This window comes from Dermacentor variabilis, chromosome 6 (assembly GCF_050947875.1).
Source record: "Dermacentor variabilis isolate Ectoservices chromosome 6, ASM5094787v1, whole genome shotgun sequence".
Classification (NCBI taxonomy): Eukaryota; Metazoa; Arthropoda; class Arachnida; order Ixodida; family Ixodidae; genus Dermacentor; species Dermacentor variabilis.
This window is the reverse complement of record NC_134573.1, coordinates 111,481,788-111,552,890: the sequence shown is the minus strand read 5'-3', so window position 1 is coordinate 111,552,890 and position 71,103 is coordinate 111,481,788. Positions and strand designations below refer to the sequence as shown.

General features: G+C 46.4%; 5 protein-coding genes across 7 annotated transcripts; all 5 read left to right on the top strand.

Annotated features, from left to right (window-relative positions):
• Positions 1-7,935: 7,935 nt before the first annotated feature.
• LOC142586259 (sulfotransferase 1C2-like) lies at positions 7,936-12,904 on the top strand. Its single transcript, XM_075697507.1, has 2 exons — positions 7,936-7,945; positions 11,781-12,904. The coding sequence occupies exons 1-2, from the start codon at positions 7,936-7,938 to the stop codon at positions 12,746-12,748; spliced, it is 978 nt and encodes a 325-aa protein (XP_075553622.1). The 3' UTR covers positions 12,749-12,904.
• Positions 12,905-17,470: 4,566 nt separating this feature from the next.
• On the top strand, positions 17,471-29,192 carry LOC142585034 (sulfotransferase 1E1-like). 3 transcript variants are annotated; one of them, XM_075695475.1, is made up of 2 exons: positions 17,471-17,592; positions 19,237-20,248. In XM_075695475.1, exons 1-2 carry the CDS (start codon positions 17,568-17,570, stop codon positions 20,217-20,219), a joined length of 1,008 nt encoding a protein of 335 aa, XP_075551590.1. In that variant the 5' UTR covers positions 17,471-17,567; the 3' UTR covers positions 20,220-20,248. The 3 variants fall into 3 exon arrangements, with proteins under 3 accessions (XP_075551590.1, XP_075551592.1, XP_075551591.1); XM_075695477.1 differs by lacking the exon at positions 19,237-20,248 and adding an exon at positions 27,934-29,192 and having other exon boundaries at positions 17,477-17,592; XM_075695476.1 differs by lacking the exons at positions 17,471-17,592; positions 19,237-20,248 and adding exons at positions 26,753-26,907; positions 27,934-29,192.
• Positions 29,193-35,644: 6,452 nt separating this feature from the next.
• LOC142586258 (sulfotransferase 2A2-like) lies at positions 35,645-36,589 on the top strand. Its single transcript, XM_075697506.1, has one exon. It carries the CDS (start codon positions 35,645-35,647, stop codon positions 36,587-36,589), a length of 945 nt encoding a protein of 314 aa, XP_075553621.1.
• A 6,970-nt stretch (positions 36,590-43,559) lies between these two features.
• Positions 43,560-47,898, top strand: LOC142585033 (sulfotransferase 2A2-like). The gene is made up of 2 exons (XM_075695474.1): positions 43,560-43,908; positions 46,674-47,898. The coding sequence occupies exons 1-2, from the start codon at positions 43,866-43,868 to the stop codon at positions 47,696-47,698; spliced, it is 1,068 nt and encodes a 355-aa protein (XP_075551589.1). The 5' UTR covers positions 43,560-43,865; the 3' UTR covers positions 47,699-47,898.
• An 8,217-nt stretch (positions 47,899-56,115) lies between these two features.
• LOC142584322 (NADH-cytochrome b5 reductase 3-like) lies at positions 56,116-68,856 on the top strand. Its single transcript, XM_075694473.1, has 4 exons — positions 56,116-56,404; positions 60,535-60,750; positions 62,652-62,917; positions 68,474-68,856. Exons 1-4 carry the CDS (start codon positions 56,171-56,173, stop codon positions 68,697-68,699), a joined length of 942 nt encoding a protein of 313 aa, XP_075550588.1. The 5' UTR covers positions 56,116-56,170; the 3' UTR covers positions 68,700-68,856.
• The last annotated feature ends 2,247 nt before the right edge of the window (positions 68,857-71,103 follow it).

The following is a 71,103-nucleotide window of genomic DNA, read 5'->3' as shown; positions in this document are numbered from 1 at the left end:
TTCGAATATTCGCACACCCCTAAAAAATAGTCCTATCTAATCCAGGTAAAATAAAAATTGCCGCCCAAGCACTCCGTACAGATGGCTAAACAGCGAAACGCCTCGGCGTTTATCAGTGGCTTAATCCCGATGATTCATTAAAAAACGGCCTGGTAGACTGCCGGATCTTTGGTGCGCACTTGCTGCTTGCGTTCAATGGCACGAGTCTGTTTTTGTGCCCGGGCACGGCACAAGAACAGACTCTGTTTTTGCTGCATCGGCACGGCCTATACGAGCTCGTTCCCAGTTCTGTTCGCGGCGTGGCTGATCGAAAGCTGCCGGTTCCTCATGAGTACGTATGACGCCTGGCCTACATATTCCTTAGCCGGAGAGAAACTGCTGCGCGCGCGATCGGCTGTAACGGAGAACGACGACATCACTACTGGCGCAGCCTATCGAGTGTCCTTCTTTCCCTTATCTTTCTTTTTTCGCGCATGCGCATGGGGTTGCGCCGGAGGACTTTTCGACGTACAGGTGACAGATGGAAGGGCGGACGGACGAATCGGTTAGCCATGTACAACTTCGCTTTAAAATCCTAAGTATTATATGCGCGAAATGAGGTATACCGAACAAGAAGTTTGATTACATCACCTCATACGACAACATTCTTTATGTCGTCTTCTACAACCATGTACTTTGTTTGCATCCGCCCTGTATAATACCGGCAGTGCAAAACGTGTCAGCTACTTTCGCAGTATCACGAGTGTTGGTGCAGTGGAGTGCTACGTCAGACGGCGGCGCCATACGGGCCATCCGCTGTCTCAGCGAGCGGGTGCGTATAAACGCAGGATTATCGGTGTATCGCGTCATTATTAAAAGCAGCAGCGCGCAGACAAGACTTGCACGAATATAACGGTGACTTCAAATTGATTCATTTCTTTCCGAATAAAAGCGTTCTAGAAATGTCGAAGTCTGGTGTACGCCAGTTCGTTATAGTACCCCACACCCCATACGTACACGCTGCTTGACTTCATCTCCCGTAATCGTTTGTCAGAGACTGGTCATAGTGGCTCAGTGGCTATGTGTGGTGCACGAGGTAGTGGGTTCTGCCAGATAGTGGGTTCGCGACCACTGAGGCCGCATCGCGAATCACGATCTTAGCGCGGGATGCAAAAACTCGTCTACCATACTTCGCATGCACTTTAAAGAACCATGTAGTGAAATAAAATTGGCAGCTATCAACCGCAGCATCTCTTCTGGCCTATGTGGGTCGCTTTGCGGAGTTAAACCCTCTTATTTCAACTGTTTTTCAGACTCCTGTAAAGCGCAATACGATTCAGCGGCCAGAACGCGTCTTTTTACAATTCAGGTTGCGTTTTCCCTTAGGTAACTGTACGTATACATTGTTACGGGGAGATGACAGTTTAAAATATACTTACAGGCATTTACAACGCATTGTATGGCATACAAGATGGGAGACAGTCCGCGCGACAACAGCGAGCGTCGTCGTCGTCTGCATACTGTCCTCAGCTTCGTCTCTGGCTGTGCTTGGTAAGATAAGGCCCGGATGCTAAGGCGCCGTCCCTGTGCTCGCCAGATCGTCTGAGTGGCATCGCGTAAGGCGGGTGACTTGAGCAACATCGGTAGAAGGTCAAGACCTAGTGGAATGGAGAGGCGTGATTTCATATGTGACGTCGGTCACTTGGCGCAAGAGACAGTACAGGCCAGAGTACGGCGAAATAAACTTTCCGCAAAGGCCTACTCGCCGTGACGGTGTCCAAAGAACCAGATCACCAGGGTTGAAGTGGGCATCGCGGTGGCGGGCATCATAGAAGCGTCGTTGCTTTTCCTGCTAGGCGTTAAGGTGCATTCACGCAATCTGGCGTGCCTCTATACCTCTGAAGATGGCGTCACGGGCGTATTCTGACGACATGTCAAGAGCGGCAGGGTGGAGTGTGTCAAATGGCAGCGTGGGGTTTCTTCCGTACAAGAAAAAAAAACGGAGAAAAATCTGCAGAGTCATGTCGGAAGAAATTGTCAGTAAATGCTACGAAGGACAGAACGACGTCCAAGTCACAATGGTCGGCCGAAACATGCACAGCAACCATGTCTGATGGTTCTATTAAGACGCTCTGTGATGCCGTTGGTCTGAGGGTTGCACGCCGTGGTTAACTTGGGCTTTGTAGCGCAGGAGCGCAAGAAGTCCCGGTCAACCTTCGATATGAGATAGCGGCCCCCGGTCTCTGAGGAACTGTCATGGAGCGCCGTGGTGAAGTATAAGGTCTTTTAGGAAGAAGTCGGTGACGTCGGCTTCACAGCTGGTTGGGAGAACCCGCGTGATTGCATACCGCGTGGTGTAGTCGGTAGCAACCGCTATACGCTTATTTCCGCAGGCAGATACCGAGAAAGGGCCAAGAAAGTCAAGACCAACCCTAAAGAATGGCTCCGACAGTACGTCAAGGGTTGAAGGCGGTCAGTCGGAGTACTGCTAGTTTCTTGTGGTGCTGGAATTATTCACAGGAAGCGACGTAACGGCAGATAGAACGATAAATACCGGGCCAAAAGCAGTAATGCCGAACACGGTCATACGTCCGAGAGGCTCCGAGGTGACCTGAGGTAGGAACATCGTGTAGCTGAGCGCGGACAGCTTGACGCACATGTGTAGGGAAGACCAAGATCATTACAGGACCTTCACGGTGCATGTTGTAACGGTACGAGACGCCATCCTGCAGCAGAAACATTCGCAGAGAAGGGGACGGTTTCTCAGAGTTTAGCCGGAGAATGACATCTTGTAAGTATATAGGTCACGGCGTTGCTCATCTCCGATGTTCTGAAACGCAATAAGCGACAACGCTCTGGTATACTCGCAGCTTTCGGGAAGCTTCGGTGGGTCTACTGGTAGGCGCGACAAGCAATCAACGTCTTCATGAAATCGGCCGCTTTTATGCGCATCTGTGTATGAGTACGGCTGGAGTCGCAGAGCCCGCCAACCGAGACGTCCGATATGATTATTTGGGGATGAAAGCCAGCGTAAGGCATAATGGTCAGTGATACTTGTGAATGGTCGGCCGTTCAAGTAGGGGCGAAATTTACCCACGGCCGAAACGAGGGCAAGGCACCACGTTCAGTAATGGAGCAATTGCGCTCTGTTTGGGAGAGAAGACGGCCAGCGCACGCCACAACACGGTCGGGACCTTGCTGTCGCTGAGCCAAAACAGCGCTGATTCCATGACCGCGGGAAACGGTTCGAACTTCCGTTGGGGCGGTCACGTGAAAGTGGACGAGAACGGGCTGTGAAGTGAGCCGCACGGTAAGCTCAGCGAGCGCGGAAGCCATGTTTCGGACCCTCATTTTGTTCTTGAGAAATTATGTGGGAGGACGTGCAACGTTGGCGAAATTGCCCACGACCCGGTGGAAGTACGAGCAGAGGCCCACAAAGCTTCGAACGTAGTTGGCACAAGTCGGCACGAGGAAATTCTCGAAGGCGCGAACCTTCTCTGGATCGGGACGGACGCTAGAAGAATCGACGAAGTGCCCGAGCACAGTAATGTCCGGCGGCTGAAGTTACATTTTGATGAATGGAACTGAAACCAAGCCTTGCGGAAAACAGAAAGAATTGCAGAAAAATGCTGGAGGTTCGCGGCAAAAGTTGGGGAAAAGACAATAACGTCATCGAGAAAACACAGGCAGATTGACCACTTAAAGCCGAGAAAAAGAGCATGCATGATACGTTCAAATGTAGCCGGGGCATTACATAACCTGAATGGCATCACTTTAAACTGATAGAGGCCATCAGGTGAGATAAAAGAGGTCTTTTCACGGTCCATGTCGTCAGGAGCGAAGTTCTATGTAAGAAAAATATTTTGCACTATATAAACAGCAGAGGGTGTCATCTATCCGAGGATACGTATTTTTTGTTCGTTACTTAGTTCAGATCGCGATAGTCGACACAGAAGCGCCAGCTGTCATCCTTCTTTCCGACGAGCACGACCGGGGAAGCCCTACGGCTACAACAAAGTTCAATGATACCTCGGGCAAGCATCTTGTCGACTTCCTTCTGTATCACTTGGCGCTCAGTAGGGGAGGCGCGGCAGGGCCGTTGGTGAATCGGCCTGTCATCAAAATAGGCCTGTCATCAGAAGTGCGCAATTCCTCCGGGTTTTGATAACGAGGACGAGCGTACAAAATTCGTGGTAAATCCGGCGTGGTTGCTTAGTGGCTGTGGTGTTGAGCTACTAAGGAGGAGGTCGCGGGTTCGAATCCCGGCCACGGCAGCCACATTTCGATGGGGCGGAAATGCGACAACACCCGTGCACTTAGATTTAGGTGCACGTTAAAGAACCCCCAGATGGTCCAAATTTCCGGAGTCCACCACTACGGCGTGCCTCACAATCAGACCGTGATTCCGGTATGTAAAGCCCCATAATTTAATATTTTTTTAAAATTCGTGGTAGGTCGGGCACGCCGGGTAAGTGGCCGTCGGGACTTTTGATTGGACAAAGTCAATGGAATCTGATGCTGGCCAATTCTTGCCGTACAACGGTCTGAATGAGGCATATGGTTGCATGGGATTCATCTGGGGCTCGAACTTGGGGAAGAACTGGAGAGGCAGCTTCAATCTTACGGCAGACGATGCGCACAATACTGTCGTATGCAGTGCCCATGGGTGGCAGAGAGATGTCTTCGCAGGTAGATGTTGCAGCCGTGTTAGGAAGGTGAGAAAAGCGGCGGGGAACGCGACGGCTTCTGACTCCTTCGAAGCGGCGGCATTCAGCGATGATGTTGTGCACTGTCGAATATTTCTTGAAGACTAGGAGAGCGAACGCGCCGTCCACGATTTCTTTGAGGATATGGGCGACCCTTGCCGCTTCCGTCATCTTCTCTTCAACCTTGGGACAACGCGCAAGCACGTCCTGGACATATGCCACATAGGTCTTTCTGCGCGGCACGGCGGCGGCCAACATGCTTGCCAAATAATTCAGTGAGCTTTCGTTTGCACAAATCGCAGCTGGTGAGTTCCTCTTCGTGGGTTTCAATTCACGAGGTAAAACATCAGGTTAGCGAGCGTGACGGTCTGCTCCCAGTGATTGCTCGCGCTCACCTGTTTGTATAGTTCAAGCCAATTTTCAACGTCGGTATTATCCATGCCAGAAAATGTTCTCGGATCGCGCGGTTGTGCAACAATGACGGTAGGTGCGGATGGCGGCGTGCCAGAAGCAGTCTAGCCTTAAGCTGGCATTGTCGATGCAGCCAAGGTGAGCCCGCTGCGTGCCTGTTGGAGTTTCCGATAGAGGAAGCTCCAAGAGAAGGAATATCTGCGAGCGTTGTCGTCTTCTGTACTGTCCTCACTCTGGCTGGGCTTGGCATGCATGCATATATATATATATATATATATATATATATATATATATATATATATATATATATATATATATATATATATATATATATATATATAGAACGAGAAGAAAGGGGGTTAACCGAGGGGCCCGATTTCCGATTTTTATTAGTCATATCATAAGAAGCCAACACACACTGAAACCAAGGACAACACAGGGGAAATTACTTGTGCTTAATAAATGAAATAAAGAAACGATAGATTAATGGAAATTAAAGTGGACGAAAAAACAACTTGCCGCAGGTGGGAACCGAACCCACAACCTTCGCATTTCGCGTGCGATTCTCTACCAATTGAGCTACCGTGGCGCCATATATATATATATATATATATATATATATATATATATATATATATATATATGTGTGTGTGTGTGTGTGTGTTTGTCTGTGTGTGTGTGTGTGTGTGTGTGTGTGTGTGTGTGTGTGTGTGTGTGTGTGTGTGTGTGTGTGTGTGTGTGTGTGTGTGTGTGTGTGTGTGTGTGTGTGTGTGTGTGTGTGTGTGTGTGTGTGTGTACGCGGAAACATACAATATACGCACAAATAAGGAACGAATGGCTTTTACTTTCTTTTATGGTTTGCTACTTCGCCGATCATACAAAGGTGCTAAGTTAGACTGCAAACTAAAAGCCCTTTATTCTTGCCTGAATGCGGAGGCTTTAGTCCTTTCAGAGGTGTTAATTGACTTTGTTGTTTTCCAGAAACAAAATTATGTATTGGAGTCGTTCGTATACGCATGGCTTCAATGCTACCCCGATGTAAGCAAGACATTTGAAGCATCTGCTTCTTTATATACTTGCCAGTGTATAATTTGAAGGCCACAGCGAAATATTTGGCCTTTATATGACTACTCCGAGTATTTCACAACTAGTTTTGTTCGTAAATACTTATGCGTACACCTTCGGTGCCTCGCGTGAGCCTGCTTGAATTGCACGAGAAATCAAGGCTTGCAAATTCTAGGTATAGAATTTGGCAGTATATTTTGCTGTTGCTTCTGATCAATTTTCTATTGATTTTTTTCAAAAAAATCATTCCTTTAGAGACCAACAGGCACATTGCTCCAACAGAAGCTATTACACACCACTGCTTGCTGCTGGGCTATTGCGCTCATGTTCATTGTGGTGGTAAATACGCGAAACCATGTGAAGACACTCTTTCCGGCCCGCTCGTTTCTTCACATGGTTGCGCACATTCTCGACCATAACATGAGATTACTTCATAGCTAAGGCGAGACGCCGCAAAGGCATACATCATACAACCTAAACAAGCGTTCTCTTACAGGATACTGATGATGTTATTGAATATTTAACATATTAACCTCAGCATCACTCTGCAATTTTTGTGGAACGTTGAATAAAACCACTTCATGCACCCGCCACCCCCAGTTTTCAGTAAGACGACCATATCCATCGTTATCATTCAGGCTGCCTTGACTCACGGTTAAAATCGTCTCACGTGCACGTGGTATCTGTGTCTTTGCTATGCAGGGTGATCTTTTTAAAGTTTTATGGAATATTTAAAAATCATCTGTTGCAGGTAACATAATTCGAGTACTTGAACTAGATTATTCAGAGAGGTGGACAATACTAGCACGAGAAATTGAAACACATATATAAGTAATTTAAAAAAAACTAACTGATTAACTTGTTAATGAATAGCTCTACGGCTATTGTTGCAATCTACGAATTGTAGCCGGCGAGCTTGCAAGACGTATCCACTTAAAATTAATTTCCAGAATGACACCATTTTCCCGATGTTATTTCTCAAAGTGCGGAACGAAGTACGTGGGCGTCCCAGTTACTTTCGTGCCTCAGTGCATAAAAGAGCGTTTTGGTAAAAAATTAAGTTGAACAAGAATTCGTTTTTACGGCAAGTTTGATGAAGTGTATCTCCTAACTGACGTCATTCTAGAAATTAATTCAAAACGGATACACCTTGCAAACTCACCGGCTAAAATCCATAAATTGCAATATGAGCCGTAAAGTAAATAATTGAAAAGATAATTAGTGGAATTTCAATAAATAGTTGAATGTGTATTTCGATTTCTCCTGGAAGTAATGCACGCCTCCCTGAATAATCCAGCTCAACGACTATCATTATGTTATCTGCAACAGGTTATTTTTTAACACTCAATAACACCTAAAAATGATCATACTGTATAGCATTCGCCCTTTCGTGCATTGCTACCACCTCCTTTGCAACGTATGACAAGCAGATAACACTGAATGCAAAGGAATATGTTCGCTATCTTGCTGTTTCTTTAATGCCATTGACAAAGGTAGAAAACAGTGAACAGTGACTGGAGTATCAAAGAGAGAGAGAGCTAAACTATATTGGGGGTTATCGGAGAACAAAGTACAGGACTCGTGGCGTATCAGAAGGGCGACAACCTATGGGCCACTCAAGAGGTGAGGAAAAAAAGGGAGGGCACTATCGGGTGAGTGAGACTTGGAGCTTCACTCAATAGTTTGAGACATTTTGATGGTGTCAGGTTCGGAGGTGTAAGGCAAGAAATCGAAAGAACAATTGCTGAGCACTGGCTCGAGATCTACGGGTGCCATGAATGCCGGTAAGCCGATTTCCTGTAAGTATACTCTTACATCCTTCAAACTTGCGAACGTTTGCGACGTCATACTTTTACTTAGTGTGTTCCTTTGTCAGTAGGCGAGGGAGAAAAACTATATGAGCACATGACCGACAGCGAACAGCGGCAAATATCGCTGAATAATATCAGTAATTGGGCGTGTTGGCTTTATCAGGAGGTTTGAATCGACAGCCTAAACGGACGGAAACATTAAAAATGAAAGACGAAATAGAGCCTATCAGTTTACGCTTTCCATTGTTATTGCTCCATCAGGCACGTACCCGAGAGGGGGAAAGGCTTCGTGGTGGAAGCAGCGCTGAATGGCTAAAAAGACTCACGCAACACAAGCTGACGGAAGGAAAGACTGAACCTCTGCGAATATACTGCGTTTCATTGACATCAGTTTGGCAGGCGAGGGCCTGATGGAATGCCATAGTCGTGCTGCGAAGAGCAAGAGCCTTTGAGGTACGGCAGAAAGCCGACAACACAGACATCCGTGCGCTAAAAACAAAGCTGTTCTGTGTAGAACAACATAAGCAGATGTCCTACGAAACTATATAGCACGGAAAGATGGCTAGACGCGCCAAACAACTGTGGTTGCCAATATAGAGATTAAAAGCACAGATGAAAATAACTCTATTTAAAGCATGCCTAATCTATCATGAAACACGTCTTATTGGACATGCGATGCAAGTTTGAATAATATGTGCAAAGATTTTTAGTAAAGCGAGTTGAAAGGTAACCTGCTGGCTGTTGTTTCTCGGTAGCAGTATGTCGCAACGTAGTGTGCTGACTTGTTTTATTGCATTTCACGCCATTTTTCATAAAACATACTTTCTGTCTGGTTGAATGGATTCTTACCAATTCTGCTAGGTACAAAATAGGTAATGTTTTCATATCTGAAGTTTCTGTTAGCAAGAAAGTTGGTTGCGTATACATGAAGGACGACATCTGAATCTCTATTAAAAATACCTATGTTATTTTGGCAGGGCCGCAAGAATGCTTCACGAGATCGTTAAGACAAGTAATAATGAATCAGAGACTTTGACCCATTAGGTCGGTTTCCTCAGTGCTCCTCAAAACAAGCAAGACAGATTTTAATGAACAAAGAATCTTGATGATATCAGCGTAGACAAAACACGCAAAATGTTAGCGCGCAACGAACTTTTAGACGGCACAGACACTTGTCCTCGTCAGGGTAGCAGATGTGACCTAGCCTGGCATCTCCTGACGATGACCAAGTCCATGCTTTCAACCAACATCACATGCAATGGTTTCGCCCCCGTATATTCTTCTAATCTGAGACGCTTGAAAATTTACAACCTCTCAGCGAGTCCGATCAAAATAAATATTTTTTGTTTCTTTCTCAACGAGGTTACACACTCCGTAGCACGAGGAGTAGTCAACCGTGCCGGAGACGGTGCAGGTGCACCCGCAGGACGCGACCGCCTTAAAGATACTACGACCTTGTGAAGTCATGTTACCTCGCAAGAAGAACCTTCCCCACTCCCCACCGCAAGTTAAGCAGAGCACAGGCAACCACCCTTCGCCTGTTACAGACCAATACATACCCCTCCCTCACACGCTATCACATCATATACCCCTACATCTACCAGAGCGAGACGTGCAAGATCTGTAAAACTCAATCAGCAATACTCCCCCACATGCTATGGGAGTGCAAACAACACTACCGAGACTTTAATCCCGTGACCCTCTCGTCGAGATGGCACGCCGCCCTGCGCAGCTCCCATCTCGACGACCAACTCTGGGAGACACAGCCGGCCTACGAAGCGGCGAAAAGGCAAGACCTCGACGTCCCATCGTGGGAGGCCTAGGCCCAGCCGACTAAACTGCTCGTTCTCATTAAAGTTTTCTCTCTCTCTCTCTTGCAAACTTATTCCCACTCAAATGATTTTCCTGGCAATCTTAGAGGATTCCCTGTGACCTTAGCAACAATTGCCTGCCATGCATCGTCACCACCGCACCACCCTCCTTCATTTGTGATACGAACGAACGCGGTGGAGACTCCAGTTTTCACAGATCAGAGCGAGCACGATTTACATGTTACAGAACAAGAAAAGAGGAGATATTGCAGCTCCAATAAGTGATATTATATTCTTAGACCATGACGAAATTTGACGCTTATGAGAGCGGAAGCAGAAATCGTCGTCTTGTCAACCTGACACCAATTTCATGAGTAGGAGAAGACGACGTGCTAGTCATACCACATCGGCCGCGCCAGGCAGCCTTTATCATCTATTGTGTAGCGAGAAGAACAATACGAGCAAGACAATAGAAGACGCAGCGACTTCTACAACGCCTCCGCTACATAAGATTACATTCATCTTAAGTGACGCTTAATAACCCCAGTGTGAGGCGTTCGACGTGGTTAGAGCGGGAGGTTCACAAAGGTTACGCTGCCACGAAGCTTTCCAGACAATCTTGTTTTGAGGCTGTTGCAAATAATGGATCCAGAAAAGCAGTCTTCTTGTTAATAGCGTTGCAAGTTTTGCTTTTTTATTAGGCTCTAAAAATGTTTTTTTTGGTGTGTTCGTCTGCTCCAATCTCGGTGAATCGGAAGTGCCACTGCAATCTGAGCGATCACAGATGACAATCTGCGCACGATTAAATAGACTAATTCAATTATTGATAAGCTGAGAATGCGCCGCGCGGTAATGAATTCATCTGTGAGCAATACACATGCCTTCTGCAGTTTCTCTTAGAAAATAAGTTACAGTGTCTGTTCATTAATGCTAAAATCCAACTTTCCTACCTGCCCAGAGAATGGTTAAATGATAATGTAATCAACGTCGTCAAAGAAAGAAACTTCATTTTCTTCAAACTGAAGCAAAACAATGCATTGACGTAACAGTTCTGCGGAAACCCGCAAGGTGGAGACAAGTAATTAATGACGGGGAAAATCAGACATCCACCCGTTCGTAGCCATTGCTACAAAGGAAACCCATACGGGTTCCTCGAAAGAAAAGTCTCAGAGTTGAAGAAAAATTTGTCCTGGTCCGGGACTCGAACCCGGGGCCACCGCCATTCCGAGGGAGCCGCACTACCATCTGAGCTAGCCAGGTGGCTAGCAGATGGCAGGGCGAAGTCGAATTTGTCGACCACACTCCCGGGACCACCGCCCGGTCCCGGGTTCCCAGGTCCCGGGTTCGAGGCTTTTCTTTCGAGGAACCCGTATGGGTTTCGTTTGTAGCAATCTCTACGAACGGCTGGATGTCTGATTTTTTCCTTCATTAAAAACAATGCATTTCATGAAATAACAGGCAGAGGACATTTGCCCACAAGCGGTTGCTTTTCGGCATTAAAAGAAATTATAAAGATATCAGTAGTTTGTGTATTACGAATAAAACGCAGTCTTACTACAATTAGCGCCTTGGAAAAGTAAGCACATGTTTCTTTTTTCATTCAATTTATTTTTCGTTTCAGCAAACACTCTGACAGGCATCAGCCTGAAGCAAGGAATAGCTTGAGTTTGGCTATAGCGAGATAAATGTTCAGTTTATTTTTAAAATGCCATATTCTACAGACTGCAGGAATATCAGAACATTTAAAGAATTAAGGTTTTGTTTTTCACGCTAGGTGTCAAGACAAGTGTTATAAACTTCTACACCAGAACTATTGCTCTTGCTTGTATAAAAAGGTCCACATCGTATCACCAATGCAGTTACCTTAGGAGGGAGGGAGGGGGGGGGGCTCGCGATTTACTCATTATTTCTTCAAATTTTCGTTCTCATGACAACACTCGAAAAAGTCCCTCGAAATTGCCTCAAGCATTAATACCTCTTGTGTTCCCTAATCGCAGCTGAATGCAATGTGGCGAAGTCGAACAAGCCCAATCTGCTGTACTACAAGGGCGTGCCACTGGCTGGCTTCTTTCCGCGAGAGCGCATCGAATCGGCCTGCAAGTACAAACCCACCAAGGACGATCTGTACATCGTCACGTACGTCAAGTGCGGCACCACGTGGACCCAGCACGTGGTCTACCTGATTCAGACGGGAGGCGTGCCGCCATCGAACGCGGAGCAGTTCTACCGGGCCAGTCCGTACATCGAGGCCTTCGGAGCCGAGTGCGTGCAGTGGATGAAGAAACCCGGCGCGCTTAAGACCCACTTGCCCGTCCAGCTGCTGCAGTACAGCCCTGAGGCCAAATACCTCGTGGTCGCCCGGAACCCGCGTGACGTCATCGTCTCTCTGCAATACCACTGGCACGCGTTTGTCGGGTACTGTTATGACGGGACCTTTGACGACGCCTTTGAGCTCTTCATGAAAGACGAGGTCGACTGCGGCAACTTCTTCACTTTCTACAAGGACTGGTACGCGCGAAGCCGGGATCCCAACGTGCTTTTCGTCGTTTACGAGGATCTGAAGCGCGACCCCGAAGAAACGATTCTCAGAATTGCTCGCTTTATGGGCGCAGAGTACGAAGCTAATCTCCTCAAGGACGACCGCAAAAGGCTCCGCGACGTCGTGAAATACAGCAGCGTGGACGAAATGAAAAAGTACACCAACGGTATCATCCAAGATTTCTTTCGCGGCAGCTTCAAATTCCAAGGTCCGGAGTACGAGGGATTCCGGCAATTTCATCGAGGCATTCATTCTGCTGGCGTGGAGGCGGCAAACAAAGTCAAATATGTCCGGAAGGGAATTGTGGGAGACTGGAAGAACCATTTCTCTCAAGAACAGCTCAAACGTCTGAACGAGAAGTTCAAGAGAGAAACCGAAGGCAGCGACATCGCCAACCTGTGGCCGGACATGAACTTCCTTGAGTGAGACAAATTGTAGCAGTCTATTTCACGAGGCGCTGACTTCATAGTTTAGTGAGAACGTTCGGTGGGGCCGTAACTCATGGTAACCTAACCCACATTACTGCACTATAGGGTCTAGAATCAAGCACGTATTCATTCTGTGGTAGTTTTTCTAGATTGTATTCGGGTGTGTCAAAAGTGGTGAAATTGTCGAAATTTTATTCTTGACTTGCTTTATTCTGGGTCAATTGACACATACAGGAACTTGTGTTTGTAATTCGACAATAGACGTTAATAAAGAGTGACTTCTCATCCAACTCCTAGTGAAAAACTTGGCAGTACCTTCTTACACGTGATTTGTAATTTGCCCTGCTACTTTCACGAAGACCATTGCGCACCATGTCATTGTCCAAAACCCCTGTTGAAAAAAAAATCAAGTAGAGTCAAGTCCAGTAGACATCTACGTAATGCGGAGCAGCCTTAGTTTTGTAGAGAACAATTCTGGTGAATCATGTAACTGTTCTGCAGCGAACCGTTAATGTTCTTAGGACATTTTTTGAACTGATGCAGCGGATGGTGTTGTTTGTTGTTGTCGTGATAGCCCGTGAGCCAAGTTGCCGTCACAGAGGTTCATTGATTACTGGCGCATAACTAGTGGCGTATACCCTGCGAAGCATATCCACTGGCACATACTGAGTGGCCCGAGCGACACATGCCCAACTTGGCGTCAAAAAGGTTAATTGAGAAGAGGCACATAGCCATTGCCTACGCGACATTTTAGACGACGCTACTTTTAGCGATCGATCCACGAGAATGGCCAGATACGCGAGACAGGCGCTTTGTTATTTTATTACGTAAACTTTTCGACAAAATTTGCCTATTGGATGCATAATAGCGCATCATATAGGGTGCACCAGGGATGCCATGGATACCAAGGACACAAAACATAGGAAAGCAACGTGCCTCCCGGTGACGTCAACCATTATTTGTTCGACCATCCCGAATTTGATCACGAACGTAAAGTGGCAGTTGGTGTACTGAAGCGCAACATACAATCGCAAGCGACCCTTTGTTCCCGCGAGGAGAGTGGATATCTAGGAGAGGGCTTTTTCAGCTCCTACTCAAGTTTATCCGTGGTACGGAGCTGGAGTGCGAAAGAGTGCGAACCCTGCGTTTCAGATAACAGGAGAACATGGAGTGAGGTGACGCGCAGTCACCTCACTTTTTAAATCCAGATGATCGGTTTAATCCAGATGAGACGGGCTTCGAACCCAACCTCGCTTCATAAGTTACGCTATAGCGCGGAGTTATTTGCAGCAGCTTTTGCAAGGCCAAGTCCTCCTGCAGCAAGGAGCACTTCTCTTACTATCACTTTTCACACTTCTGAAAGCTTCTTACCTTGAGACGATCTTACGACATCAAAAGGACGGTGCTACAGCTGATTGCAGCTAATCGATGGAGCTGGTTGTGCGGTGTGATAATAACAGTGCTAAAGCCGTATCCACAGAAACGTCAATAATATTGCACACATGTGTGCGAAGTGTCCGTGACATAGATACGCAAATAAATATGACCAAATTGATTAAAAAATTAAGCGATCTAAAGCAAGGGTCTTATATCCTGAATTTTAGAAAGGGTAAGAAATTTATGCCTCTGTGAAAGGGCGTTTGTGTTCCTGATTTATTTTACTGGAATGGAAATGTGCTCAAGCATTGACACTCGTCTTCACTCACTTTGGAAGGAAAGAAACATTCAGAAAACAGACAAGAAAGCGTTAATAGGTAGCGACAACCTTCCTTGCACTTTTCTGGAAACAAAGAGAAAATAAATTTAAGGAACGAAGGATAGGTCATCCCGAGGTTAACTCCTCTTGCCTGCTACTCGACGCCAGGTAAAGGGGAGGGTAAAGAAATAGGGATGAACAGTTGCATTCCAAAAAATGAGGAAATGTTGCAGGTATATCTTGTCATCAAATCTTTGCATCTTTTGTCTTCGCGTATTATAATTAACTTAAAAGTTAGATGAAATCATATGCGCTTAAGACGGTTGTTGCTATCGCCCAAACTAATTTATGTCGGTACCAGAGCAATAAACAAAATACTTTTGGATCTAGTTGAAAGTTTTGGTGGTTGTTTTGTCCGCGGCTCTTCTAGCAACTATAAGTTCTTCAGTGTTCAAGGACTGATACCATTAGGTTAAACAACCACTTTCCAGAAACGTCCGTAATGAATTCACTGAATAAAAAAAATCGTCATCAAAGACACATAATCTTGCAGTCACGCAAAACCTGGTCTTAACACCCCACTCGACAGAATTGACAGTCGAGTGCACAGACTTCCTAACAAAACGAACTTCATTTCAACACACAAACATGAACAGTGATTGGGATAACAACAACATCGGAACCAAAAGGTTATAAGGATCCATAGCTGATACAACTATCATTCGACGTTGTTCTTACAAACTTGTGCAACAGCAGCATTCTGCAAAGTTTTCCAAATTCCACAACATGCACACAGAATGCTGTCCCTGAATAGGGTCACTGGCTGTGCATTCTTAAACAAATGATTCGCTAACGTCAGTTGGTGTGAGTCCACGATGCTTTCTGTGGGACGATCGTTGACGTGGCCTGCGTAGTCACGGTACTCGGCGCTTGCCTGACGTGGATGCAGCCAGACAGACGGGAAGCCGTGCACTGGTCCTGGCTGTCGACGGCGGCGCCTCACTGAGGCATGACCTCGGGCGGGTGGACTTCGGTGACGCGAGGTGCTGGGGCGAGACCCCCGACCAGCATGCCACGGCCTTGTCGAAGTTTCCGAGACACAGCGTAGACATGTCTGTTCATCTTCACTTCTCAATCAATTCTACCTTCACGCCGATCGCGCTGCAATGTCTTTCCTAACGCGCACTTAATTTTTTTTTCACTTTTGGCACCCTGCTCTTTTAACTTCTTGTTGGTGTTCTTCTGACTGAAGTTGTCGTTTCCTATAATTTGCTCGTCAGTCCAGACAGATAGCTTCCGCTTTGCACACAGCGCCCAGAACAGCCACAAGGGCTTGCTTCTGAATTAATGCCTTTCAAGATATCTATTATTCATATGCTCTACTGGGTAGGCGGGGGGGATGCGTAGCATGAAAGTCAAATGATTGATCGATGGACTTCAACGTCCCGAAGCGGCAATAGTGCTGTGGGAGATGCCGTAGTGGCGAGCTCAGAGATAAATTTAACCACCTGGCGTCCGTAAACACAAACCTAAATCTAAGTGCGCGAGAATGCACGCCCAACGGGAATGCCGCCGTCAGGGATCGAACCCGCGACCTTGTGCTTAGCAACAGAAAGCCATAGCCAATGAGCCACTATGACTGGGGAAGTCAACTCACCGATATCAACATGTGCGTCTGAAAGAAACGTAAGAGGATTACACATTTTCGGGCTAGCTGGCTTGATATATTTACTACGACTATAGCGCTTAGTCGACGCTATGCGACATTGTCAGCACGCGGTGATTCACTGCGGTGTGGTGATGCGCGGCGATGTACTTAAGTGGCATTTATCGGTGCGCTGCTATGATGAAGGTTGTGAACTATTTTTCAAGGGTTGCAGTATGTTGTACATAAATGGGAATAAAGTGACGTGGCAAGTCGTGGAGTGCGCATGGTGGCAAAAGTTAGCGCTAGCTGTGTCAGCGCCGCGTCTGCAGCCACTGACCAGAAACGAAATGGCTTAGCTCCATGGACTCTGTTGGACTTGAAGTGCGGTGATAACCCCTGACTATTTCCGTGGGTTGCTATTTGTTGTCGCTACGTCGGGTATAAGTGCATCACTTCTCAATGCAAAAACGCAGTTGAAGACCCGCCCCCCGTACCTGTTGTTCCTTACTGTCCATGCCGCCTAAGCGCTATGGTCACCGTAAATGTGAGAGAGACAACAGAAAGTTTGAAACACTAGGGCATCGCCTGCGGCTTCGTCCTGCATTTACGCGACACTTCTTATACAGGATAAAGCGTGCCTCTAGATCGCAGTGTCCCGATAAAATTGTGCACCTTCTCCTCCACGAATGTACTAATTGTTATTCACAACAAAGGGTTTCGCAGGCAAATTTGTTATTTTTGCTAAAAGAGCACTCACTCTGAAAAAGATACCTGGTCCATGGCCAACAGCAGTCCTTCAGAAAAGAGCACTCCTTGTTTCCAAGATGCTTTTCGAGGACACCAAGATTTCCGGGAAATATTAAATTTCAGCGTGTCCTAATAAGCTAATTAAGTGATATAAATGTTGTTCTGTGTTCAAAATTGATTTATGTGGTGATTATGATTTTTATACTATGTGCAATTACTTGTATTTTGTGCTTGCAGTGTAATTAGTTGTGTTCGCTGTTATAGCTATTGAAAATATTTGACTTTATAAATGCGTATGGGCTCTGAACTCATGCATAAAGCTTTGCGATTCATGTACTGTTGAACTGCATAGTTTTTATTTATCTGGTGTCCTACTGAGTGCCATACTTAGTGACATAATTCTCCCTTTTTGCGCATATTTTCCTCTTTGCTAAGTGACAAGTAGTAGCCGGCGCCGCCATAAAGGCGCCAATTTCTCGTATTATTCATTTCAATAAAAAAAAAAAACAAGGATGCGATACCGTTATCTCTCATTGGCTGCATTCCCAACAGGACGGCCAATTGCCTACACTGATATACGCAGAGAAGAACGCCCTGTTGACTTTGCCTGATTAGACCGTCCCGAGCAATCGACGTGTAGCACAAGGTTACAGAGCTCCCTTCGCTCTGGACGAATACGTGAAATTTCCACGGATGTCCTGACAGCTAAGCCACGCGACCGGCGCGATGCGCAACACGCAGGAAGGAGAGAGTAAGTTCTAGTAAAAATATCCTTTTGTGTATTTCCATTCAGCACATCAAAAAAGTCTGACCATTCTTTTTTTCTTTTTCGAGTAGAATTAAAGAGAGATAAGGTTACAAATATAATGAATAGCTATAAGAAATACAATGAAATACACTGAATAGACTCAAAATTCGTTCATTAATAGTTAAGCTTCAAGTTAAGAACTAGAAGTCGATTAAAGAAATAAGATAAGCAGTGTAGTTCAGCAAAGTGTGATGTTGGGCTTGTTGGTGGTGCACAACTGTTAATGCATATCGTTGTAGGTAAGAGTAAATGCAGAAAGAAGGAATAATACATTCTGTCCTTTTGTTCTTTCTTCTTACCTCTTCTGGAGCCCACCTTATAAGGATACAGTGAACTTGGGTGTGTACGCGCGATTCCTAATCAACCCTGATGGTCTATAATTGCTCATAAACACTCGTACTGGATTTATGCATGGTGCCATCGGTTTTCTTAGCACAAGCACCGCTAATCCCCTGTTCATCTATGACAGGTCTGAAATGCGGAAATTTCTTCGAGCACGCATATTTATTTCATAGAACTGTATCTATTGGTCAGCTTACATCGGCCCCATTTGAGGTGATAAGCGCTTCCTAACGAATCAGACGGCTCGGATATGTCGACAGCCAGTTCACAGTTCCGTAGCTTACGAATCAGCTGGCGTGCGCCTTGACTAACGACTAATATAACATAGAGCGGCGGCGAGATCGCATTGCTTGCTTGTTGGTGCATCTTGAGTGTTGTGGAAGCTCGTAATTCATAAAACCTGATGCGGGAGCTCTGACTCAATGTGAGTGCGTTGTTTATTTATTTGGCTGCTCTTGAACATTCTGTAAATTTACCGGAAACTATCTGTCGGTGCCTAGATGCAAAGAAAATCGTAAACAACCAACGAAGCGAGCAAGCGCAGGAAAATTGTCTTCCAGTAACCAACAGATATTTATCAAACTATTTAAGGCCCACCAAGCTGCCTTGCAAAAGTTAAAATTTCTGCACCACAGCAACGAGAACCGTTCTCGAAACAAAATAAGTTAGATGCAGCCTGGTCTTCCACGTGGTTAAAACGTGAATTGTGGGGTTTTACATGCCAAAACCACGATCCGGTTATGGAGCACGCCGTAGTGGGGGATTTCAGAAATTTCGACCACCTGGGGTTATTTAACCTGCACCTAAATCTAAGTACACGTGTGTTTTCGTATTTCGCCCCCGTAGAAATGCGGCCACTGCGGCCAGGATTCGATCCTGCGACCTGGTGCTTAGCAGCTTCTTCCACGTGGTTGCTTCTAATGCACTTGTAGGGATGAATAGAATAGAACACTATTTTTGTTGTGGAACAACATACATACATAAACTAAGGCGAACGTGGGATAGCAAGCCAAGGGAGTGTAAGAAAACCACTGCGTGGGAAGTGCGTGCGGGAACACGATTGAAACATGCAGTTATTCCCATGATTTCTTCCGCAGTTAATTAACCAAACAGGTTGCAGAAGCATTTTTCTCTGTGCAGAGAAACAAATCTAAAAATTTTGCAAAGTGTCTGCCTATTCCTGGTAAACAAGCGTGAACTTACTAAAAAGAAGAAAAAAGAACTATTTTCTCGTTTCTTGTGTAGGGCTGAAGGCGAACAACAGAAAGAAGCCTAACCTAATGATGGTCAGGGGCACTCCTTTTGCGGGCTACTTCCATCGCGAGTACATCGAGTCTGCCATGGACTACGTCCACCGCCAGGGCGACCTGTTTATCGTAACCTACGTCAAGTGCGGTACTACGTGGATGCAACACATCGTGTACCTTATCCAAAACGACGGAGTGCCTCCGGCTAGTGCCGTAGAGTTCTACAAGGCTTCACCGTTTATCGAGATCTGTGGCGCTGACTGCATGCAATGGGTGAAGAGACCCGGTGCCGTCAAAACCCACCTTCCGCTACATCAAATGCGCTGCTGCCGCGAGGCGAAGTACATCGTCGTTATAAGGAACCCATTCGACGTCTTGGTGTCCATGCACCATTTCTGGTTCATGATATCCGCTTACGACTACGACGGTAGCTTGGACGACTCCTTCGAGAACTTCATGGACAATTACATAGAGAGCGGAGACTACTTCGCTTTTTACCGAGACTGGTACGAACGCAGCGCCGATCCCAACGTGCTGTTTGTAGTCTACGAAGACGTAAAGAAAGATCCGGAGGCAGCCATACTTAAGGTCGCCAGGTTCCTCGGGCCGGAGTACGAGCAACGTCTATTGGTCAACGACGGCAAGGTCCTCAAGGACGTGCTAAAGTACAGTAGTGTCGAGGAGATGAAAACGTACACCAACGACATGATCCACGACTTCTACGCGGCCGAGTTCGCCTTTCAGGGAGGAGCATACGAAGGCCTACGAAAGTTTCATGAAGTCGTACACAGCGCGCGCGGTCGAGAAGATGGACACGGCGCATGCGCGGACAAAATCTACTACGTGCGCAAGGGCGTGGTCGGAGACTACAAGAACTGCTTGTCTGCCGAACAGGTGAAGAAGCTGAAGTGGAAATTCCAAAAGGAAACGCAGGGGAGCGGAATCGCTAAACTGTGGCCGGATATGGGATTCCATGAATGAGAAGAATGAACTGCGACCACAAAAAAAGAGAAAAAGTTAGTAATAAAAAAAAAGAACGATTCGTCAGTGCAATGTCTGTGATGTCGACACAAAATGAACATCGCTTTTCGTATGTCGCAACAGTTTAGTACGCACGATTTCTTATTGCATCTTCGTGTAAACACTATGTCTGATCCCGGCTGGCCTTTCAAATGAACCAGTCGAAAGTGCACTGCGCGGGGCCCATCGCTTGTATTCTAGAACCTCTCTTTATTAGGCGCATCATACGTCCCGTGGTATAGGATTGGCAAACGAGTGCTCGGCAAGCCAAAAAAAAGTATGGGGTTTTACGTGCTAAAACCACTTTCTGTTTAATAAGCACGCCGTAATGGGGGACTCACAAAATTTCGACCCCCTGGGGTTCTTTAACGTGCATCTAAATCAAAGTACACGGGTGTTTTCGCATGTCGCCCCCATCGAAATTCGGCCGCCGTGGCCGGGATTCGGTACGACGACTTAGTGCCTCGGCAAGCCTCGTAGCGACGTTCGTAAACAGCGCTATGTCGCACAATTAAGGAAACGTCCTTTGCTGAGTTTTTTTTTTTTTTTTTGCTAGACTCATTCAGCAACCAACTCAATGGCAGGAGCATCACCCTCTATAATGGCAGCATCTATAATGGCAGATTTTCATACCTTCACAAAACGAGTATTAGATCTGAGACGGGCGTTATTCCGTCCCTTAAAAAGCCTAATAAGCGGAAGTTACTGCGTATCATACTGACCGCAAATAAAAACGGAGACACCGGCAGAGAACACAAAACCGGCATGGGCGGTATATGGTAAGCAGTAATATATATACTAAACACCAACTAGGCCAAACTGAAGTTCTGAAGCATAAGTTACGGTTAATTATAGAGAAAAACACTGATTTGCTAGAAACACGGTAATTAAATTTTCACACCATTAAAACATGAGCCTTCTTATTACTTTGTTCAGAACGTCCGAAGGAAATTGCCGTGCGTCCTATCGCCAAGGTTGAGATGGCTTACATAAGGATATAGGTACGGCGACTACTTTTCCTGGTTTGTCTGGAACACCCCGGTAAGTGCTAGTTTTTAGTGTTGCCTTTCGTTATGTAACGTCATACAGCTCGCCACTGTCTTCAGTACCAACATCGCTCAACAACTTATTGTTTTACTCTTTCTATTTCCATGTGCCCTGTATTGCAATAGAAGTTGTTAATCACGGCCGTCGATTCGCTCAAATGTTCACGTTGCCCGTTAGACAGATACGCCGTGTCGGAACGTTGTCAAGCACAAGCAGCAGGTATATGCACTGGCTGAAAACAGTGTGTCCGTAGTGGCAGTCCAGAATGCGACAGACCTTTGTGCGACCGTGCCTGTTTTTGTTGTTTCGATAATGCTTACTTTGTTGCCGCAAACGACTTCAGGCGGTACATTAACGACGCTGAGTTTGCTGCAATACAGCTTCGACATAACTGCCGTGTGCCGAGTTCGGATAACGGCAGATAAGCGATGGCATTACGATAATAACTTCTTATGTTGCTATATTTTGTCAAATAATGTCAAGATTTGACGCTATGCAGCATTTTTTGTTGCCTTTTGCAACTAAGATGGTGACGATGCTGAAAATGATGAAAATCACATGTCTATATATTCCAGCTTGCGACTTATCGCAGGCGGTCTTTGTGAAGAATACTTCACACACAGCGATCTACTTGTTTAAGCTTATGGACATTGGGACATTGCAGAGAGTGCGCGACCACGCCGTATAAAGAGCTTTGTTCTTCGTGACCTTTATATCCTAACAGCCAGACCATTCCCGTGACAGGAGCTCTGTGATCTGTAGATCTGACTGATCGCCAAAGCCAGGGCCAAGCCACTATGGCACACACATTGCTCTCGAGCCCCCATTTAAGACTCGGGAACACTGTATCGGAAGTAAAAGTTTATTTCTTTCATTCATTTCTGAGGCTTTACTTGCCAAACTACAATATGATTATGAGGCATGCCACAGTGGTTAACTCTGTATCAATTTTGACCTGCTGAGGTTCTTTAACGTGAACCCAGAATATGGAACGCGGGCGTTCTTCCATTATACCCCCACCGAAATGCGGCCGCCGCGGCTGTGATATAATACCATGCTCTCGGGCTTAGTAGCGCAACGCCAAAGCCACTACACAACCACGGCGCGTGAGATTCTACGTATTTCTAAACTTTGACGCCAACTATTAGTGCTTACCTGAGGAATAAAAGGAGAAATAAACTTTATTTATAGAAATGAGCCGATTGGTGGAATCGTCAGACGTGGGTGTTGTCCCCAGTCCAGGTTAGCGAGGGCCTGAGCCGATAGCATGGCCCTGTTCACCAAACGGTTCTGGTATCCAGGGCTCGGGCTTGTCGGCAGACGATAGCATGAAACCAGCAGTCCGGCTGAGACCAGATGCGGGTGCGCACCAGCGCTAGGGCGGGTCCGCTTCAAAGCACTTTCCCGCGCGCACGTCACTGAAGGAGCCGCTCTCATTGATTTCCGCTGTTCTTGGCTGGCGTCTTTCATCAGCCCTTTCATATTTCGCCGTTGTACTCGTTCGCTCGGTTACGCCGCTGCCGCCGACGCTCGCTGTAAGAACGCTGCGCTCTAAAATTGCGCAGTTTGCACGAACACACATATTACTAGATTTAACGAAGCTAGTTCTTTTATGCAAGAACATGCCGATCTAGTTATTTTAAATAACCTTACCGTTACTACCATCTGGTTACTGAGGGCCTAGCAACATATATGGCAGCAAATTACCCACTTCACGTTAGTAACGCGGACAGGGAGACATGAGCAAACGTTTATTAAAAATGATTAAGAGGTCACCCTTGTGGTTCCTCCGTACAGGTGCCTTTATTAGCTCGATTATCTACTCTTCCGTCTTGGTAAGCGTACTAAATAAAAAGACAATAACCAATCAGCACTCGTATAGACGGCTTTCTGGTGCGCAGGAATACCTCTATGAAGAATCCAGTCGTTTAATGAAACGACTGAGCTCTTTAGAGAGAAAAAAAAATCTGCCTCCATTGCACCCTGTGAAAATGGATCTACAGCGAAGCTGCTGCTGGCGTTAGAAAAGTGCCACCACCCCAACTGACGCTAGGCGACGTTAGACAAGCACTACCACCACAAGCGACGTACGTCGTTCTCGAATGCATATGTGCAGAAGTGCAGCATATATCCTCATTCTTCTAGGCCCTCCGCCAAGCTCAAGTGCCTTTTTGAACTATTTGAATTTTTCAAAGTAAGTTGCGTAAGAAAATTTGTAAGGTACGACTTACACACAAGCTGCAGACACGATAGTTTTGCATTGCATTTCGAAGATACAAGAAAAAAATATATTTCTGTTACGAGGAAACGGTGTTTGACATATTGTCAATTACGGTGGCAGCGCACGCTGTGCGACAGGCGCAACGGCCCGGGCTGAGCGCCCACGCATCAGGCGCAGATACATTGTGCGCACACATACGTCACGCGCGCGCGCACGTGTGTGGGATGGCAGCACATATACTCATTCTTCTTGGCCCTCCGCGAAGCGCAAGTGCATTAGCGTACTAAGCTAATTTCTCAAAGTAAACTGCGTAAGAAAATTTGTTAAATAAAACTCACATACAAGCTGCAGACATGGTATATCTTCGGCTTGTTATTAGTATACTTTGGTATACTGTATTCGAGAAAACATAATTTTGTTAGGCGGGAAGTCAAAGACAAAGCCCTTTTCGAGCTGTCGTTTGAGGTCCGTCAGAGAGGACGCGGCCACTAGATGGCGGTACTGTTTTTCGATGAGCAAGAACGAGCGCACGAAAAATCGCGACCAACTAGAGGCTAACAGCTTCGCTCAAAACGAAGACTGCGGCGATCAATGAATAATGCACCTCAGCACACAAAAAGCAGTGGTGCTTCTGTCTTTGCGAACGGCCTTCTCCCTCTTCAACGTACGAGCGGTTCTGTGGCACTCTACAGCTCCGACCCGACTGCTACGTCAACTTCAGCGTCATGCCACCTGCCTCGTGCTTCCTCGAAAGAAAAGTATCCGTAGTTGAAGAAAAATTTGTCCTGAACCGGGACTCGAACCCGGGACCACCGCCTTTCCGGGGCAGCCGCTCTACCATCTGCGCTAACCAGGCGGCTAGCAGATGGCAGGGCGAAGTCGAATTTGTCAACAACTCGAGGCAAAGGCAAGAGTTTGACGTAATAGCTCTGTTGGAAACCCGCAAGGTGGAGAGAAGTAATTAATAAGGGGGAAATGAGACGTCCACCCAAACGCAGCTAAGTGCTACGAAGGAAACTCATACTGGTTTTTCTTCAACTGCGAGGCTTTTCTTTCGAGGAAACCGTATGTGTTTCCTTTGTAGCACTTAGCTACGTTTCGGTGGACCTCTCATTTCCACCTTAATAATCACTTCTCTCCACTTTACCGGTATCTGCAAAACTATTACGTCAAACTCTTGCCTTTGCCTCGAGTTGTTGATAAATTCGACTTCGCCCTGCTATCTGCTAGCCGCCTGGTTATCCCGGATGGTAGAGTGGCTGCCCCAGAAAGGCGGTGGTCCCGGGTTCGAGTCCCGGACCAGGAGGAATATTTCTTCAACTGCGAGGCTTTTCTTTACAGGAACCCGCACGGGTTTTCTTTGTAGTACTTAGCTACGTTTAGGAGGACGTCTCATTCGCCCCTTATTAGTCATACTTTAACCTCGTGTGTTCCTTTGTCAGTTGGCGAGGGAGCAAAACTAAGTGACCTCATGATCGATAGCGAACAGCGTCTAATATCGCTTAATAAGATCAGTAATTGGGCGAGTTGGCTTTATCAGAATTTTGGAACTAACAGCCTAAACGGGCGGAAACATTAAAAATGAAAGGCGAAATAGAGACCATTCGTTTGTGCTTTTCATTGTTATTGCTCCATGAGGCACGTACCCGAGAGGGGGAAAGGCTTCGCGGTGGAAGCAGCGCTGAATGGCTAAAAAGACTCACGCAACACAAGCTGACGGAAGGAAAGACTGAACCTCCGCGAATATACTGCGTTTCATTGACATCAGTTTGGCAGGCGATGGCGTGATGGAATGCCATAGTCGTGCTGCGAAGAGCAAGAGCCTTTGAGGTACGGCAGAAAGCCGACAACACAGACATCCGTGCGCTAAAAACCAAGCTGTTCTGTGTAGGACAACATAAGCAGATGTCCTACGAAACTATATAGCACGGAAAGATGGCTAGATACGCCAAACAACTGTGGTTGCCGATATACAGATTAAAAGCACAGATTAAAATAACTCTATTTAAAGCATGCCTAATCTATCCTGAAACACGTTATATTGGACATGCGATGCAAGTTTGAATAATATGTGCAAAGATTTTTAGTAAAGCGAGTTGAAAGGTAAGCTGCTGGCTGTTGTTTCTCGGTAGCAGTATGTCGCAACGTAGTGTGCTCACTTGTTTTATTGCATTTCACGCCATTTTTCATAAAACATACTTTCTGTCTGGTTGAATGGATTCTTACCAATTCTGGTAGACACAAAATAGGTAATGTTTTCATATCTGAAGTTTCTGTTAGCAAGAAAGCTGATTGCGTATACATGAAGGACGACATCTGAATCTCTATGAAAAATACCTATGTTATTTTGGCAGTGCCGCAAGAATGCTTCACGAGATCGTTAAGTCAAGTAATAATGAATCAGAGACTTTGACCCATTAAGTCGGTTTCCTCGGTGCTCCTGAAACCAAGCAAGACAGTTCTTAATGAACTCGGAATCTCGATGATATCAGCGTCGACCAAAGACGGAAAACATTAGCGCGGAGCCATCGTTTAGACGACAAAGACACTTGTCCTCGTCAGGGTAGCAGGTGTGAGCTAACGTGGCATTTCCTCACGATGACCAAGTCCACGCTTTCAATCAGCATCTCATGCAATGGTTTGGCCCCCGTATATTCTTCTAATCTGAGACGCTTGCAAATTTACAGCCTCTCCGCGGGCCCAATCAAAATAAAACACCTTTCTTTCTCTCTCTCTCTCTTTTGCAAATTTATTCCCACTCAAATGATTTTCCTGGCTATCTTAGAGATTTCCCTGTGACCTTAGCAACCACTGCCTGCCACGCATCGCCACCACCTCAGCACAATCCTCCATTTGTGATGCGAACGAACGCGGTGATGACTCCAGTTTCCACAGATCAGAGCAAACACAAGTTGTATGCGACGAAATAACAAAAGAGGAGATATTGTAGCTCCATTATTATATTCTTAAACCATGACGAAATACCTCTCAGACTCACGACATCAAGAATTATTGTAGTCAGATGTTTATGAGGGTGGATGCACTCATCATCGTCTTGTCAGCCTGACTCAAAATTGGTGAGTAGGAGAAAACGACGTGTTTGTCATAACACTTCGGCCGCACCAGATAGCCTTTATCATTTATTGTGTAGCGGGACAAACGATATGGAGAGGACAATAGAAGATGCAGCGACCTCTACAAAGCCTCCGCTGCTAAAAAACAACATTAATTGTGAGTGACACTCGATACCAGAGGCTCCAGTGTGAGGTGTTCGACGTGGTTGGAGAGGTAGATTCACAAAAGTTACGTTGGCACGGAGCTTTCCTGACAATCTTGTTTTGGGACTGTTGCAAACCATGAATCCAGAAAAGCAGTATTCTTGTGAGTAGCGTTGCATGTTCTCATTATTTATTAGGCTCTAAAAATGATCTTGGTTTTTTCATCTGCTCCATTCTTGTCCAATCGGAGGTGTCAATGCAGTCTGACCAATCGCAGATGTCAATCTGCGCACGCCTAAAAAGACTAATTGAATTATTGATAAGCTAAGAATCCGCCGCATGCTCATGAATTCATCCATGAGCAAGACATGTGCCTTCTGCAGTTCTTTTAATAAAATAAATTATAGTGTCTGTCCGTTAATGCTAAAATCCAACTTTCCTGCCTGCCCAGAGAATGGATGCACCGTTCAAAACAATAATGTAATCAACGGCGTCAAAGCAAGAGAGTTCATTGTCTTCAAACTGAAACAAAATGCATCTCATGAAATAATAGGGAGAGCAAGTTTGCCCACAAGCGGTTGCTTTTCCGTGTTAAAAGAAATTATAAAGTTATCATTAGTTTGTGTATCATGAATAAAACCCAAAGTCTTAATCTTATTAGCGCCTTGGAAAAGAAAGCACATGTTTTGTTTTGCTTTTCATTGAATTCATTATTCGTTTCAGCAAGTATTGTGACAGGCATGAATCTGAACCAAGAAATAGCTTGGCTTTGGTTAGAGCAAGATAAATCTTCGGTTTATATTTAAAAATCGCAAACACTGACAGGCATCAATCTGAAGCAAGAAATAGCTTGGGTTTGGTTAGAGCGAGATAAATGTTCGGTTTAATTTTACCAATACAGTATTCAACAGTCTGCAGGAATGTCAGAACATTCAAAGAATTAAGATGTTTTTTTTACGCTAGGTGTCAAGACTAATGTTGTACACTGCTAAACGAAAACTATGACTCTTTCCATGTATAAAAAGGCCCAGATCGTATTACCAATGCAATGTTAACTTTCTTTTCTTTCGTGGGGGGGGGGGGGGGACTCATTCATTATTTCTCCAAATATTTGTTCTCGTTCCAACACTCGGTAAGCTCCCTCGAAATTGCCTCAAGCGTTAATACCTCTTGTGTTATCTAACCGCAGCTGAATGCAATGTGGCGAAGTCGAGCAAGCCCGCTCTGCAGTACTACAAGGACGTTCCGCTGCCAGGCTTCTTTCCGCGAGAGTGCATCGAATCGGCCTGCAAGTACAAACCCACCAAGGACGATCTGTACATCGTCACGTACGTCAAGTGCGGCACCACGTGGACCCAGCACGTGGTCTACCTGATCCAGACAGGAGGTGTGCCGCCGTCGAACGCGGAGGAATTCTACCGGGCCAGTCCGTACATCGAGGCCTTCGGAGCCGAGTGCGTGCAGTGGATGAAGAAACCCGGCGCGCTCAAGACTCACTTGCCCGTCCAGCTGCTGCAGTACAGCCCTGAGGCTAAATACCTCGTGGTCGCACGGAACCCGCGTGACGTCATCGTTTCTCTGCAATACCACTGGCTCGCGTTTGTCGGGTACCATTACAACGGGACCTTTGACGACGCCTTTGAGCACTTCATGAACGACGAGATCGACTGCGGCAACTTCTTCACTTTCTACAAGGACTGGTACGAGCGAAGCCGGGATCCCAACGTTCTTTTCGTCGTTTACGAGGATCTGAAGCGGAACCCCGAAGAACTCATTCTCAGGATCGCTCGCTTTATGGGCGCTGAGTACGAAGCTAATCTCCTGAAGGACAACGGCAAACGGCTCCGTGACGTCGTGAAATACAGCAGCGTGGACGAAATGAAAAAGTACACCAACGGTATCATCCAAGATTTCTTTCGCGGCAGCTTCAAATTCCAAGGTCCAGAGTACGAGGGGTTCCGGCAATTTCATCAAGGAATTCATTCTGCTGGCGTGGAGGCGGCAAACAAGGTCAACTATGTCCGGAAAGGAATTGTGGGAGACTGGAAGAACCATTTCTCTCAAGAACAGCTCAAACGCCTGAACGATAAGTTCAAGAGAGAAACCGAAGGCAGCGACATCGCGAACCTGTGGCCGGACATGAACTTCCTTGACTGAGGCAAATTGTAGCAGCCTATTTCACGAAGCGCTGACTACGTAGTTCAGTGAGAACGTTCGGTGGGGCCGTAAGTCGTGGTTAGCTAACTCACATTACTGCACTATAGGGTCTAGAATCAAGCACGTATTCATTCTGTGGTGGTAGTCCTAGATTATATTCCGGTGTATCAAAAGCGGCGAAATTGTCGAAATTTTATTCTGAACTTGTTTTATTCTGGGGCAACTGATATATACAGGAACTTGTGTTTGCAATTCGACAATACCTGTTATTAAAGACTGACTTCTCATCCAGCTCCTGGTGAAAAACTTTTCAACACCTTCCTACACGCGATATGTATTTTGGCCTGCTATTTTCATGAAGAGCATTGCATACCAGGTCATTGTCCAATACCCCTTTCGGCGATCGGTCACAGCGATTATTGAAAAAAAGAAAACATTAAGCAGAGTCAGGTCCAGTAGACATCTATGAAATGTGGAGCAGTCTCAGTTTGGTAGAGAACGACTCTGGTGAATCATGTAACTGTTCTGCAGCGAACCGTCAATGTTTTGGGACGTGTTGTGAACTGATGCGGAGGGCAGCGCATGGTGTTGTTTGTTGTTGCTGCGATACTCTGTGATCTAAGTTGCCATCAGAGAGGTTCATTGATTACTGCAGTATAACCAGTGACGTATACTCTGCGAAGCATACCCACTGGTACATACTCAGAGGTCCCAACGACACATACCCAACTAGGCGTCAAAAAGGTTCATTGAGAATAGGCACATATCCAGTGCCTACCTGACATTTTAGACGACGCTACATTTAGCGATCGACCCACGAAAATGGCCAGATACGCATTATAGAGAACTTGTTTGGACACGTCAAGAATGCCTCATATTATTACATTTTTGCCGCCTCTTGGTTGCCAGAAACCAGGCCCCGAGTTATTTTATTACGTAAGCTGTTCGACAAAATTTGCCTATTGGATGCGTAATAGCGCATCCTATAGGATGCGCCAGGGATGTCATGCATACCAAGGACACAAAGCGTAGAACAGCAACGTGTCTCCCGGTAACGTCAACCATTATTTGTTCGACCGTCCCAAATTTGATCACGAACGTAAAGTGGTAATTGGTGTACTGAAGCGCAACATGGCCCCGCATAGATTGCCAAGCGACGCTTTGTTCCCGCGAGGACAGCGGATATTTAGGAGAGAGCTTTTTCGGCTTCTACTCAAATTTATCCGTGGCACGGAGCTGGAGTGCGAATTGAGAACCCTGCGTTTCAGATAACAGGAGAACATGGAGTGAGGTGACGCGCAGTCTGTTTCGCCCCGGTTTAAATCCAGATGTGATGGGCTTCGGACCCAACCGCACTACATAAGCTACGCTAGCACAGAGTTATTTCCGGCACCTTTTGCAAGGCCAAGTCCCCATGCAGCAAGTAAGACTCCTTCTGTTATCACTTCTCAAGCTTCGGAAAGCCCCTAACTTTGAGACAATCTTACGACATCACAGGGACGGCGCTACAGCTGCTTGCAGCTAATCAACGATGAAGTCAGATGTTGTGCGGTAAGATAATAACAGCGCTTAAACCACATCCGCAAAACCGTCAATAACATTGCACACATGTGCGCAAAGTGCCCGTGACTGTGATACGCAAATAAATACGACTCAACTAAATAAATAAAGCGATGTAAACCAAGGCTCTTCTATTCTGAATTCTACAGTGGGTTACAAATTTATGCCTCGATAAAAGTGCATTTATGTTCCTGATTTATTTTTCTAAAATGAAATGCGCTCGAGAATTGAGACTCGTTTTCACTCACTTTGGAAGGAAGGACACATTCGGAAAACAGACAAGAAAGCCTTAAATTGTAGCGACGAGTGTGGTGGAACTTCTTTGGAAACAGAGAGAAAAGAAATTTGCGAAACGGGAGGAGTCTTCCCGAGGTTAACTCCTCTAGCCTTCTACTCGACGCCGGGGAAAGGGGAGGGCTAAGAAATAGGTATAACAAGTTGCATTCCAAAATATGAGGACGTTTTGCAGGTTTAGCTTGTCATTAAATAATTGTATCTTTTGTTTTCACATATTATAATTAACTTATATGAGAAGTTAGACGAGAAGCTAGATGAAATTATAAGCGCTTCACACGGTTGTTGCTATCGGCCAAACTAAATTTATGTCGGTATCAGAGCAACAAACGAAATACCTCTGGATCTAGTTGAAAATTCTGGTGGTTGCTATGTCCCCGGCTCTTCTAGCAACTATAATTTCTTCATTGTTCAAGGACTGATACCATGAGGTGAAACAATTACGTTCCAGAAACGTCCGTAATTAATTCACTGAATTAAGGAAAACATCATCAAAGACACATAATCTTGCAGTCACGCAAAGCCTGGTCTTGTCACCCCCCTCGACAGAATTGACAGTCGGATGCACAGATTTTATAACAAAATGAACTTAATTTCAGCCCACAAACTTGAACAGGGAGTACGATCACAGGATCGGAACCAAAAGGTTATAAGGTTCCATAGCTAACGCAGTTTTCATTCCACGTTGTTCTTACAAACTTGTGCAACTGTGGCACCCTGCAAAATTTTCCAAATTCTATAACATGCACAAAGAATGCTGTTCCTGAATAGGGTCACTGCCCGTGCGTTCTTAAAGAAATGATCCAATAACGTCACTGGGTGCGAGTCCACGATGCTTTCAGTGGAACGATCGTTGACGTGGCCTGCGTAGTCACGGTACTCGGCGCTTGCCTGACGTGGATGGGGACAGACAGACGGGAATCCGTGCACTGGTGTTGCCTGTCAATTGCGGCGCCTCACTATGGTATGACCTCGGGCGGGTGGACTTCGGGGACGCGAGGTGCTGGGGCGAGACCCCCGACCAGCATGCCACGGCCTTGTCGAAGTTGCTGAGACACAGCACTGATGTGTGCGTTCATTTTCCCTTCTTAATCAAGTCTACCTTTGCACCGCTCGCGCTTCAACGTCTTTTCTCGCGCGCACTTAGTTTTGTTCACTTTTGGGTCCCTGCTCTTTTAACTTCTTGTTGGTGCCCTTATGACTAAAGTTGTCGTTTGCTACAATTTGCTCGCCAGTCCAGACAGATAGCTTCCGCTATCGCACACATAGAGCCGTAAACAAATCGAAGGGCTCGCTTCTGAGTTAACGTTCTTAAATATATCTATTGTTCACACACTATACTGGAGAGGTGGAGGGCATTCATAGCATGAAAGACAAATTATTGATTCATGGAGTTCAACGTCCCGAAGCAACACTAGTGCTATGAGAGGTGCCGTAGTGGCAGGCTCAGAAATAAGTCTACCCACCTGGCTTTCGTTAAAACAAACCTAAATCTAAATGCGCGAGCATGCACGCCCAAGGGAATGCCGCCGCCAGGGATCGAACCCGCGACCTCGTGTTTAGCAACAGGAAGTCATAGCCATTGAGACACTATGACGGAGGAAGTCAACTCGCCGATGTAAGCACACGCGTCTGCAAGAAACGTAAGAGGAGCACACATTTCCGGGCTGGTTGGGTTGATTTATTTACTGTGACTATAGAGCTTAAGCGACGCTATGCGGCATTGTCAGTGCGCGCTGATGCATTGCGGTGTGGTGATGCACTGCGATGTACTTAAGCGGCATTATCGGTGCACTGCTGCGACGACGGTTGTGAACTATTGTTCAAGGATTGCGGTATTATGCTCTACACAAATGGCAATAAAGATACGTGGTAAATCGTGGAAGCGAGCATGGTCGCAAAAGTAGGCGCTAGCTGTGTCAGCGCCGCGTCTGCAGCCACTGAACAGAAACGACACGACTTGTCTTGACTCTGTTGGACTACAAGCGCGGTGATATTCCTGAATGTTTTCGTGGGTTGCTATTTGTTGCCGCTACGTCGGGTATAAGTGCATCACTTCTAAATACAAGAATGCAGTTGAAAGTTAGCTCATAGTCCTAGTTGTTCCTTACTGTCCACGCCGCCTAAGCGCTATGGTCCCCGTAAATGCAAGAGAGAAACCGAAAGTTCGAAACAATAGTACATCGCCTGCGGCTTGGTACTGCATTTACGCGACACTTCTTCTACAGGATAAAACGTTCCTCTAGGTCGCAGTGTTCTTGTGGCCATACAGACGAAGATGTGCACCATCTCCTCCACGAGTGCACTAAATATTATTCACAGCGGAGGGTTTTGCAAGCAAATGTGTTACTTTTAGATAGAAGAGCACTCACTCTAAAAAAGATACTTGATCCATGACCAACAGCGGGCCTTTGGAAAAGAGCACTTCTTATCTTTAAAGAGTTTTTCGTGGACACCAACATTTTGGGGGAATAATAATTTTCAGCGTGTCCTAATAAGCTAATTAACTGATATAAATGTTGTTGTATGTTCAAAATTTATTTACGTGGGGATCGTGATTTTTACGCCGTTTTGAATTACTTCTATTCTATGTTTTGCAGTGTAATCACATGTGTGCTGTGTTTTGGCTATTCAAAATATCTGACTTAATATATGCGTATGTGTGTACTGAACTCGTGCACAAAACTTTCTGATTCATGTATTGTTGGACTATATTGTTTTTATTCATCTGGTGTTCTAAAGAGTGTCACATTTTGTGGCATTACCCTCCCTTTTTGCGCATATTTGTTTTCTTTGGGAAGTGACAAGCAGTCGCCGGTGCCGCAATAAAAGAGCCGGCGACTGCTATTCATTTCAACAAGAAAAAGGAGGAGATATCGTTATCTGTCATTGGCCGCATTCCCAACAGGACCGCCCTTTGCCTGTCTGTATATACACTCATATACGCAGACAAGAGCTCGTTGTTGACTTTGGCTGATTAGACCGCCCCGAGAAATCGACGGGAGCTCTGCACAAGGTAGCAGAGCTCTCTTCACTCTGGACGAATACGTGAACTTTGCACGGATGTCTTCGCAGCTAAGCCACGTGACCGGCGTGATGCACAACACGCACGAAGGAGAGAATAAGTTCTCGTAAAAATATGCCTCAGTGTATTTCCGTTCACCACATCAAAAAGTATGAGCATTCCTTGTTTTTTCGAGTATAATTAAAGGGACATAAGGTTGCAAATACAGTGAATAGCTATAAGGAATACATTTAAATACAATGAACAGGCTAAAAATTTGTTCAGTAATAGTTAAGTTTCAAATTAAGAACTAGAAGTCGATTCGATAAGCAGTGTAGTTCAGCAAAGTAAGATGTTGGGCTTGTTGGGGGATGCACAGCTATCAATGTTATCGTTCGTGGTAAGAATAAATGCAGAAAGAAGGACAACATATATATATATATATATATATATATATATATATATATATATATATATATATATATATATATATATATATAGTAGATTCTGTCTTTTCGTTCTTTCTTCTTAACTCTTCTGGTGCCCATTTTGAAAGGATACAATGTACCTTGACGTGTTCGGGTGATTCCTAATCAATCCTGGTGGTCCGCCTTGCTCATAAACAAAAGTACTGGCTTTATGAATGGTGCAATCGGCTTACTTAGCAAGGGCACAAGCACCGCTAATCCCCTGTTCATGTATAACGGGTCGGAAATGCAGGATTTTCTTCGATCGCGCATATTTACTGCACAGAACCGCTTCTATCGGTCAGCCTACATCGGCTTCATTTGAGGTGATAAGCGTTTCCTGAGGAATCGCACGGTTCCGATGTGTGGGCAGTCAGTCTCCAGTTCTGGAGCTTACGATTCAGCTCGCGTGCGCTGTGACTGAAGAATGTCATAACGTAGAGTGGCGGCCAAATCACATTCCTTCCTTGCTGGTGCATCTTAAGTGTTGCAGAGGCTCGTAATGTATAAGAACTCATGTGGGCGCTGTAAGTCAATCTATGTGGGTGTGTTGTTTATTTATATGACAGCTCTTTTTATAAAAAATATAAGTTATGGGATTTTACGTGGCAAAAAGACTTTCTGATTATGAGGCACGTCGTAGTGAAGGACTCCGGAAATTTTTACCGCCTGGGGTTCTTTAACGTGCACCTAAACCTAAGTACACGGGTGCTTTCACCCCCATCGAAATGCGGCCACCGTGGCCGGTATTCGATCCCGCGACCTCGTTCTCAGAAGCCCAACACTATAGCCACTGAGCAACCGCCAGCATTTGTCAGCTCTTGACCATTCTGTAAGTTGACCAGAAACTACCTGGCGGTGACTAGACGCAAACAAGCTAGTAAACAACTAACAAAATGAGCAAACGGATGAAAATTGTTTTTTAGTGACCAGCAGATATTTAGTAAAATATTTAAGGCCCCGCCAGGCTTCCTAGCAAAATAAAAAGTTCTGCTCGACAGCAACAAGACCCGTTCTCCAGAGAAAATAATTTAGATGCAGCGCGGCGTCTTCCACATGCTTGCTTCCTCTACACTTGTGGGGATGAATGGAATAGAACATTAAGTCTGCTCTGCAACAATATGCATACATGTACTCTGGCGAACGTGAAATGGAAAGCAACATCAGAGGAAGAAACCCACTGTGAAAACTGCGTGCGGGAGCACACTTGAAACAGTCAGTTATTCCTATGATTTCTTCCAGCTTACCAGCTTACAGAAGCATTTTTCTCTGTGCAGAGAAGCCAACCTCAAAATTTTGCAAAGTGTCTACCCATTCCTGCAAACAATCGTGAACTTACTGAAAAAAAAAACAGTTTTTCTTTTCGTTTCTGTTGCCTAGAACTGAAGGCGAACAACAGAAAGAAGCCTAACCTAATGATGGTCAGGGGCACTCCCTTTGCGTCGTACTTCCATCGCGAGTACATCGAGTCTGCCATGGACTACGTCCACCGCCAGGGCGACCTGTTTATCGTAACCTACGTCAAGTGCGGTACTACGTGGATGCAGCACATCGTGTACCTTATCCAAAACGACGGCGTGCCTCCGGCTAGTGCCGTAGAGTTCTACAAGGCTTCACCGTTTATCGAGATCTGTGGCGCTGACTGCATGCAATGGGTGAAGAGACCCGGCGCCGTCAAAACCCACCTTCCGCTACATCAAATGCGCTACTCCCCCGAGGCGAAGTACATCGTCGTTATAAGGAACCCATTCGACGTCTTGGTGTGCATGCACCACTTCTTGTTCATGATATCCGCTTACGAATACGAAGGCAGCTTTGACGACTCCTTCGAGAACTTCATGGACAATTACATAGAGAGCGGAGACTACTTTGCCTTTTACCGAGACTGGTACGAACGCAGCGCCGGTCCCAACGTGCTGTTCGTGGTCTACGAAGACGTCAAGAAAGATCCGGAGGCAGCCATACTTAAGGTCGCCAGGTTCCTCGGGCCGGAGTACGAGCAACGCCTGCTGGTCAACGACGGCAAGGTCCTCAAGGACGTGCTAAAGTACAGTAGTGTCGAGGAGATGAAGACGTACACCAACGACATGTTCCACGACTACTACGCGGCTGAGTTTGCCTTGCAGGGAGAGGCGTACGAAGGCCTACGTAAGCTCCACGAAATCGTGCACAACGCGCGCGGTCGAGAAGATGGACACGGCGCATGCGCGGACAAAGTCTACTACGTGCGCAAGGGCGTGGTCGGAGACTACAAGAACTGCTTCTCTCCCGAACAGGTGAAGAGGCTCAAGCGGAGATTTCAAAAAGAAACGCAGGGCAGCGGAATCGCTAACCTGTGGCCGGATATGGGATTCCATGAATGAGGGGAATGTTCTGCGACCACAAGAAAAGTTGCTGTACACATGCAAAAACGTTTATAATGTTATTATGCTATTATGCTATTGTGTTTACCGTTTATTGTTATTTCTGTACATATTGTATGTGCTGATGTCGTATTAATTTTCCATGTTGCGTACATATTCCTTACTTTATACCGATGTTTCTTTTTTCCTGTTTCCATACTAACATGTTACTACATTTCCCCCTTACCCAATGCCTTCTCGAAAACCTGTAAGGTCCATGTAAATAAATAAATAAATAAATAAATAAATAAATAAAAAATAAATATACGAAGTGTAAGTGCGACGTCTATTGTGTCGTCACAAAATGAACATCGCTTTTCGTATGTCGCAACAGCTTAGTGGGCACGGTTTCTTATCGCACCTTCGCGTAAACACTAAGTATGACCTCGGCTGACCTTTCAAATAAACCAGTCGAAAGGGCACTGCGCGTGACCCGTCGCTGTATTCTGCAGCCCCCGCTTATTAGGCACATCGTGCGTCCCGTCGTACGCGTGACAAACAAGTGCTCGGCAGGCCTCGTACCGACGTTCGTAAACAGTGCTGTGTCAGCAATTTTAGGAAACTTCCTTTGCTGAATCTTTTTTTGCTATACTGCTTCAGTAACCGACTCAATGGAAGGAAGATGAGCCAATAGCGTCTATAATGATGGATTTTCACACCTTCACAAAACGAGTATTGCACAGATCACAGACCTGCGTGTTTCCATTTGCTCAAAAACCCAATAGTGGAAGTTACGATTCATCATAAAGAAAAAAAGGCTGATTTGCTAGAAACGCGGTAATTAGATTTTCATACTTTCAAAAAAATGAGTTTTACACAGATTACAGACGTGCGTAAATTCCACCTCCTAAATATTCCAATAGCCGAGGTTCCGGTTCACTATAAAGAAAACTGATTTGCTACAAACACGGCAATTACTGAGAAGACTGCTTGCAAAAAGAAAAGCATTGCTTCTTAATAATGAAGGATGCAACAACAACAACAACAACAACGACGACGACGACGACAAGAAAAGCCTTACGCTGACTGATGATGATGATGATGATGATGATGATGATGATGATGATGTCCTTGATGAGTTTGGCGCTTACCCACTCGCGGGGATTGGCCAAGAGTCGGGCAGACTTTGCTTAAGTGTGCAGAAAATGGAGGTAACAACCTAAAGTTTTGTTACATGTGTGACTCGCCGGGAGCAGTAAGTGAGGTGCACAGCGACAAAGAATCTGTGATTATTACCGCCGTTGTCCTGGAAGATTGTAACTTTCGTAAAGCTAGGACAACAGCTAGGAATTCCGCTAGGTATATTGGAGTGAAGTCGGGAAGCCGAATAGAAAAAGACCAGTCCAATGATGATGAGAAAATTCCAACTCCTGCCTTTTCCCAGTTCCTACCGACTCCCAGTTCAAGGGACGTGGAATCATTTTTTGGGATTTTAAAAACCGAAATAATGCACGCTTATTATTTGCTTTCGAAAGGAATTCGAAATGTCGGACATTGTAATCGTCTTTTGCCTTACCTACCGTTCTTTTAAATGTTCCAGCAATAAATTTATAGTTTTTCCAGTTTTTTGGAGATTGGTTATGCATGAGTTGTTTCCATGCAGCCTTGCGTCGCTTGGAGTCCCGCGAGCACTCGTCCTTCCACCAATTTGTAGAAGCAGTGTTTTTACATGCCTTTACCTGGAACTCTGACCTTTTGCGCGAATTATCAATGATTGAGCAAATATCCTCGGCTTTCAATGGAGAATTTTCCATTGATTTGAAAGTAGTCCGCAAGCAATTTTTAAATGTACGGTAATCCACAAAAGAGCGGATGCGAGCCTCCACGGTGGACTGCGGACCTACCACTTCAAACACAACAGGCAAATGATCGCTGGTCGTCCCGACATTCACCGTTTCCCATGCGGATGTGAGAATACCTGGACCTGAAAATGTAAGATCCAGCACAGATCTGAACTGTCCGCGAAGAAACGTAACTGACTCCTTTTTATTAAGGGTTGCCACCTCGTGAAAGCTGTCGCAAATAAAACGCGTTTCGCGCTTCTCGCTCTTCTGCCGTCGCGCACTTCGCGCAGCTGCACCCGGGAACTACCTCACGCATCGATTGCATTTGGAAGTTTGAAAACCTCTACTGCGAGACGAAATAAAGATGGGTTCCTTTATTTTCCTCGAGGGCAGTTACAAAGTGCGGAGTCGCTTGATTTGATGACTATATATATATTTTTCCTTGGTGTGTAGCAAGGCCACACAGCACAGCCATATGAGTACATACATACAGAATAGCATGTGTTTGAAGAAGCGCTAAAGAATGGGAGCAACTTGAAATCAAAAGGAAATTTCGCAAGGGTCTAAAGAAACGCTGCATAATTCGGTTTGTTAATGGCAGCTTTGCCGCAGTACACATGTGCTACGCGGTAAAGCATACTTAATGTATTGCGGTGAAGCATGCCAAGAGTGAAGGCCATTGTCACAGGCTATATGTGTTCTATAATTGTACAAGCGCGTATCCACCGTCTCCTCTTGCAGCAAGCGCAACCAGACGCCTAATAAGTGTACTGGCAGGCCTTCGGAACTATTTCAGACGAAGCTGGGGCGAGATGAGCATTTTGTTTCGTCGATCTTGCGCGCTCCGGATGAGAGCGTAACGCAGACTAGTAATCTTTCACGAAGTAAAAAGCAGTCAGTAAAAAAAAAGGCAGCGTTTTGAGTAGTCATTGTACATGAGTTTTGGTTGAACGAAATTAAAAGCTTTGCACCCCGAAAGAAAGAGCGTAGAACTGCCTATTTATTCACGCGACAATGCTCCTCTTTAAAAGCTGCTTTGTATATCAAAGGCAGTCATGTGGGCCTGGACTCAATAAGGAAAACGTTCGGTCACTCGTTCGTTCGGGCTCACATTTAGAATCATCGTCGATGGCTTCCGTGCAATATGTTTCACCTCGTACTACATTGTGAAGTGGCTCTAGGAAATCGGCTATTGTGCTGACGATTTTACCGTAAGTGACCATGTCAGGCTTCACGAAGTCTAGACGATATCACGAAGAAGCATGGTGTCACAAAATAGCGTTGCTATCAAACATATTGCTTAGAATCGTCCACTCAAACATTTGAAAACAGAGCGGAGCCGAATGTGTCAGGGTTACTTGCGCACGACTTCTTATATACAGGCTCAATGAACGGCAATGTAATAAAGATTGACGACTTGGTTGAACACAGCAGCCACTTACGAGCCTTCTTATTATTTTTGCCTTTGTTCAAAACGTCAGAAAGAAATTGACGTGCGTCGTGCTGCCAAGGTTGAGATGGCCTACATCAGCATATAGGTACGGCGACTACTTTTCCTGGTTTGTCTGGAAGGTCCCGGTGTGTACTTTGAGTGTTGCCTTTCGTAATGTAACGTCATACACCTCGCCACTGTCTTCAGTACCAACATCGCTCAACAACTTATTGTTTTGCTCTTTCTATTTCCACGGGCAATGTGTTGCGCTAAAAGTTGTGAATCACGGCCGTCAATTCGCTCAAATGTTCACGTTGCCCGTTAGACAGATACGCCGTGTCGGAACGATGTCAAGCACAACCAGCAGGTATATGCGCTCGCTGTGAACAATCAATGTGTCCGTAGTGGCAGTCCCAAAATGCGATACACCTATCTGCAATCGCGTCTGTTTTTGTTGTTACAATAATGCGGGCTTTGTCGCCGCAGAACGACTTCAGGTGGCACATTAGAGTCGATGAGGTTGCTGCAATATACAGCTTCGACTTAACTGCCATGTTCCCAGTTCAGATAATGGCAGATAAGCGACGGCATTACGATAATAGCTGCTTATGTTGCTGTATTTTGCCAAGTAACATTGTTTTGACGCTGTGCAACATTTTGTGTTGCCTTCTGCAACTAAGGTGGTGATGATGCTGATAATGATGAATATTACATGTCTACATAGTCCAGCTTCCGACTTTTCGCAGGCATTCTTTGTACAGAACACTTCACACACAGCGATCTACTTGTTTAGGCTTGCGGACATTGCAGTAAGTGCCCGACCACTCCGTATAGAGAGCTTTGTCCATCGGGACCTTTACATCCTAACAGCCATACCATGCGCGTGAAGCTAGCTCTGTGATCTGCATATATGAGCAATCGGCCAAGCCAGGGCCAAACCATTATGGCAGATACATTGATCTCGAGCCTCTATTTAAAACTCGGGAACGCTGTATCGGAAATTTATTTCCCTCATTCATTGCCGAGGTTTTACTTGCCAAACTACAATGTGGTTATGAGGCATGCTATAGTGGTGAACTCCGGATTAATTTTGACCAGCTGAGGTTCTTTAACGTGCACCCAAAATACGGAACGCGGGCGTTCTTGCATTTCAGCTCAACCGAAATGCGGTCGCCACGGCCGAGATTTGATATCGTGCTCTCGGGCTTAGTAGCGCAACGCCAAAGGTACTACGCCGAAAGTACTACGCCAAAGGTACTTCACCACCGCGGGTGAGATTCTACGTATTTCTAAACGTTGACGCCAGATATTAGTGATTATATGAGGTGGAAAAGGAAAAATAAGCTTTATTTGTAGAAATGAGCCGACGGTGGAATCGTTGGACGTAGGTGTTGTCCCCAGTCCAGGATACCGAGGGCCTGAGCCGATAGCATGGCCCTGTTCACCAAAGGGTTCTGATCTCCAGTGCTCGGGCTTTTCGGCAGGGCCTCGCACTGCTCGACGGTTGGTTCAGTGATGGGTGGTGTCGATGCGTTGTGCCCATACTCCCATGTCAGGTGGTAGAGGGCGCCCAGCAGACGGCGCACTTGTAATTGTAGCTCGTAGGATACAGTGTGTGCAAGGTGTCCACCGCGAATGCAAGGCATTCAGGTATTGGCATATAATTAAGACATGCACAAATCGAAATGCAATCTGCAGAAGGCGATCTTTAAAAATTTCACCGCTGATTACAATACTCCCTAATGCGAAATTTGAGTGCAGCTATATACGTGTTTCATTTCGCGATATATTGAGGCAACAAATTTGAGAGAGCATGATCTGCGGGTCAAACACGCCGGCTTTTATACATGACTCGTCGAAGGTTCTAGCGTAATCACTGGCGCCGCTTGGCTTCCAGAAAGTACTACACAATTCGTGTCGCGCATGCAAACATTTTGCAAAACAATCCCACATCGTAAGAATCCAAACAAGCGCGAGCGAGAGATGACGCGAGCAGACGATAGCACGAAACTAGCGGTCCGGCTGAGACCGGATGCGAATACGCATCCAGCGGTCGGGCGCGTCCGCATGAAACTAGTTTCCCGCGCGCACGTCACTGAAAGGGCCGCTCTCATTGGTGCCCGTCGTTTGTGGCTCGCGTCTTTCATCTGCCGCTCCACGCTCGCCCTTTCATCTTTCGCTGTAGTGCTCGTTGGCTCGGTTACGCCGCCGCAGCCGACGACGACGCTCGCCGTAAGAACGGTGCGCTCTAAAATTGCGCAGTGTGCACGAACTTACAGATTACGAGATTTAGCGAAGCAGATTCTTCTTATGCAAGAACTTGCCGATCAAGTTATCTTATATAACCTTGCCGTTACTACCAGCGCGTTACTGAGAGCTAGCAATATATATATATAGCAGCAAGTGACTAACTTTACGTTAGTAATGCGGAGAGGGAGACATGAATAAACGTTTATCGAAGATAAATAAGAGGCCACTTTCTTGGTTCCTCCATAGGTTCCTCCTATGTTAAGTAGGTTATGTACTCTTAAATGTAGGTAAGTATACTGAAAGAAAATGTCAAGAACCGATCAGCAGTCGGCACTACTAACCTTTTGGAAGAATCCAGTTCTTTATTGAAATGGCTAAGCTCTGCAGAGAGAAAAAGATCTGTCTCCATTACACTCTGTGAAAGTGGGTGTGCAGAGAAGCTGTTGCTGGTGTTGGACAGGTGCCACCACCCCAACTGACGCTAGGCGACGTTACACAAGCACCACCACTACAAGTGACGTGCGTCGTGCCCGCACACACATGTGCGGAAGTGCGGCATATATCTTCATTCTTCTAGGTCCTCCGCCAAGTGCAAATGCCTTATTGAACTTAATGAATTTTTCAACGTAAATGGCGTAAGAAAATTTGTTAGGTAGACTTACACACGAGCTGCAGACACGATGGTTTCGCACTGCATTTCGAATATACGAGAAAAGAAAAAAAAAACACCTGTTTCACTTATGCGGAAACAGTGTTTGCCATAATGACAATTAAGGTCGCAATGCAGGCTGTGCTACAGAAGCAACGGGCAGAGCGCCCACGCATCAAGGACAGATACATTGTGCGCACACGTACGTCACACTCGCACGCACGTGTGCGGAAGTGCAGCACATATACTCATTCTTCTTGGCCCTCCGCGAAGCGCAAGTGCATTAGCGTACTATGTTAATTTCTCAATTGCGTCAGAAAATTTTTGAAGTACAACTTACATACAAACTGCAGACATGATATACCTTTGACTTGTTATTGGTATACCGCATTCAAGAAAACATAATTTTGTTACGCGGCAACCCAAAGACAAAGCCCTTTTCCATCTGTCGTTTGACGTCCGTCAGAGCGGGCGCGGCCTCTAGGTGGCGGTACATCTTTTCAGTGAGCAAGAACGAGCCCACGAAAAATCGCGACCAACTATAGAGGGTAACAACTTTGCTCTAAACGAAGACTGTGGCGATCAATAAATAATGCACCTGCGCGCACCAAAAGGAGTGGTGCTTCAAGGCATCTGTCTTTGGGAACGGCCTTCTCTCTCTTCAACGTGCAAGCGATGCTGTGGCATTCTACAGCTCCGACGCGACAGCTACGTCAACTTCAGCCTCGTGCCGCCTGCTCGTTTGCTGACGTCACGACGGCCGCACAAGGGCGCTCCTCTCTACCGGCCTCGATAACACACGCCGCCAGACTTTCGCGACGGAGGGCAATACATCGCCAGGGCAATACACGCGGAAGCGAATCCGTTGTTTTTTTACCTCTTCACCTCACTTTTCTTTTTCACTCTCTGAGTCTCACCGGTTGTTCGTTGCCGCGACCAACGCGCACAAGCACGCAGTGCCCATTCCTGCCCTGAACGAACTTAAAAACCGGTACTTGCTTTATCAACGTTTAACTGCTCAATTTAGACGAAGGAGACGTGCAAATACGGCTTGTTGCTTTTTCTTGCTGTTGTTTTTTGTATTCCGTTCATCGTCAAGCTGCGGATTTGGCACCGACAAGCATGTCGCACACCGAAGAAGCAGACGACGGGCAGACGAGGCAAGGTGAGCGCTGAAAGTGGTCCGTTCTTGTGCGTGTGTTCAGACGGTTCGCGCAAGCTTTTTTTAATGTTACGCAAGAAGCAGTGGAGGAGGAACAATAGCAGTACAGAAAACACTCGAGCCTACGCTGCAGCACCGTTATGGCGGAGAACAGGGTGGACGCCTTGACACTTGACGCCCTACCGTTCGTTGTTGTCCGAACGTTCCTTCCACGACCGTGAAGTCGGTCGTTACGAATCTGCGTTGCATGGTGATAAGTGGTCTCCACCGCATCACGATTTTGTCGCTAAATCTGTTGGAACAAAACAACGTCTAAGAGGAAGAAAAAAAGCCGTCTTTAGTATGTAGCATCCAATGTCAACAATGTCGACACAGAATAAGTGTCTCTGCCGAGCAGTTTCAGTGACAGGACCCAAAAGAATCCCTTTCTTCCTTTTTTTCTAGTGGTTAGTACTGGCCAGAATTTGTTCACGAATTTCAGATCACCCATCTATAATGTTCCCAAACACCAGCCAGCTATCTTTAACACCAGCTAGATGTCTACACAGCAGCTTGGCGTTTGCACACAGACAGAGGGGTGTGGGGACGCCCTGTACAGAGAAAAAATAACAGATGTAGTTGGCTACATGCATTGTCATTCCGTTTTTTATGCGCTGCAACTTTTGTACATATTCAACAAGCATTTATTTACGTTATGTCGCACTCTATTACTACTGCTCGTTCAGTGAAAGGCTATTTCGCAGGCACTAATCATGATGGCAGCGCCATCCTCGTCAACTAATTTTCTATCATTTCAATGAAAGCATACGCTGTGACGTCATAATGTTGCAGTCACAGGCGGTGTCTAATGGTGGTGGGCTTTTTCCCCAAATTTTGCCACGCAGTCTCATACGCTATGCGATTTCTTAAGTTCGTACTTTGTGACGTCCCGGACCGCTCAGAACCTCCCGGGCTTTGCTTTAAGAGCACTGACACATGGGCAGCGTTTCTCGCAGTACTAAGCAGTCCACCATGACATACCTAAACACATACCTAAAACCCATACCTAAAACCCCATACCTAAAACCACATACCTAAAACCCCGTACCTAAAAGTGTAACTCCCGTTTGGTCACACGGTCGACTGCCTGCCACCCCAAGCGTTTTACGAAGGGAAGGAGATCCAGAAAACGCCCTTGTATACATAGACACAGTACGGACCTAAAGAACACAGTGTAATTAATATTAGTCCTTCTGGAGCACTGCGTTACCACGTCTCGCATACACACATCATATATGTGGTGTTCGTAAGCTCTGCGGCACTACTATGTCAGCATTTATTTTCTACAACTCGATTATTTTCGTGGTATATCTCAGTGGGTATGACATTGCACTGCTGAGCTCGTGGTGGTGGGTTAAATCCCGGCCATGGCAGCCACATCCAGACAGGGCCGAAATGCAAGAACGCTCGTGTAGTTAGATTTGAGCACGCGTTAAAGAAACCGAGGCGGTCGAAATTACCCCGGAGTCCCTCACTATAGCGTGCCTAGTAATCAAAGCGCATTTTTGCCACGGAAACCCCAGAATTTAATCTTTGTTTCTGTTCTTTTCATTGCATTCGTTCAGCCAAGCAGACAATCCCAACAGTATCGGACGCATGCCTTTGTGCGAGCAAAAGGAAAAAAAAGAAAGAAAAAGGACAGAGGAACAAAGAATGAAAATGGAAAAAACCCGCTACAGAAAGCGGCCTCTGCACTGCTAAATGTGATTGATGATGTTCGTTTTATCCCGTTGCTCCGCGCATCACAACGTAGTCATTGATTCGCACCTCACAAGTATTCTTTGTGCAAGTTAGGTAATTGATTTAGTTATTTTTGTACCCGTCCGTATACGAGCACATTCATTCACTGCATGTGCACTGTGTGTTTCAGTCTGCTCGGTCGTGAGCGTATCGCACTGTTTTATTTGCAGGCGCAAGTTACGATGTTGAGAAAACAACAAGTTACCTTTGCAGGACAGCGACACGAAAATAACTTCATGTTTGCGGTGCAATTGTTGTACAGAAAAACTGCATATATATATATATATATATATATATATATATATATATGTATATGCAACGTCATGATTAAGCGCACTCAAATTCCACCAAGAGAAAAGCTTTAGTCAATCATGACCGATGGCAATATTTGCTGTCAGTTGTATTAGTTTGAGTAATAAGAGTACCTACTACATAGTTCTGCGGAGAGGGCATTTAACGTACAAATACTCGAAATTGTGCGTTCATCGTGCGCATCTTCATCAGTCAATCAATCGGACGCATGTTCTGAGGTTTCAAAAGACAAATCCTTAAGCGCACCCATCGAATTAGCGCTGATGCGACTGCGGCGCATACTTTATGATTCATAGTAGGCGGGTGTAAACATGCCGATGGCCAGTAGGCAAAAATTGTTTATGTATACCGGCTGGAGGTATAGGAACAACCGAACTTCATGCGACTGCAACGAGGGAGCAAACACGAAAACAGAAGGTGGGAGGGCGTCGACATTTCTTGGCCCTTAACATGCTCGGCATCACATGTGTTCGCGTGGACAATCATTTCGAAAAAAACAAAGGGCAACCAACCGCTCGCGCTTCGCCAACTAACCACTCGCCCCCCGCAAACTTCCTGCCCTACTGGTTTCTCCTGTTCTTAACACGCGACACGCTTTATTTAAAAATGAAAGATTTCAATTATACCTAGGTGCTGAATGATAATCGTCGTGTTTTTTTTCCCTTTCTTTCAAACAGGCGACCGGAAAACCACAACTAAGAAGCCAAGCCTGCAGCTCGTCAGGGGTACTCCGTTCGCCCCAGCTTTTCTTCGCGAGTGCATCGAGTCAGCCATGGACTACGCGCACAGAGAGGGCGACCTGTTCATCGTCACCTACATGAAATGCGGCACCACGTGGTTGCAGCACATCGTGTACCTCATCCAAAACGGCGGCGTGCCTCCGGTCAACGCGGCCGAGCTCTACGGCGCGTCCCCGTACTTCGAGGCCTGCGGCGCGGAGTGCGTCCGTTGGACGACGAGACCCGGCGCCATCAAGAGTCACCTGCCACTGCATCAAACGGGCTACTCGCCAGAGGCGCGCTACATAGTCGGGATCAGGAACCCTTTCGACGCGGTGGTTTCGTTGCACCACTTTTGGCGCATGATATCGTCGTACGAGTACGACGGGGACTTCGACGACTCCTTCGAGAACTTCGTGGCGGGCACCGTCGACAGCGGGGACTACTTCGACTTCTACAAAGGGTGGTGCCGGCGCATCGATGATCCCAACGTGCTCTTTCTCGTCTACGAAGACATGAGGAAGGACTCCGAGGCAGCCGTGCTGAAGGTCGCGAAGTTTCTCGGGCCCGAGTACGAGGAGAGCCTGCTAGCCGAAGACGGCAGGGTTCTCAAGGACGTGCTCAGGTACAGCAGTTTCGAGGAGATGAAGAAGTACACTAACAAGATGATATACGACTTCTACGAAGGGGAGTTCCCGTTCCGAGGAGAAGAGTACAGAGGTCTTCGCCACGTACACGAAGCCGTTCGCAACGGTTGCGGCTCTGCCGGTGGTGGCGACACCGGTAGTTCGGCGGACAAGATTGACTACGTGCGCAAGGGAGTCGTCGGCGACTGGAGGAACTATTTCTCCAGCGAACAAGTCAGGCGGCTGAGCGAGAGGTTCTTGCGAGAAACCTGTGACACCGTTGTTGCGGACCTGTGGCCAGAGCTGAACATTGGCAGCCGAGAGAGCGAGAGAGTACTTGATGGCCGTAAACTCTGAAATTTTTCTTTCTCTTTCGTTTTGTCTCGTGAGTGTTACATGATCAGTGGTGTATAGCGTTCACGTGAAACGTCCCACGGCGTGCATTTATTGGCACGGTGCGGTGTAGTTTCCCTAATACCGTGACTATATTAATCAATGTGATCTGTTATTGGGTGAGAGAGAGAGAGAGAAATAAATAGACACCTGCAATATGTACAGAGTTGCAGAAGTCCAAGATCGACGCTGTGACGTACGTAAAAAGTAACAAACAGAACTGCCCAAAAGCCTCAAAATTTAAAAGAAATGTTATAGAAGATGCCATTTATACAATAGACAAAAACATTATCGCTATATAGCAGCGCATTCCTATGAATGATATGCATGACTCCTCAGGTGGTACTTGTTTGAATCAAAATTTATACATTTGCTGAGCATAAAAAATTGCGAAACATATATATTCTTCAAGTACAGTTAAATGTAGCATTAGATGGTCGAGTTTATTGGCGATGTTTAGCGAAAACATGTAACTAGAAGTAACTGCCAAAACATATTACTAAGACGTTACCTTGTCGCTTCTGACGTTTGTAGTACGGCAAAGCATGGCGTCCGACATTGGTTTTCATTAATCTCTGAGGAGTGGGGGTGGAAGGGACCCTCTATGTGAAGATCAAGTGGCACAGACGAAGGAAAATAATATTGTTTCTTGATAAATCAGTCACGTTACAGTGCCTAGTGTTAGATGTAATGATCCGGACCATAATACGCGATCTTGTTGAGAAATTAGGACAAAAGCAGCTGTACAAGCGCAATTTCTTTAAAACTTTTAGTGGAAAGAGCAGGCCTCTCACTGCATACGGTACAGCCTTGAATGTCCCTGCGCGCTAAGATACTGTGTAATGTTCTGCCTTGCAAAAACTGGGCCTTCTGATACGAAAGCGTCAAATGGTCCTTTGAGCGAAACAGCCGGCGTCTGTGGTCTGTAGCAGCGAAACGGCGCCTGAAGTCCCATTGACGAGCGTGTATCGGCGTAGCGGAGCGGGCGAAAGGGCGCACTTGCTGTCGTAGTGGCGCGCCAGGTGTTGCGTGATGGGCGAAGACATCGCCGCGACGCCACGTCAGCCTCGCTCTCACTCACAGAGGTCTGTGTTACACGCATGTTTCTCTTGTCCGCGCAAGCTCTGCCCTGCATTCCAACTGTGCCCCGGTGAGGTCAAATCAAGACGCGCCAAGCATACCAGCACGCTCGCTTGCCCGCGAGGAGTTCATTATACGAGGAACAGCTCAGCAGCGTTCAAGTGGATATTAGTGATTCCCCATTCACAACTTATAAGAAGTGCTTAGGTGTGCTGAGATTTTATTCAGAAAGCTACTGCTCCACAACTACACCTCCTCGTCGTCGCGGTACTCGGGTGTCCAGCGGTTGGGATCGCTACCGGCGTCATAAGGACAACGATTGCAGTAGCGATAGCATATTCCGGATGGCGGTTATGTAGGACAGCTTTGTAAGTCTAGGCCCTGTTCTTTGTTGATGTTTGTACAAGATCAAGATAGCAAAATCAACATGAGAGCCGTGTGCGCTTTTGCTTTCTTTGTTGTGCCCTGGTTATATCCATGCTGTATAGAAGATATAAAGAATCAGTGAAGTCACCGCAGAGTAGGTGTCCTGTATGTTCAACGAAGAACTCTGAGAAATCAATCTCCTTTATAGACTGAAGAAGAGATAAAAAACTTAGTTCCTCCCAAAAGGCGAAGCATTGATAGAGATAGCAAAGTATTAAACTAACGTAAAAAGGGTCGTAGTCTTATCGGCCGCATAAATTGCAGTAAATATTTGCTTACTGATTAAATTAACCATTGCGGTGGCGCGCGCACAGGCAAACATAAACAGATCTCACTCGGTGACCGCATACGCTCGTGGTCGCAACGATGGCGCGTTTAAGAGCGGCAGCAGCTGCCAGCCTCGTACTGCCTCACGCTTCAACGCGTCTCCGAAACATAAGATTACGTGAACTGCAACACTAGACACGTGAGGACACAGGGCACACGAAGGAATCAGCCATCTAGGCTCGCCTAGGCTTTTGCACCCACCGCAGATTACCTGCAAGATAGGGCGCGTGGGTGCGCTCGGCCGCTCTGTGCGTAGTCATTATCGGGTTAGAAAAGAAGCATTCTCACTTGCCCTCCTCCTTGCGCGCACAGCAGTGGATGAGCGGAAAGACGGTAAGCCTCAAGTCGCCATCTTTCTCGACTCACTCTGGCACGCTTTGCCTCGCGCCTACAGCCTACGGAGCGCGGTAGGATGTTATCGCACTTGGAATTTATACTGAACCTCACGGCGACGCTAACGGTGATAGTGGAATGTACACTGGAGAGCCCCTATATCTACTGTTTCACTAACGCTTTTGCTCTAATTGAGATAATGGAAATTTGCGCTAGTGGTTTGGAACGAGAAGGGACTTCGATAGGAAACAGTATGAAAGCACAGCGACTACACCAACAGGAATTGTTTTCGGGGCTTTATTTATTAATTTTTTGTGGTGGTGTGATTACTGCGGTTTTATTGCACATACATGCATATGATTCGCAGAGTGATTGTTCTTTTGACAAGTTTTTCTTGTATCAGGATGTTGAGATCCGGGATGGGGTAGCCTGCTGCTATTTTGCTTCTTGGGATGTCACGCTTGACTAGTAGCTCGGATTTAGGCTGTGAGCAGATAGAGTCAAGGTTTCTACTAGAGGTCGTGTGATGTCGACTGCTCTTTTCAGGGTCTCTTCTATGTGGCTATCTCGCTCTTCGGTAGTCCATAGGGCGATGCCATCCGCATATAACATGAACCTGAGATTAGGTACAGTTCTTAGTTTAGCCGGCAGGTTAATAAGGGCCAAGTTGAAGAAGAAGCATGAGAACACCGAGCCCTGTGAGGTTTCGCAGTTCCTCATGCTGATAGAATCTGAGTTCGTGCCACCGGCCGCTATCTCGACCGTTCTTTCCATCAAAAAAGATCGTACGTAGTTTTATGTGCTGGGGCCCGGATTGATCTGGGAAAGGTTGGTGGCTACACTCTCATGCGTGACATTGTTGGACGCTTTGTTCAGATCCAATCCATGATCGCCCTGACACAGCACCTACGCCAGGTGATCATTTCGCTAATGAGGAGCATGATGTAACTGCGTGGAGAGACGTGCTGTGAAGCCTTTTTTTAGTTTGGGAGAAGGTTGTCTTTCGCGTACGCCTGAAGTCTGCTGAAATCTGCTCCATGAGCTTACGTAGACACGACCTAAGGAAGATCGGTCAGAGATTATCAATATTCACCCTTTTCCCTGGTGTTGGGATGAATACAATTCTGGTGGGTCTCCATCCTTGCGGAATATTCCCTTCCTCCCGGTAAGTATTTATTAGGTTAGTAAGGGTGGTAACCAGCGTAAGGTCGAGATTTCGAAGGGTTCTGCTAGTGACGACATTGGAGCCAGCTACTGACGGGGCTTTGAGTTGCCTGAGGGCATGTCGTCACTGCCATACGAATTTACTGGTCTAATTCCAAGTTTTTCTCATCTTTATAACATGCGTACGGATTGTGCGTCGGATACAAATTGGGGTATCTGTCTTTGGTGTTCTTTATGAGATACTCCGCAGTACTCTCTTGTTGATGCGAGACCTCAATGAATTTGACCTTGGACTGCGTGGGCTCAATGATAATGTCTCAGCAAGAACCAAGTTCTCCGGTTGCCTAGTTAACCATTTACCCGATCACTGTCCCCATTGCTGTCTTTCCAGCTCCGCGGCGTATCTTGCAATTTGCTTTTCTGGTTCGACTTCGCGTTTCCCGAGTTTGTGGTTGAGTTTCTGCGGCTTCCCGTGATTTTGCAGCCCTAGATGCGCTTCCAACAAGTGCTTTAACTTAGGCTAAGTCGTGTGTTGCTCATTCAGCGCTTCCGTGACTTCGGTATGGCTTTGTACATACTTTTCAAGCTCGCAGGTCCAGTCTCTGAGGTCCTCGATGTCGATCGGGGCCTTTTTATCTCCGACTTCGTGGAAATTATCCCAGTTGGTGATTCTGGCTCTTAGTGGCGGCGGTTTGAGTTCTGCTGTTTCCACGGTCGTTTCGAGCAGGTATTGGTCGTAACCCATTAGGAGCGTAGTGTTTAACTGCGTGACCGTGAGTTTGTTCTTCGTTAGTGAGATCTCGGGTTGTCTGCATTTACGCGAGTACCTTGGCACAGGGTCTCGACATTCGTTGTGATCGAAGCAACCAGCATCAGGTGAGCAGGCATAATCAGCTATCTGGAAGTCGTTATCATTCCAGAAACGATGGCGCGTGAAAACGTTGACCAAGAGAACTGCTTAGAACTGTTTAGAACAAAGAGAACTGGAAAGCCACCGAGTAAATAATGTTTTGTAGGCCACACGTTCTAGCACAGATATCCTCCTACTATACGTTATGTGGATACATCTTGCGTAACAGTCGGCTCATAAGGGCAGTCCACCAGAAAAAAATTGGTGCAGGACGAGCCTTAAGCGAAGCATTTGGCTCGCATTCGAATACATTGAGGGGATTTATATTCTCCCTAAAATGGCACAGGTGTCGTTATGATGAAGAATATGATGTCAAGCCATTTCTTGCCCAGTCTAGTCGCGCTCTAGTCATGTCGCTTTTTTATATGTTTACGTTTGAATTTACGCTGAGAGTATGTTTTTAAAAAATTTGAATTTGGGTGTTGTGCTCCCCTCTGCAGCTACTGCTTGTCAGGTTAATTCGTGTCCGTGTTCTGAAACGTGACATGCTCTGTCTATACTTGCGACTGCTCGAGAGTGTAGCTAATTCGGTACTCTATTACGAACAAACTTTCATTAGTTCCCACACTTCGGCTTCCGACCAATGCTAGCTGTTCCTTCGGCTGCAGAAATCTCTCTTTTGGCTACACCAATCAGTGTTTATTTGGCTACTGGCTTCAATTACTTCTACTGTGACAGCAGTTACATGCTTGAAACTGGCTTTGATGCGTTTATCCCTCCATCCGTTCACCACTAACCCGTACTTTCCGTTATGCCATCGAGAGAGAAAAATGCGCAGAAACCATAGATGATTATTGTCAAAGTAAGCGAATAGCCGAACGCTTCTAGAAAGCTATGTGTTTTGTTAAAGCAGTGCATGACGCGCGTGAAGGGGTATATTTGTTGCACTGAGATATTCCAGTAGCGTTGTACCATTTCGTAATTCTGTAGAGAATAGAGTCCATCTGTTGAGACCAAACCCTCACATCTGTAGTGGTACTATTGGATGGCCGTACAGAATGGTCATTTCTTAATATTAAGCGCCCTGTCTCCTTAGGTCTGAGTGCCAACGAGGCTGGGATCAGTGCGGCGGACGGGTGGCACACGGCGTCTAAGCGCGGTGAGTGGGGAGAAGGCTAGTGCCTCTGTACCAGTTTAGGTACGATGCGCGAACAGAGCGGATGTAGGAAAGTTGTCAGCAGCGGATATTCCGTGATGGTCCCTTTTGCACGGGCCCGCGACCCTTCGTGTACGAGTCATGCTCGCGCTCTTGGCTAGCCTTCTATACTCTGCTTTGTTAACGCAGCAATGAGTCGCTGAAATCTGTGGGCGACTTCGCGCGTGTCACGGCAAGAGGGTCTGACTGAACAAGAGAGAGTAAGAACTTTGCTCGTACCACGGTTAATGCACACAAGTGGCGCTCGAGGCAGCGAGTGAGTAAGACTCGAGTAAGGCATCGTCGGTCGACGTTCGATTGTAGCACTGGCCCGGAAGGGCAAAAGCCGATGTAAGGCGGAGCAGCCATAGCTGATACTTGTGGCTTCACTGCCTCACGTGCGGGTACGACACAAAGGACAGCATGAATGGCAGATGCAAGAGACCATCGGTACTCTGGTCTCAAGACAGTGGTATTAGTTCAGCTGCCTTGTCTGTGTCGCGTGAAGAGTGTTTGTAGCAGCCAATCTCGGATTTGTCAGTGCAGACGCCGGAGGAGCTTGACGGCAAGTCAGCCGAAGGATAAGACAGGCAGGGATAGGGAAGGGATGGGGATCGCTGCTTCAACTGCATCGCTCGCACTTGCTTGTAGGTGCCGTGGTGCAGCGTAGGGTTGAACGCCCTCGGCGGTAGACGGTACAGCCTTTACCCTTGAACTGCACCTTTGTATCATGCGATGGTAGGTCCACTTGGCATTGCAGCAAAATACCTTCCTAGGTGGCGGTGGTGTCGGTGGGCCTTGAGCGAAGCTCATCCAAGTTGTGAAGCGCGCGAAAAGCAGTAGAGGAGGTTGAAGTTGAAGTAGGCAATGATGATGATGATGATGATGATGATGATGATGGTGATGGTGGTGGTGGTGGCAACTTTATTGTACCGCCGAATAAGGAGGCCCCTACTCCCCGTCCCCGGCACACAGGCCTTCGGGACGGGGGCCGGAACCTCCGCAATTAGAAGCAAGCAAAGAGGTCTTGACACTTCGCGGCTTCTTCCGCCAGGCGGATGGCGAGGCAGCGGTAGCACTGACGAAAGCGGTGCTTCTGTGGGGCTCCTGACATGGCGTGGTGCAGGCAGGGCAGCCGCACACGTCGTAGTGAGCGGGTACGGCTGCCCGATAGTTCTCGTTAAAATCGGGACCGGTGAGTGGCAGCCTGAGTTTGACGCGAAGTTCTCCAGGCAGCTCCTGCTGAGCGTGCTGATATCAATCGCGCTGTTTACACGGACCTGACTCCCCAGCTGGACAAACCCGAAGTAAGGCATGATGACGTAGAACGCCCGAACACCGTACATGCGCGGGAAGTCTGCCGGCACGTAGAAGTTCCCGTCACACTCGCCTTGGCGGAGTGGATGCAGTGATGCTGACATAGCCGCGCTTCGCATGCCATTGTTGGGGTCAGTCCTACAGGAGTGGGCAGGCCTCCAGGCTTGATGAATTGCCACCGATGAGAAAGACCAGTGAATGTCTAGTGCGAGTGCCAGAACGAACGAGGAAATGGCGCGTCCGGCGTCTCGGAGTCAGATGTGGGTTTCCTGCTTCGGAACGGTGCGTGTCGAGACGTGTCCTAGCTCACCATCTGTGGAAAGGCGTGATACGATCTCTTTCTCACATCTTCATGTAAGTCGCCGCACAAATTTAGGCGACCACGAGCACGGTCAGCGCTTCCTAGATAACACTCCTAGATCTAGGAGGCGCTGACCCGGTGCGCTGATGCCCATATTCGCGGATGCTCTTGTTCTTGTTCCTTAGTGAAATGGTGCAACCCCACAGGAGGGATCGGCCATGAATCAGACGATAAATAACTGCTATCGTTCCTTTTAAGAAAATAAGGTTTCTTGTAAGGGGGAATTAACGCGTCTGCTGTTACAGATATGAACGAGCGAATATCCAAGTATTACGGTAATAATTATGCGAGCATAAGTACTAAAAGAATTTAGCACGCTCAGGTGCATATTTTTGTAGCTGTACCTTTTTGTCTCCCACATAAAGATGCAGAGGGCTTCACAAGCGTTCCTGTGGCCGCAAACTATAGTACGGTAGCCCCAAAGTACAGAATTTCTAGAAGAGTCAACTTCAAGCCAAGGTTTTGGAAGGGTTCTTGCAAAGATATTTTCCTTTGAATAATGAACACGAATGTTCTCGCATGCCCCCGGCGCGACCGCGGGGAGCATGCGGAGACGCAGCTTCGTCTTCATCGCCCTAACAGTGACGGCTCACCACAAATTTCGCTAATTGTAGTCGAAATTATTTTGATGCATCCAACTGCCATGTCCTTCTGTAAACCATACGCTTTCCTCGGTAGTATCCATCTATTTCTAGTTATCCTGTTGTAGTGTCCCACTTTTTTACTTTCCACCCCTATTTATTTTGCCTTCTCCCTTAAAATATTAACTTTTCCGCCTCTAATCACCGGCCGTTTCGAGATCACCCGAGAGTGGCTAAGTGACATGATAATCGTAAAGTAAATATGCCACGCGTAATTTCCTTCGCAAATAAAAAAAATTTGCCTGTACTTAGGAGTAAACCTTACGTTTTGTGCGCAGTAGTTCTGAGAATAAATTCAACTGTTTCATCTGATTCTGGCTTGTTTATCTTCATTCATATGATTATGATCTTTTTCTCCTCCATTTTCCCAGTTTGAATCCGCTTTATATAGTACAGAATGACTGCACAACGACGCATGTTTCTTATTCCTTTTTTATTCTGTTAATGCTGATGTATACTTAAAGTTCTATCTCTATTGCTCTTATTCCTGCATAAGCGCGCGAATCCCTTATTACCCCCATTGGCTTGTTTTGCTTTTCTTCTCACTTCCCCTTTCTACCAGTGTAATGAATTTCCTTTAGCTTGGCCTATTCCCCTTAGTGGGTTCGAGCTATGACCCCCTCATTAACTGAGGCTTCTTCTTCATCATCATCATCAAGCTCCGTCTCGCGCCACCTCCGCGCACTAATCATTTCGTTCGGAGGGCGTCGGCGTCTACCCCGCGTTTCGAGGCTGGTTCACGATGTTCCCGTTGCCTGAGCCGTTTGTCCTGCTTCATCGCCAGGCCCTCCTGCTTTTTGCGGCGGGCGTCGGTCTCCTGATTCTGTACGCTCGCCGCAGCGATCGCTTGTCGAAGGCGGCCGCCGTACCGCTGCTCCTGGACGTCAACCACGACTACACCGTGCACCTCAAGGAACGGGTGCAGGTGACGCACAACACGCGGCTTCTACGCTTCAAGCTGCCCAGCGAGAATCAGGTGAGTTTTGTAGATGCAGAGCCTACGATTTATCGTGGAGCATGCCCACTCTCGGGTAACGGACCGAGAACCCGGATAGCTAAAACGTAATGCAATGAAGAAGAAATGTAAACTAATTCGAACAAAACCTGAAAAATAAGGTAGATAAGAATCAAGAGATAGATTATAGATAACCATTTTATGAAAATGAAGAATTGAATGAAACAGAGAAATACGACTATATAATCGAAACCAATTTCCCTGGGAAAAATGGACACCTTTAGGTCTGGTTTTACAGTCTAAATCTCATTGAGCCAACAAAAGAAATTCTGGATAGCTTCGCAAACCTTCCTGTCGCTGTGACAAAGAATCGAAGCCCAAAAGGATAGCAAATTTGTAACATTCAAATCGTTTCTAAGAAAGTGGAACATGTCTTTCTAAGGTTCTTTCTCGAACGTTTCCACCATGCTGCAGTATCTCGAGCTCTTCTTTCTCTTACCTTCTCGAACTCTCCACCCAAAAAACGTTCGCTAAAATTTGTGTATGAGTTTTCATTGTATACCCGATAGCTGCGACCCTCTTTGGATTAGCTTCTAATTAGGTCCACGTCAACGTATGCAAACATTTTTGGCTAACAGCCTTGCCATATAGGCTGTAACTATTTTTTTTTTTTTTTGCTGTACACGAAGGTGAGCTCAAACTACACTTGCAATGAGAGAAGTTGTGCTTAAGAACTTCGTGTCGGCAAATCGCTAGCGCCACCTATAGCAGTGCTCGTGACGTTGTGTGCCAGTAAGTCTTTGTAGATCTTGGGACACACGTGGACAGTTGCAGTCAAGTTCCGTGCAGGCAATATTTCTTTTTTTTTTTTCTGGGAAATACGGCCGTCACTTTAGGCGAAAGGGAAAAAAGGGTATCTACAGGACATCTGCAAGGAATACTAGAATTGCATGAGTAAACGATAAAATTATGCCATTGGACAAGCCATCCCGTCAACGACACACAATGCATCTGCATTATCTCCAACTTGGAGTCGGTCAGTTTCAAGTCCTTATAGTCCTTGCGTGTTGAAAAGCAGGTGCGCTGCTGGGTTCAACGTCACGTCAACTGTGATTTGACACGTCACTACCGAAACCGTAAATAAGCCGCGTAATGTTCTTGACCATGACTTTGCAATAATCTCAATTCCAAAGATAACTATCATATATCGATATCTATGTATATAAATCATGTTTGTGTGAGTACGTCTGTGCAGAGAAATTTACATTCTTTTTATAATCATGCAGGTTAAAAGTGTCGCAAATAAGGAATTTTCGTGCATAGAAATGGTCATTTTGCAAAGTAGAGAATATCATTGGGCAGTTGCCTGTAGTTTCCAAATGAGACAGACGCACCTTAATTAGTTTATTGCCAGCCTGTGTAGCGTTACCCTACCCCTGTGGCCAGTGACTATTATTATATACTACCCAGAATGGACGCTATTCTATTTTCTACTACGCATGGGACCAGTGTCTACAGTTCAAGGCTACATGCGTGTCAATTCTGACCACCCGTTGCTCACCGAAACATCCGAGACGTGATTCTGACACTGATGGCAATGAAAGTTAATATACTTTTCTTGCAGTCAGCTTACTGTATTTTGGAGTTGCCGTGTCATATTTACTGGTCACAAAAATGCGTCAGAAAGGAAAACCACATTTTTTTTCTCATCAACGATGTCATGTTGCCCCTCAAGGTTACGGGTTTTAGCTATGGGACAAACCGGCACAGTTGAGGGTACCAAAAATATTTCATATGCAGGTGGCTAAAATTATTATGAGTCATCTGCTATGGCGTATATTCAAGTGGCCCAGGTGCTGCTTCCACATTATGCCTCATCAGCGAATCACACAGAGCGGCCTGCCCTGGAGGAAATTGTCGGCCTATTGCACCCTAATTTGCAGGTTAAAGTGTAAAATGACAGTTGCAACTTAACGCTAGCTGCGAATTGGCTGCTTGAAAAAGTCGAAGTTTCGCCCGAAAGGCGAAGAATCGTTTGCGATAGCAAATTAGTAGACATATACACAAAGTAATGATATTAGTTTTATCCGCCATATAGACTTGTTAACATTCGCTAACTACATTAAAGAAGCATGGTGTCACGCGCGCACAACCTCACATCAAGATATCTCACTCGATTAATGCGGAAGCTCGCAGTTAAAACGCTGGAGTTAGGAAGTGCGGCCGCAGTAGCGAGCGAATTGACCTTTCTGCTGCCTCTCGCTTCAACGCTAACTAAGCGGCGAAAACACAGTGCACACGAAGCTATCAGCACTCGGCGCACTGCCCCCATCACTGATTTGAAAGTTAGGGCCCACGCTACCACGCGCGGCTGCGTCCTACGCGGCTGCCACCGGAGTAGAACCCCCCCCCCCTTCTCTCCTCCCCCCCCCCCCGCCTTGCGTACGAGGGAAGACGGCGCGCTCCCCTTCCCTTCCACCTCCCGTGCGCGGGTGAGATTGAGCCTCGATCGTCGGCCCACCCTCGCACGCTTTTACTGGCACATAAAGCATACGACGCGCGACGACGACCTTATCGCCCTCGGACTTAGTACTGAACGTCACCGCGGCACCGACGGCAGAAATGCGCCTGGAGTGTTCATATAATTGCCTATCGCAATAAAGAAAACATACGAAAAGCTGTTTTGATTCTCAGCAGGTGTTCTGATTCTCAGCACGCGTTCGCGATGTAACTCCCGACAGTTGAAGCCGTTTAAATAATGGGAACAGAGTTGAAGCTTACCCGAGTACTTTTGTTTAGTTACTCGTGGAAGAATTCCAAGTGGCCAAAAATATTCTGAAAGTTCAGTGAGGTCAGAGCCCTCGTGTAGCTTTAGGGTGTCAAGTCTCATCAGTCAATCAAATAAAGTGGCCTGCTCAGAGGAAAATTACGCGCGTGCTGAACGTTGCACACTTGTTTATGTCTTAATGACACTAAATTTTCAAATAACTCTCGCTTTCAACCTTCCCAAAGCATGGAAGATTAAAGTGGGTCCTTGTTGTAGCTTCGCACCTGGTGGCCTCCAGAATTAACCACAGAAAACAAACAAACAAGAACTAGTGCCACTAAAGACCCCCTTTTCAAACATAGTCTTGTGTGCGAACGTTCTGCAAGAAACAAATTCACGTTAATACAGAATGTTTCACTTAACTTGAGCCAGACTTCAAAAATCTGCCAATGCTACGTAGCTGGACAGAACCAAGGTAATGTTGTTTGCAGTCACTCGAAGATACTGAGATTAGTTTTTGCATTCCGCCTAATTAGATAATCAGTCTAATGAATTATACATCTTCTCAATTATTATAATTACATGAAAAGCGCAAATGAGACCATCATAGAGCAACATGAGAGACTCGACGATACAGCTTTCTGTTGCTCAATACGTGCCACATGAAAGTGTTTTTCAGAGCGTGAACGAAGCCCGCGAATACACGAAAGGTGCGCACCTTGCGAAGTATGCACAAGAGCGTAGAAGTGGGCGCAAAATTTACGGACCTCTTCATGACACAAGGGCTGTGTAATGGAAGTCAAGTCGCTGTGTAATGGAAGTCAAGCACGAAACTAACTGGCACATTAATTCATCTTTTCGAACACTGGAAATTAATATCTGAATACTGGTGCAGTCCTGGGAATTCATTCCAAGTGGATACGCCTTGCGAACTAGTTGGCTACAATTCGTAGGTTGAAATATAGGCCATAAGATAATTAAGTTAAAAGCTAATGAGCGTAATTATGTTGCATATTAGATTAAAAATTTTGATTTCTCGCGCAAGTGATGACCGCCTCATCGAGTAATATATATCAAGGGTTAGAATATTGCTATCTGCCACAGTCATGAACAAAAAACATTAAAGGAAACGGAAAAACACATGTATACGGGAAAACATCTCCTTCGATATTGAAAGGTGATATTCGAAATCGGGAAGGGAGGTCGGGTGGTGGGGAGAGGGTGGGGGGGCAGTGTTGATTTGCACACCAGATGTTGCCTGCACTCAATTCTACGACGCGCAGGCAATGCTCTAGCGATTTCTTCCGGGAAACAGTGCGCGTTAGAATCGAGTAAACAGGGTAGTTACAAAAGACCGCGCTGTTGTTTCTCTGCGCGCGAACAGGTGCTTGGCTTTGCCATCGGTCAACACGTCTACCTGTCCATGCGCCGAGGGGAGCGTCTTCTGGTGCGCCCGTACACGCCTGTCAGCCCGCGCGACCAGCGTGGCAGCTTCGACATCATCGTCAAGGTGTACCGGCAAGGAACCTCCTTCTCATTCCCAGCTGGCGGGGTCATGTCGCAGACTCTGGATAGCCTGATGCCCGGCGACCCCGTACAGGTATATGCGCGCTCACCGCTTCGCAACTCACGGTTGCTTGGAGAACCGCGCAAGTATGCTTGAGGAGGCGTGCCGGAACAGCGCTTTGGTCGTGGTGAATCGGAGGAGCTAAGTAAGAGTCAATTTTTTACCCTGCCCTACTACGGGAACGTATCATCCGGGACACATTGTACAAGAAACTCGGACTAGGAAATCCATCTGTTGTTCTTTTTCGTCCCCATATCCTACATTGTCACCCTTAGATTGTTTCGATTTTTTTTTTTCCCGGGATCGCTTCTCGCCGGATCACCACTGTTATGAAGACAGCACTCGGCACACTTAGACGAGTTGCTTAGTTCCTAGATTTTTAGCGCATTCTTTTTTTTTTTAGGGCTAACTGGAAACACGAAACGACAGGCACTAGCGTTAACTTCCAAAGCGCTTACTGTTTCCCAATTTTCTTGAGTGCTGTCACCGATTCTGTAGCGAAAGAGCCTTTTCAAATCAGAGTGCACGTGGGACGAGTAGTGTTGTACATTGTCGAATGTACGCTTGCACCATCAATTACTCTAGAATGTACATACGTCGATACATTTTACGAAACCAGTCATCAACCCGCCGCGGTCGCTTAGTGGCTTTGGTGATGCGCTTCTAAGCACGAGGTCATTTTTCCGCGCGTGAAAGACGCCCGCAGATGCATGCGAAATTGCCATGCGACCGGCCCCTCGAGGCACTTTGCGTGTAGTGGCGGGCTTCTTTAAAGCTCAGAAAAACACTTTTATGTAGCACGTATTGAGGTACACATAAGCTGTATCGGGAGTTTTTCTTGTCGCTCTACACTTTGCTCATTGATACTTTTCATCTTAGTATAATATTTGAGGAGTTCATTCATTAATTAGGGCTAATTATCGAATGAGGTGTAATGAAAAAGAAATAGTTTGAGGACCTCCAAGCTACGGCAAACAACATTATTTCGGTTCTGTCCAGCTACGTGGCATTTGTATATTTTTATATTCTGGCTAAGGTTAGCTGGAACACCATGTATATAGGTTTTTCGGTCGGTAGGAGCTTCTGCATTTTCATTGTTAACCTGTCACTGGCTACAACAACAAAAGTGACATGCTATTACTAAATATCATATAAAGTGGAAATTCTAGTTTATAATAATAATAATAATAATAATAATAATAATAATAATAATAATAATAATAATAATAATAATAATAATTATTATTATTATTATTATTATTATTATTATTATTATTATTATTATTATTATTATTATTATTATTATTATTATTGCTACTACTACTACTACTGCTGCTGCTGCTGCTGCTGCTGCTGCTGCTGCTGCTGCTGCTGCTGCTGCTATTGTTGTCATCGTCGTCGTTATTGTTGTTGCAGTTGGTATCGTTCACAACTGCAGCGGCAGAATGGGTGCCAAGAGAAAGGGGCAGAAAATTAGAAGGCGTGAAGAAATTACGAAATTGATGGGAGTCAGCTGGTGCAAAACAGGAATAATTAGAGATCGCTAGGAGAAGCCTTCATTCAGCAGTGGGCATGATTATGATGCCGATGACGATTCTTCGTCTTGTTGTTGTTGTTGTTCTTCTTCTTCTTCTTCTTCTTCTTCTTCTTCTTCTTCTTCTTCTTCTTCTTATTATTATTATTGTTATTGTTATTGTTATTGTTATTGTTATTGTTGTTGTTGTTGTTGTTGTTGTTGTTGTTGTTGTTGTTGTTGTTGTTGTTGTTGTTGTTGTTGTTGTTGTTGTTGTTGTTGTTGTTGTTGTTGTTGTTGTTGTTGTTGTTGTTATGATTATGATTATTATTATTATTATTATTATGACGACGACGACAGCGATCGCGGCACGTCGAGTTCCTTGCCTGTGCTCTGCATTGACGCTTGCCCACGCGCACAGGTCCAGGGTCCGAAGGGTAAGTTCGAGTACGTTGGTGGCGGCCGGTTCCTAATGGAGAATGGTAGCACACTGTGCCTCGCCTCGCATATCGGCTTGGTGGCCGCTGGCTCGGGCGTGACGCCCATGCTGCAGCTGCTGCGCCACAAGTTCGCCGACCCGAATGACGTCACGCGAATCTTTATGGTTAACGTGAACCACTCCGAGAAGGACATCATCATGCACCAGGAGCTCAAGGATTACGCCAAGCACCAGCAGAGGACATTCAGGTGCGTATGTCGTGTGACCAGAAGTACCCGAGTCAACAAGTGGGTAACGCCTGTCAACTGCGCGGTTCACCCTACTAGCTCCAAACAGTCGGTAGGCTTCGCCTAAGGAATACCGGCTCGGTGGCGGGATTTGCGTGGTTCAAATCCCACCGAAGGATGCGTACATCACTTGTAAAACGGGTACAAGAAGGTACAGGATCCGTACTTATTGAAAAACTCGGAAGGCCTTGTGAAATTTCTGGCATCAGATAGTACAAGCTGTAGCTGGAGGTTCAGCATAGATGTTCAAGATCTCTACTATTCCTTACCGCATGGGCCCCTAATGTGCAGTGTTAAAGATTGCATAACAAATGAGAATGACGAGGTGTCATTCAGGAACACGTGCGGCATGGGTGTTGAATCCTTTCTTGAACTTCTTCATTTTTATTTAACGAATACACATGTAGGGTTCTGTGGTGAAACGTATATACAGGCAAGGGGTGTGTGCATTGGGTCAAAAGTAGCTCCCATCCTAAGTAGCATATCTTTGGGAAGCATAGACTGAGAGTTGGCCAAAGATTTAGAAGGTGTAGTAAATAAGGTATACATATATGTCGATGACTACTTGATTTTAGGCTGTCATGTAGACAAGGGTGCTTTCAGGAATAGGGTTGTAGAACCATTCCATTCTCTGGGCAAAGGCTTAACATTTACTTCTGAAGCACCGGTAGATAATAAGCTACAATTTCTTGATGTCAAGTTAGAATTGCTACCGGAACACGTGTGTTGGTCATTCTCACCCCGAGCTGGGAAACCGCTAATGAACTATGCCTCAAAGCATTCCAGGCTTGTGAAGAATGGCATAGTCATTTCGTGTTTCCGGTCAGCGTTGTTGAATTCATGTCACCACACTGTAAAGATTGCATTTTTGAGCAAGTTGAGAGGTTGAGAAAGGCTGGGTACTCGCTCGCTGTGATGCTGGCGTCGTGCGCTAGACTAATGAAAAAAGTTAAACAGGATAAAGGACAATGCAAAAAGAATCAAAGGCAGAAGGATGTAGCTTCCAAGATTTCAGTGATTCCGTATGTGCACGGCCTTTCACACAGACCTAAAGAGGTAGCTGGTAGTTACGCAGTAAAAGTGGTATTTTCGGCAAAAAACAAAATAGGTAGTGTGTGCTCTAAGGTTAAAAATAAGCTCGAAAGAAAGGATGATTCAAAGAAAGAATGTAGTGTTAAACATCCGCGCAAGAACCATCTTGTTGATTGCGCGAAGAATGTTGTTTATCAGATCGCTATGACGTGCGGCCATGCGTACGTAGGACAGACTGCGAGATGCATTAACACGAGGTTAAGGGAACACTTGTCCAGTCTGAAAGGTCGCCCTAGAACGCATTTGGCAATGCATTGCCAAGCACATGATTGCTCACCTTGTCTTAGTAGCAGCGACATTTTGTATAGGCATAGAAATCAACCCGCGGGGGAAATTGTGGAAGCCCACTGGATTGAAAAACAAAAAGTAAAATGCATCAGCCATCCTTCTGTTTCATTGTTGGATAAAGAAATCATCACATCTTTAACGCATTTTATCGTAAGTGGTTGTTTCATGCACCTTGCTGTTTTTATGTTGACCGGGTGGCTTTGATCCGCGTCTTTTTATCAAGTGTTATATGTACTATAGACGTGCTCTCTTGACTTGACAGCGCAGATCTGTGTGTAGTATATGCGCTATAGGCGTGCTTTGTTGACTAGATCGCGCAGATCTGTGGGTATTTAAGCAGGTGGTTCTTCAAAAATAAAACCAGTTGTTAGAAAGTGCTAGTCCTTGTGTTTCTTCTACTCTTTGTCCCTGTTTGTTGCGCACAAAAAGTTTTAAGATGAATCTGTTCCAACTAGGCCGACTCGCAGTTACACCCTTAGCACACACTTTAGATGACCTGAGCCAACATAGGTGCTAAAAAGGTGCAATGAAGGGTGTAAACACTGCTGCCCCTTTGACACCCTTAAGCACAATGAATGAATGAATAAAGCCTTTATTTTAAGGAAGGTGACGGCTCTCGGCCGCTATTGGGGATTAGGTGGGGAAGGCATCCAGGTTGTCCGATCGTTGGCTGAGGCACATCTTCATCTCAGTCTTGTCTTTGATCTTCCCCTTTATGCAGACTCTGGCATTAGTGGGTGTATGTTCAGCTCCATCGCTCTCGCATGAGTGTTCGACCCTTCATACACTACTCGAAAACGGCCACTTTTTCTGCCATATGTCGCGATGGCTTTCTGCGTTTCAGGGTAATTTTGTGTTCGATTTCCCAGGGTTCTAGTGTCTAATGTCCTAGTGTTGCGCGGCTCCACATGAGGTGTTTCAAGTCTCCTCTGCCTGACTTTTGACAATGCGTGCATCGGGTATAAGTGCTCGCAGTCATGCAGATTCTTTGGTTTTGTGCCACTTGCCAAGTATCTGTGGTGTGTATGCAGCATGGCGATAATCTTGTTCAAGAAAACCTCTTACGTGCGAGTAAGCCCGCCCTTGTCGTCAATCACGGACACTGATGCAGTTTATAATAGCGTGTGTTAGCTAGCATGTCTGCCTTTATTTTGTGAGAATGTAATGCATTTGTGCTCTGCTAGGAGAGCCTTCGGCCCATATCTTCAGGTATGGATCTTGGTCCGCGGAAATTGACGAGGAAATGGAGTGTTGTGGGCCATACATGTAATGAAGCCCGCCCGCTTGGGCGCCAACTGCGTGAGCTTTTGCCCCATCCGAGTACGGCCCCCTTTGCCATCCTTAAGGACAATGAAACTCTAACTGCGCGCGTCTCATTAGCATATTCACTTTAAGTGGTGGCTAGATTTGTTGCCTATGTTGAGAAGGAAAGTTCCAGATTCCGCAGACTCTTGATTCCCTTAACTTGAACAGTGCGAGCAGCACTTGCGAATCTCAACTCTTCGACTTCGTTTAAACGTTCGCACGTGGTTTTGAAAATCCCCTCCGCGTCGAGCACAAAGCGCTTGACGTAAGTTTACGAACCAAACGAGAATGTTTGAGACAATCCCTTTGCAGCAATGCCACATTCCAAGGTGAATATGCAGCGCGTTCACCTTACCATACGACGTACTATGACTTTAGCGAAAATTTGGGTGTTCGTTTATCTTGTAATGCGCCTTTTACCACGCTATTACCCGTGACCACGAAACGGCGCATCACACAAGGGCGACGGAACTATTCTTTCCTGTCTGTTAGTTGCACTATAGGCGCATTACGAGATCAACGATGTAGCACGTTCAGATGCCGAGCCAACATACACAATATCCGTGTGGAGGAAGAACGCCTGCTGAGCGACAAAGCTCGATGACTCGGATTACTGCGGCGCAGCCGCAGGAAATAGGGCAAACAGATCGAGAAGAGTACACGGGGTGTTTCTGAATGCAACTAGAAGGTTTTGATGGCCTCGTTTTTTAGTGAACCCAACTGCAAGTGATCAGCTTAACATGATTGCAAGGCGGACACAGAGGAGAAAGGGTGCACTCGAATAGTTGTCGCCGTACTTCTGCATTAACAGTCTAGTTCGTTCTTCGGAGGGAGACTGAGAAATTTCATTTCGCCATCGGTACTCACCGGGTGCACTTCTATTGCTCCGTTTTCTTGAAGAAGGCCAGCGATACTTACGGGCCTCGAAAGCGCTCAGTACCTTCAGGATATTGTACTTTATGTTAAACTTTCAGGTTACATGTATCTCAAATATTTCAAAATTCTCTTGGCATTGTCAAATTTCTGCACGGACCTGTTGCTTTTTCATAGCTTTTTTTTTCACACTGCTCTACTAGTTCCTCAAATCTTCCTTAACATTTTCCTGATGAAATATTCCTCGCTATTGTCTGCCTACCTTTTATGAGGCCCACCCAACTAGCAGATCGCGTATTCGGGCGTTAAATCTACATTCAGTCTAGGGAGGAGGAGGAGGAGGAGGAGGAACAAGCTTTATTCGGTAAGAGAGAGAGAGAGAGAAAGTGATTAGTCTTAGATTTTCCCGCTGAGCTGTCTAACGACCTGAGCTGTCTGAGGAAGAGCGCAACCCTTCGATTTATCTCGCCCGCGGCGCACAGGCCCAAGTGACTCAACAACAATGTTTCTCGCATGGATGAGAGACGAAAACAACTGACGTGCGGCAGCCCGCGTGCGCGCCCGCGAGCACGCGAACACACAAGCGCACTAAGCGAGCGTCAAGGTGGGTCAGCGCATATGGGGCATGGTGCTGCCAACCATGAGGTCTTGGTTTCGTCTCCCGGCTGCGCCGGCTGATGAATAATCAAACAAAGTCGGTACTGTAATTAGATGTCCGTAAGAGCCTCAAGTGATCAAAATGTATCTGGAGCCCCCCGCAACGGCATCTCCAATCAATCAAAAGATGTACGCATTCATAGTCAAATATTTAGCGCTCACAATCGACAAGGACACAGTGAAGGGGGACACACGAGCGCTTACTCACAACTGTTTATCTTGAGAAAGATACAGAACATAAATACCCCAGCTATCAGCACTGAGCATGTGCAGCGAGAGTCGTCAGTATAAAGAGAAAAAAAAACTGATTAAAAAGGTTCAACCAGTATTGTCATTGTCAGTGATTGCAACTGATGGTTGGCTTATGCATTTTTCAGCATACTTTTTTATATGTAACGCTTCTGTGATTTCACGTGTTAGCTTGTTTTTATCTGAAAACAAAATGTCAATGTCAAAACATACCGGATCACAATGACATAGACTACAGTGGTTCGACAAGTGCGAATAGTTTTCTTTACCGAGAGAACGTTCATGTTCGTTTAGACGGGTGTTTATGCACCGACCGGTTTGTAATATGTACATGTTGCCACATATTTCGCTATGAATTCGTACCAACTCGCCCAACTATCAGTTCTGATGTACGCATAATCAGTGCGTTTGTAGATGTGCATACTATTGTAAGCATCCATTGAACTTTATGTTCTTTGCTCTGCAATGGTCTTTGTGATATGTTCAGCTATCATCGGAAACTACCCAGTGTTTTTTGCGACTGCCAAACTATTTTCGTGGGCCCATGCCTCAGGTAGTACAGTTTAATGCAGCCTACAGCGAGCACACCAGTAAGTGCCGCATGGGGTCCGGCACGTTGGGACCGGAGTACGTAAGGGGGGCACTTCGGCATTCCTCCCTCATGACAGCTGGCGTTTTGAGACGCTGTGACTTCGATTGCCGATGCAGACGCTGCACGTAAAGCTACTGGAGGTTTCGAAGTGACCTTTAAGGAAGTGGCGCTCAAGGTACCGTTTGTCTCCCGCTTATAGGTATAAGGCACGGTGGTAAAGGTAACGCCACACGTAGAGCGACATAATGCCACAAGTAACTACTTCCGAAAGTTTGCGAAACGCACTGCTGGATATCGACCGTAGTTGGTACTTCCTAAATTCTCATTAATTGCCATTGCTCGCACCAAGTTGCCGATTCGGGAAATAGCGGTGGTGTCCGAGCACAGGACGCACAGCGAATCGACTGCGTCGCGTATAATCGATCGTTACAACATACGGGTCCTGTCGCACGCCCGCGCAGGCTCTGCAACGTACTGACCGAGATGCCCGTTCGCAACGTGCTGCAGAAGTCGCACGAGGATTACGTGGCGGGCCCGCTGACGCAGACCATCATGGAGGAGTACCTCCCGCCGCCCTCCTCGTACAGCGTCATCCTCGTCTGCGGGCCACCTCGAATGATCAGCGAGTTGTGCCAACCCGCGCTGCGCAACATCGGCCACGACAGGCTCCGCGTGCTCGTCTACTGAGCGCGTCCGCCGTCCGTGTTTCCACGCCCCGCGGCTGTCTTCACCTCTTTTTTTTCTTTTGTGCCCATCTTCCGGTGCGTGTTTTTACGCTACCGGACAACATGATGGCTGCGCACGACTTGCGATGGGAAATAAAAACAAGCGTTATGTCCCCGTCTTCCCGCTTCATCTGCTTCCCTCGATGTATGTTTGCGACGTCTTTATCAACACTTATCTCCTTTTTCTCCGGCACGTGTTAGTTCGACATGGTTCTAAGCGTTTGGGTGCATTGAGCGAATAGTTGAGTATATTAGTGCGATACGCCGGCCTTCAAATAAGTCTCCGATGTGGACGTCACCTGCTGCAGAGCCTGCCGGGAGGGAAACGGCTGTACGAGCTGAGGACTCCAGCTGTGCTCTGTTCCTTTTTTCCATTACCCCCTATGAGCTAGCAAACAGAAATCTCGTGTGGTTGACTTGTCCGCCTTTTCCATCTTTGCTTTCTCTCTTTTTCTCTCTCACTTGGCTGCCTTCGTGCATCTCCAGCACTTGGCTGTTAATAAGCACATAAACTGTATACTCAAATATACAGGCACGCCAGGCCGAAACTTTACCCACGCGTCAAAGTTCCTAGAAAATAAAAGTGCAATTTCTGCTTCCCTAATAAGAGCTTCAGTTACTTTCTACACAGAATTAAGAACCACTGCAAAAACATAACACATCCGTGATAACTGCTATAGTTCGGAGTGAAGTCAGGCGTGCTTAAAACGAAATACATACATGATGCGTAGTGAGTGAGTGAGTGAAAACTTTTATTGAGTCTTTCAAGAGTTTCGCGGTTACGAGGTCTCCATCGTCTTCATCTTCTTGGCGCTGGCGACTTGAGACTTCTCTTCAGCAAGGGTGGGCCCCTATTCCAAGGCTCCACTGAGTCGCGCTGCATCGCTCGCGTGCTGCACTAGGGCCCTTTGGGCCGTGAGCTCGCTGCTGGTAGCAGACTCTCCCATTACTCCGCACTTGGGTGTTCGTGTTTGTGGAATGCTTTGTTGCGTTCGCACTCCCAGGTGATGTGGTAGAGTGTAGGTGTGGCACCGCACCAACCAACAGGATGCGGAAACAATTCTTGGACGTATGCGGTACACATTACTGCACGATGCATCTGCGTGGGACCACGCAGAACAAAACTTAGTGTGTGGACCGTCAATATATGTTTTGCGGAACTATCATTGCAAAAATATGCAAGAGTGGAGGAATTTGTTAGAAAGGAAAGAACCACAAGTTGCAGGTCTGACGTATATGGTTGCCGATTAAGATAAAACTGCGCTAGCGACCTTTGCAAACGACGATAGCTACAAACGCGGTGCGGTTGGTGTTCAAGCTTTGCGGGAATATGCCGAGTTTCCGAGCGTTTATGTTGAAAAAGAAAAATGACCAACAGCCGAAAGGTGAACAATTGTGCTCCGAAAATTACCTGAGGAGGTACCTTGTCTCATAAACAATGAAGAAGAAGACGGGTCAGCTCACCCTTGCAATAAATTAACGTGTTTCTCAGGTATACATTATAAAGGGACTCTATAAAGCGACAAGCCCCGGCTAGTCTTACGAGTCTCCGCATACGCGAACAGTCGTGTGAGTTACGCTCGAGGAAGGACGAGGCTTAGCGTGCTTATAATTGAGACCAACAAATGCTCACAGGTCAATACTCACCACTCAACCTGAAGAAGAAGAGGAAACGGCCATCGATTTGGCCTACGCCTCTGCCAATGCACACTGTATCATCAACGATTCCCAAACGGCCATTTGCAACTACACAAGAGAACTGATAGCACCGCAAGCACAGAAGATACTCTGCGGCATTCCCCCCTCAAGGCAACGCCGCGTCCAGCACATGTGGGCCCCTGGTCACTCGGGTCTGGACGGCAACAAGGCCGCTCATGATACCGCCCGAGCTCTCGCACACCGGGCGCATCATCCTTCTCCTGCGTCTTCCGGCCCTGATCAGCCCTCTGTTCTGCATCGTGGTCACGCGCGCGGCCAAATGGTCACGTTCAGAGAAATCCTTTTCCACTACCTCAGAGAGCGCTTGTGCTACCACCCAGCATACACAACACTGAATAAATCTAAAACCAGCTCTTGGCGACTACTTCATACGCGAACTTTCCAAAACCCCGTGCTATAATACCGCATTTACCCTGATGCATACTTCCCACTCTGCAAAGTGCGCGAGGCCCGCACTGACCTCGAAAATATTATCTGGGCATGCCTCAAAGCCTCTTCCACCAATACTCGCCGCACCAACACTACACGCATCATAACTATGGCCGAGCAATGAGACACTTTGCTGCTCAGGTTGGACTTAGAAGAGAAGCTCTGGACCGTTCGGATGGCCGAAGACGCCGCCAGAAAGCAAAGACCGGCCGCCGTCT

Bases quoted from the DNA above. Each gene is read 5' to 3' on its own strand.
- LOC142585034 (XM_075695475.1), top strand. From the start codon at position 17,568: ATGCGCAACACGCAGGAAGGAGAGA. The intron at 17,593-19,236 runs GTAAGTTCTAGT...TTTCTTGTGTAG, and splicing joins CAACACGCAGGAAGGAGAGA to GGCTGAAGGCGAACAACAGA.
- LOC142586258 (XM_075697506.1), top strand. From the start codon at position 35,645: ATGGTCAGGGGCACTCCCTTTGCGTCGTACTTCCATCGCGAGTACATC.
- LOC142585033 (XM_075695474.1), top strand. From the start codon at position 43,866: ATGTCGCACACCGAAGAAGCAGACGACGGGCAGACGAGGCAAG. The intron at 43,909-46,673 runs GTGAGCGCTGAA...TCTTTCAAACAG, and splicing joins CGACGGGCAGACGAGGCAAG to GCGACCGGAAAACCACAACT.
- LOC142584322 (XM_075694473.1), top strand. From the start codon at position 56,171: ATGTTCCCGTTGCCTGAGCCGTTTGTCCTGCTTCATCGCCAGGCCCTC. The intron at 56,405-60,534 runs GTGAGTTTTGTA...GCGCGCGAACAG, and splicing joins AGCTGCCCAGCGAGAATCAG to GTGCTTGGCTTTGCCATCGG. The intron at 62,918-68,473 runs GTGCGTATGTCG...ACGCCCGCGCAG, and splicing joins CACCAGCAGAGGACATTCAG to GCTCTGCAACGTACTGACCG.